The 72089-nt window shown below is 43.1% G+C and overlaps 2 protein-coding genes, 2 long non-coding RNA genes and 1 pseudogene across 10 annotated transcripts; 1 reads left to right on the top strand and 4 right to left on the bottom strand.

Annotated features, from left to right (window-relative positions):
• Positions 1-14550: 14550 nt before the first annotated feature.
• On the bottom strand, positions 14551-17392 carry LOC9269660 (uncharacterized). Of its 2 annotated transcripts, none has more exons than XR_010738199.1 (3): positions 16846-16982; positions 15084-16743; positions 14551-14988 (listed from the first exon to the last, which is right to left on the bottom strand). It is a non-coding gene; the product is annotated as an uncharacterized lncRNA (long non-coding RNA). The 2 variants fall into 2 exon arrangements; XR_001541905.3 differs by lacking the exon at positions 14551-14988 and adding an exon at positions 17064-17392 and having other exon boundaries at positions 16330-16743; positions 16846-16933.
• An 11833-nt stretch (positions 17393-29225) lies between these two features.
• LOC9272195 (disease resistance protein RGA5-like) lies at positions 29226-34087 on the bottom strand (annotated as a pseudogene).
• Positions 34088-42764: 8677 nt separating this feature from the next.
• On the bottom strand, positions 42765-45401 carry LOC4351960 (uncharacterized). Of its 2 annotated transcripts, XR_010738258.1 has the most exons (3): positions 45134-45401; positions 44177-45037; positions 42765-43673 (listed from the first exon to the last, which is right to left on the bottom strand). It is a non-coding gene; the product is annotated as an uncharacterized lncRNA (long non-coding RNA). The 2 variants fall into 2 exon arrangements; XR_010738257.1 differs by lacking the exon at positions 42765-43673 and having other exon boundaries at positions 43961-45037.
• A 3856-nt stretch (positions 45402-49257) lies between these two features.
• Positions 49258-52582, top strand: LOC136354527 (uncharacterized). Its single transcript, XM_066306032.1, has 4 exons — positions 49258-50604; positions 50689-50740; positions 50968-51473; positions 51869-52582. The coding sequence occupies exons 1-4, from the start codon at positions 49258-49260 to the stop codon at positions 52580-52582; spliced, it is 2619 nt and encodes an 872-aa protein (XP_066162129.1).
• A 6406-nt stretch (positions 52583-58988) lies between these two features.
• On the bottom strand, positions 58989-70572 carry LOC4351961 (disease resistance protein PIK6-NP-like). Of its 5 annotated transcripts, none has more exons than XM_066306208.1 (4): positions 66061-67292; positions 65804-65900; positions 62457-63443; positions 58989-61486 (listed from the first exon to the last, which is right to left on the bottom strand). In XM_066306208.1, the coding sequence occupies exons 3-4, from the start codon at positions 63251-63253 to the stop codon at positions 59749-59751; spliced, it is 2535 nt and encodes an 844-aa protein (XP_066162305.1). In that variant the 5' UTR covers positions 63254-63443; positions 65804-65900; positions 66061-67292; the 3' UTR covers positions 58989-59748. The 5 variants fall into 5 exon arrangements, 2 of the variants coding, with proteins under 2 accessions (XP_066162305.1, XP_025877953.1); XR_003240051.2 differs by lacking the exon at positions 58989-61486 and adding an exon at positions 69474-70572 and having other exon boundaries at positions 63252-63443; positions 66061-68122; XR_003240049.2 differs by lacking the exons at positions 58989-61486; positions 62457-63443 and adding exons at positions 69474-70346; positions 70428-70572 and having other exon boundaries at positions 65468-65900; positions 66061-68122.
• Positions 70573-72089: the final 1517 nt, after the last annotated feature.

A 72089-nucleotide genomic window follows, 5' to 3' on the forward strand; every position in this document is an offset into this window, starting at 1 on the left:
TCCTCTCGTGGTGCGGTGTGGCACAGAGAGGCACGCATTGGCGGCCAACCATTCTGGAAATCCCTAAGGCCAGTCACAATGGCTAGTGTCATTGCACGGCTACCCAAAATATTATACCATCTTCTCTCAAATGAAATCTTTTATGAAACAATCCCCACAGTGGAGGGGTTTCACTTTGACGTTTCCAAGACTAAGCAAAGCATTTAATTGATACAAGTTGCTGGGATCATTTGTACCCAAAATCCGGCGCGGCGCGGGAGAATGCGGAGGTCGCACGGCGGAGGCGGACGCAAGAGATCCGGTGAATGAAACGAATCGGCCTCAACGGGGGTTTCACTCTGTTACCGAGGACTTGGAAACGACGCTGACGAGTTTCACCAGGATGAAACTCTTTCCTTCTCTCTCATCCCCATTTCATGCAAATAATCATTTTTTATTCAGTCTTACCCCTATTAAATGTGCATGACACACCAGTGAAACCCCCATTGTGACTGGCCTAATGGGCATTCGCCGGCGATACCAAGTCAGCTTTGGTGGATTTCTCCGGGAATAGTAAAAATGGAACAAGGGTTGGGAGCAGAGTTCATTTTCGCGATTATATCAGCGAGATGCTAAAAAAAATCTACAAATTCTTACTCTTCTTCTACTTTGGTCTACAGTAACGTATTATGCAACCCCTCCTGCTATAAAGTAGTCTTAAAGCTGTGTTCGCTAGTTGAAGTTGGGAACACTTCTCTCATTGCACGCAAAATGAAATGATGGTTTAGCGCATGATTAATTAGTATTAGCTAAAAAATCTTGAAAAATAGAATGATATGATTTTTAAGGTAGCTTTTGTATACAAAACTTTTGAAAGAAATGACAAAATTTGCTACAAGACACTCAAAGAATATAGTCTTTGTTGCGGGACACCTTAAGAATGTGAATTTGCTCAAGGACACTAAAAAAATATGGTAATTTGCTGGTAGACACTATACACATTATTTTATAATTTCCTGCTATTTAGGAGAGAATTTTCACAAAATGGCACCTTTGCCCCTGAGACAAATCTTCGCTGACAGGATCAAATCCGGTCGACTTAGCACAAAATATGGCCTCACCGCCCGTCGCTGTGCCCATATCCGTCATCTGCCACAACCGTTTGTCGCGGTGTGTTCTCGCCGAGGACGGCAACTCCGTCCATTCGAGGATGGAGGTCTGTGTTGACGGTTGTTATCAACCAATTTTGACCGTCAATATTATTCAATCAAAGAAGAATAGCTATGTTTGTAATGCATAATTTCCAAATAAAATATCTACTTCCACTATGTGCTATGCTACTAACATATGTGCAGGAGAAGCATTCATAAATGGAGGAGAATCGACGGAACATAACCGAATAATTAATCGAAATCCGTCAGAGGCAGACTTATGGGTGGATGGGCCTCCAAACCTATTAAGATAACTTCAATTGGGCCAAACCACCGCACCACTTGACTGAGGAGTCATTAGGAGACGCACCTGCCGTACTATAGGCCAATTGGGCAAGTCCAGGTTTCGGCCGAACCCTGATCTCAGCCGTTGGCTCTCCCCTTTGGCTTGGATGCTCCAGATGCCTCCCCAATGACGGTTGCAGGGTATTTCCGACATTTCCAAACCGCTGTAACCGTCAATGGGAGTCTATAAAAGGACCTCACCTCCTCACTTCATCCACACACTCAAGAAGAAGATCAAAGAGCTCTCTCTCAAGTTTAGTTAGTGCTCTAGTGCTAGTGGAGTAGAAATAGAATAGTTTTCTTAGTCCTCGAGTCTTTTGGAGAATCCGGATATGGCTCTAGAAGCTTCTCTCTCTTCTTTTGTAAGACTTATCAAATTAATAGAATATTCTTCTTTATACATCTTTGGTATTTTATTTTCTTTATATTATCTGAGTATCGATTTTATTTTATACTTGTATCGATATAGTTGTGTAGCATGGATACAGAGTAGTATTTAATAATGTAAGCATGGTGCTTAGATCATTAAGTATCATTATCTGGATATATATGCTGCGGGACAGTAGAGGTGGGCCACTGATGGTGACAGCTCAGTACGAGTATTCCTCCACGTTAGTATATATTCCTAAGAAACTTTCCTAGGAAGGGTACTCCTCCGTATTTAACCCCGGTTGGATAGCCATGACAGGTTATCATAAGGAACTCGACAATCAGGGGTGGCTTCTCAAAACACTAGGAGGGCACTGTTAGGGGTATTGGCTGCATGACTGTATACTAGGAAGTGTAAACTAAAAATGATTGTATATTAGAAGTACATGAATAAATTATTTTCTTATTCTTTCTCCACTTAGTTTAGATTATATTTTAGTGAGAGTATCTTAGTTCTTTTTTCTGTGTGTCACCTTTATCCTACCTTTTGAATTATTTAACCCCTGCATAGTCCTTGATGTATACAAGTAATATATATAAATTATTAGCATAGTTCTCTCTTATCATATCTTCCCTTGGGATTAAATAAATACGATACCTTGGAATACTTCTGGGTGAAATGATACAATGTTATATCCGTGCGCTTGCGGATCATATCTGTAGCCATAAATATACCAATAATATTTTGACGTCATTACTGGGAATTATATTTCTACTAATGTCGTTAAGAAATATCAACAGTCTGGTCGAGCGGGGAGGGGGCATCGAGCGCACTGACGACAGAAACGAGGAACACATCGAAGAGGCACGTGGGGGTGGCGGGAGATGCAGACGGCGATGAAGGTGGTACGGTCGAAGGTGACGCGGAGGGGGCGCACTAGCGCGCGTGACGTCCGGTCCCAATGGTTGGGCGCAATCATGAATAACCCGTGGCTGCACACCGCCGCCTTTAGGTCGAACGATGTGACATTGGGGGAGATCACGCCGCCCAGCGAGAGCTCCAGCTCCACGGCCGCGTGACGCTACAGTCGCGCAGTCGCTGCCTTCTAGAGACGGCATGGTCGGCGACGGCAGGGATGCCCCCTCCCCATGCGTGGGCGGTGTATGGCGGCGAAGCGGTGTAAAATGGACAATTTATGTGGTTTCTTTATCCTCAGCTAACTGAATATTATATTTTAATGCTCATGGTGTACTCTGGTAAATTACCATGTTTTTCGAGTGTCTTCAGACAAATTCGCGTTTTTACGATGTCTCTCAGCAAATACCACATTTTTTTAGTGTTCTATAACAAATTCTGCCTTGAAAAAAATATCGTTTAGCGGTTTGAAAAACGTGCGCGTGAAAAAAGGAGGTGAGTTGCGAAGTAGGGGGGAAGAATACAGCCTAAGAGGGATTGCATAATTCTACAAGAATTGGAGACACAAGATGTGAGAGTGTGACAATATTCTCATTCATTCTCTTCTCTAGCGGGGCTACAATAGTGACTCGTCGAGGAAAGGGGGACAGCGGATCCATCCTCGTCGAAGCTCTTGCCGTCGGCGAGGAGAGGAGGAGGACGTGGGGAAGGCGACAGTGACTGGGTGGGCAGTGGTGATGTGGGTGCAGGAAGGGCGGCTGCGACGTGGGTGCGGGACTTGCTCGTCGCCACTGCAGTTTGGGGAGCTCGAGGACGGGCGTTCAGCTTCAATGACAGGACAGGATCCTCCCACAACTATGCGCTCTCCCATCTATCGTGCGCTCAAGGAGCTATACCTCATTGATGCTGTTGGTTGGCGCCGATGCTCGAGTTGGAGATGGCGACAGCATTCACGAGGCGTGGGCCACAAATGGAAGAGAAGATATGGATCTAACTGCAATGATTGAAAACTGAACGGCGATGATATGGATAAAATTTTGAGTAAATTTCACAAAACTACATGAGCCAAAGAGCGTTAAAGGGTGCTAAGCGTATCCAATTGCTGTCCAGGGACCTCACCTCTACTCTTCATCCCCTCCATCCAGGGAAACAAGAAATAGAGACGCAGAAGATTGATGATCTATCGATCGAAAGGAATATGCCTCGGTTAGCAAGGATAAATCCTGAACGACTTGTTCTAGCCATTGGCCGGCTCTAGTCAACTTGAACTAGCAAAGAGAAGCTCATGTCGACCCGTGGCCCAGCGCTACCCAATGGAGACAAGGCATGGCCCGAACTATCTTTCGTTTTGTTATTCAATAGGCAAGGGCAAGAGTAGTATGATTGACGCAGTTACCTAGTGCCATGAACTCCTCGGTTCCTTCCTACCCTTAAGGTAACAGCGGCATCCCACCTCTTTTGAGGGTTCGGCAATGATTGACCAAACTATCACAAAACTACAGATTTAACACCAAATTTATCACAAAACTACAGATTTAAGGCCAAATATCACAAAGCTACATATTTAATATTGAATTTAACATAAAACTACGTATTTCAGAGTTTGAATCCCTATCACTATTGTTATGTTGGAGCTATAAACATTGTAGTTTTGTCACTAAATTGGTTCCAGTTTTGTGTTAATTTTATTACTAATTATATAGTTTTGTGACACTCCATCTTAAATGTGTAGTTTTCTGATAAGTTTGATGTTAAATCTATAGTTTTATTATACAACGAGTTAAATCTGTAGTTTTGTGATAATTTGGTCATAGTATGTGTAGTTTTGTGAAATTTACTCTAAAAGTTTAGAAAATTTCAGTGGTACCCAGCCAAAATTGCGTATACTAATGGTATTTTCCAACATGACAAATTCGCAATGGTTCCAATTAAACAAAAAAAGTCTTGCTCACCTTATGGTGCACTTCAATTCTTTTAAATTTCATTGTAACCAAATTTTTAGGTAACAAACTAAAAATTATTACCATATCAAAATTTAGCATTTCAGAAGCTTCCGCTCACAAATACTACTGAAGTTTGAAAAGGCATCAAACTAATACACATCCAAAGCTATCAAAATTTGACAACGCCAAAATGTGCCAAAATTTGGCATTACCAAATTTTACTAAGGTTGATTTTGGCAACAAAGTGAAAGAGCCCAAAAGTTCAACTTTTAAACCAACTGAGTGTTGTGGTGTTTTCTGTTTTTCCTGAACCAGAAAAACTCAATGAGATTAAACTGTTTATATTTTTGCTTTAATTTTATACTATAAATATGTTTGTGTGTTGCAATGGGTAAAAGTGTTTTTTACAGTGATACAATAGCTATTAGGTGATGAGTAATAAATTAAAATATTAGGATCGCTATATATTATAATTGAAAAGGTGTTTGTCTCCTACCTATCTCCCTTTGTTCGGCCGATCTCTCTTAACATCCAGAAGACAGTTTGTGACTGTACGATGCAGGAGCCGATCATCCCCATCAAATCTAGGATCTTCCAAAATAGATTGAGGGATTTTGATCCACTCGATCTTCTCTTTCCGTTTTCCCAAAATCGAAGTGAACCCACAAAACTCGGGATAAAAATGGCTGAGGCAAGATCTTTGGCCAACCATCATTGGCAACTGTTAAAAGGAGCTTAAATCTGGCGAATTAAAGCTGAATTGAAAAAGAAAATCATGGGGAAAAGGATGAGGGGGAGTGGAGAATCGCTTTTTGCAATTAATTAGAGAAGAAAACACATGGGAAGGCAAATCAATATGGTGGCGGCATTAGGTGCCCGTGTGGAGCCATGGACGACTCGAGCACGAGAAGGAGTCGGACCACGAGGACCAACGGACGAACGAGTTTTTTTTTGTTGGAAGCAAATTTTGTTTTTTACTAGGAAAAGTGCCCGTGCGTTGCACCGGATGATTACGGAGTGTGTATAGTGACAAAAAAGTGTTGCTGAGGGACCTAGAACAGACTTTTTCTCGGCCTGGCCGGTCGGCCCACGACATTTTATGTACATGTGCGGGCGCTTCCCACCTCCCCAGGCTGCAACCTGGGCCTGGGCCGGGGAAGCAGCCCCACGTGCGCCTCCACTTGGGCCGGATTCAGTCCAGCCAATGCCGGCCGTCCGATCTTAGGGTTTCGATCGGACGATCGGGCGGTGACGTCAGAGGGACAAACCCCATCCCTCCCAGCCGCTGGTGAAAACCCTAGCCTCTTCACCCCCTCGCCCCCTCGCCAGAAAAGCGAAAACCGACGACGCCGGCGCATGCCCTCTCGCTAGTGTGCGCACTCGCCCGTGGGTGAGTGCGCCGCCGTCGAGTGGCCTTGCCCCGGCACCCCTCCCCGTCGTCTCCCCTTCGTGACCTCGTCTTCCGCGCGGCGGCGGCGCTGGACTCCCCCTGCCCATCAGCAACGACCGGCGGCGGGAGGTGGCGTGCAGGGGCGATTCCTGCCCTCCACCAGATCTAGTGGGAGAGAAGGAGAGGCGGTGGCGGCCTGGCGGCCCAGCGGCGGCGGCGTCCTCCCCTCCGCCGGATCCAGTGGGAGGGGAGGCAGCGGCGACCTAGCGGACCAAATCTGGCGTCCCAGATGCGTCTCGGATCCAGCGAGAGGGGAGGGAGGCGATGGCGGCACGGCCTCCCCTCCGTCGGATCCAGCGGGAGGGGAGCCGGCGGCGGACCGGCGTCCCTGCGACGGCAGCGACGACGGCACCCTCTCTTTCCGTTATCAATTTTTCTTCTTGTGTTCTTGTGCTCTTGTCTCCGATTCATACTTCAGTTTTATTTGTGCTCTTTCAATTAGTTAAGATTGAAAGGACCTTAATGTCGCCTAGAGGGGGGTGAATAGGCATTCCTAAAAATTATCACAACTCCATAGCATATTAGAATGATGAGAACTTTTGGTTCAAATAGGAACTTCCGATATGAGATTGGAAGTTTCGGTCTCAACTGAAAAGTTAGGCGGATAATGGAATAAAACACTAGCTATGAACTTGTAGCTCAAATAAACAAAATATATATGAATCAAAAGGTGACAAATAAGGTATCTAAACAAGATATAAGGTCACCAACTAAATCAATTAAGCAAGCAAGTAGATCGGGTAAAAACAAACTCAAGCATAATATGAGAGAATGCACAAATGGGCAAACCAAGAGAGGAGACGCGTGATTTGTTTCCCGAAGTTCAGATCCACGGATCCTATGTCTCCGTTGAGGAGCCACAAGGGCCAGGCCTATTTCAACCCTATTCCAAACTTTGAACTAGAGAAAAGTTTGGAATGACGAATCCTCAAACTTTTATATTAGAATCTTTTTCAAAAATGCAATAGATTTTTATTTAGGGAGATAGATCATTTTGAGCAAAAGCAAGATCATAAAAGATAATATTGAGACCATTTTGGCTATTTTGTTTCACAAATGGAAATTTTTACTTCAAAAGCCTTGCAAAACATTTGAAATGCATATTGAAGCACTTTTGAGAGGATTTTCACAAAATTTGGTCTCTTAAATGAGTTTTTTGAATTTTGACCAAAGAGGCTATTTGAAATTGCTATAAATCCAACTTTTTGAAATCTTTCATATTTTGAAAGCATGGGATATAAAAATATGATTAAGACCACTCCCAATTGATGTATTTAACACATTAACTCCATGAGGTCAAGGTTTGGAAGAAAAGACCAAGTTTGAGCAAAAAACTACACAAGCTTCTATTTTAAACATTTTTCTTCCAAAATGCAAACACAAATAAATGAGATGGTTTTGGAGTGAAATGAATATGAATGAAAGTTATGTACTCATTTGAGCTAGTATGATGCATTTATGCAACCCCTACAATGAGAAGTCATCTAAGTGCTAATAGGTGGACATTTATGGTCTAGATAGTATTTTGGTCAAGATTGGAATCTAAATTTCTTTTGATTGGTTGGCCTTTTAGAGAAACTTTGAATACCAAAAATGTTTGAAATGACCAACACTATCATTTTACTTTTAAAATCACTTTAAAATTCCTTTTAGAATTAATTGTACAAAATTTTGAAGTTAAAAGCCAAAACAAGATACTTAGAACTACATTTTGGGTTGAAATTCATTTTCTTTGAAACTTAGTTCTTCTTTGAAATACAAAAGTATTAAGAGACATTTCAAACATACTTTAAAATCATTTCCAATTAGATTCTCATAGAAAGGCTATACTTTTCAAAATTTTCACTTTTGGCTAAAAAGGATATTTTGAAATTTCCAACTAGCACTTAGTCAACTTGAGCACATATGATGGATGTGATATGCATGAATATGAATGAGCACTAAACACTCACACCATAACCTATCTTGCTCAAGAATGCATAAATGAGGTCTTTCTCATATGCAAGGAATACAATTTTTTAAATTCTATGAGAATGTAATGCAGCCTACACAAGGTTATATAAAAGATAATTCAATGTAGATACATGTTACCGAGATAACATTGATTCTTGATGTGAATTTTGCAATGGTTGGCTCCAAATTCCGAACTTGGTGAGATCCACCTTTTCTTGCATGAGCCATACCTCCAATGCCTCTCCATGTACCTATATTCTCATTTTAGCACATTTTAGTCCCTAACAACATTGGGTCCATAAAGGTAAGTCACACGAGACTTAGGCACCCAAATGGATTTTGTGCTAGTATGTGGTGAACTAATCAGCCTAGTAGCACAAATGTCCTTTTTGGCCTTCCTAAGCAAAGCATAATCAAATGAGGAGTTTGGCTTAAGAATGTTAACCATGGGACAATTTGTACCAATATGTCCCTTTGCACGGCAATTGTAGCAAAGTCGATTCTTGTCTTTACATGGTGCCTTCTTCACCACATCTTGCATCTTACTTGCTACCCTGCTATTAAGCTTCTTCCTTGATGACACAAAGTCATCCTTCATGTGGAAGCATGATGCAACTTCATGACCCTTCTCATTGCATCCATAACACTTCCTATTGCTTCTTCTTGTTCTCCTCTTTGGAAGTGTGGCTTGCTCATCAATCTTGTTGGAACACATCAAGGCATAGTGTCCCACTTTCTTGCACATGAAGCAAGTAATGAGATTTTTGATTCTACTTTGAATTTGCCCCTTACTCTTGTTATTGGACTTGTTTTCTTGATAGAACTTAGTGCAAGCTACGGTTGATCCCTTCTCAAGCTTCTTCACCATGCTCTCATGGTTATCTTGAGAAGGTTGAGCATTGCCCATAAGTCCATGATCCATGTGCTTCTCCCTTTTTCCTACACAATCCAAGTCACATGTAGTGCTCGGGGAAATGTTTGCTTTGGAGCAACAAGTGTTAGCACAAGTAAGATCAACTTGAACATGAGGCTCATAAGATTTTACCGTTGCAAACATCACCTTATTAGCTATCTCTAACCTGGCATGAGAATCTACAAGGTTCATCGTGTGTTTCTTGTAAATCCACATACTTGCTAGTGATCTCCTCAAGTTGAGATTTAAGCTCTTGATTTTCCTTCTTCAAAGATGCTACACAAGCAATAGAATTAGTGGCACAAGCAAATTCATTTTCCAATTGTTCATACCTCATAATCAATGAAGAATTATATCCCTTGAGTTTCTTGTGTTCATCGGCTAGATCCTTGATTTCTTCATTCTTCTTAATGAGGCATGCTTGTTGCTTCTCAATAACCCTCATGAGCTTGATGACCATTGTTGTGTCCTTGTTCAAGTGATCAACCACGGAGTCGTCATCATCATCATCACCCATAAAGACATGATCTTCAGCAATGGAAGATGAACAAATGGATGATGTAGATTCTTCATTTAACTATTGATGTTCATTCACTTCCTCCTTCAAAAGGTTAGTTTCACAAGTACTATAGGAAGTAGTGCATCCATCCATATCATCCACACGCACACATTTAATGCTAGGTGATATGCATGAGTCAACAACACAATCAAATATAGCAATTTCATTATCGGTGTTGTTGGAGTCCAAAGGGAGAGTTGGAAGATCATCAACCTTATTCACCAATTTATTACCTTGCTCATACTTGCATGTTGGTGAGATGAATAATGAGGTGATACCTTCTTGGTCGGAGGAGATAATCACTTGGGACTTGTCATGATGAGACGATAAAGTAGAGCAATCACCAAATGATGTTTCCCTAAGAGCATCCTCTCCATCACATTTGGACTTGTCATATCTTTCCTTTAATGTTGTCCAAATTAGATAAGCATCTTCAAGTGGCATGATGGTTTTGAACACATCTTCACTCAAAGCACTAAACAAAACATTAGTAGCTTGAGCATTGAGATGTGTGCATTTCTCTTCCTCTTCAAATGATAGCTCCATATCATTAGGAGGAGAAATACTCACATCTACAACTCGCTCTATATTAGGACCCATGGCCCTAAACATATTAAGCACATGAGTACTCCAAGATATATAATTTGAACCATCTAGTAAAAGAAGTTCTAGGAACATTTCACCTCTTGTCGACATCTTCTCTCAAGACGGTGAAGCCCGGAATGAGAGACCTTGCTCTGATACCAATTGAAAGGACCTTAATGTCGTCTAGAGGGAGGGATGAATAGGCGTTCCTAAAAATTATCAGAACTTCATAGCATATTAGAATGATGAGAACTTTTGGTTCAAATAGGAACTTCCGATATGAGATTGGAAATTCCGGTCTCAACCGAAAAGTTCGGCGGATAATGGAATAAAACACTAGCTATGAACTTGTAGCTCAAATAAACAAAATATATATGAATCAAAAGGTGACAAATAAGGTATCTAAACAAGATATAAGGTCACCAACTAAATCAATTAAGCAAGCAAGTAGATCGGGTAAAAACAAGCTCAAGCACAATATGAGAGAATGCACAAATAGGCAAACCAAGAGAGGAGACGCGTGATTTGTTTCCCGAAGTTCGGATACACGGATCCTACGTCTCCGGTGAGGAGCCACAAGGGCCGGGCCTATTTCAACCCTTTCCTCATGAGGTTACACAAATGCACTCCTCGGTTTTACTCTTGATTTCTTCCCTTGCGGAGGCGAAATCGAAGCCTTTACAAACTTTCCGTGGCACACCACAACCTTGGGTGCTCACCGGCGATGCCTAGCCGTCTAGGAGACCTTAGTCCCCAAAAGTAACAAACACAATCGAAGATTTGCTTGCTATGAACTCGAGTGCTCAAAGTATGGAGTGAAGCTCACTAGCTCTCAACTTCTCAATCACTCAATCCAACTCTTTCCCCTTCTCAAATCCCTCTCACAAAAAGGCACCACAAAGGATGGAGTGAAGCTCACTAGCTCTCAACTCCTTACTCTCTCAATCCAACTCTCTCCCCTTCTCAAATCCCCCTCACAAAGAGGCACCATAAAGGTAGGGAAATGGGGATGGCTATTTGGCTTTGGATGTGTCTAATACTCCCCAAGAGCAGCAGCCACTCAAAGGAGGGGTGGAGGAGTTTATATACCCGAGCCCCTCAAAAACTAGCCATTGGAGGCCAAGACTGTAATTTTCGGAGTTTCCGAAAAGCATTTTCGGACAAGTTCGAAAACTTATAGAAGCAAATCTCAGATTCGTAGCCATTTTCGGAATGTCCGAAAATTTTTCGGATTTTCGGAGTTTCCGGTAATTTTTCGGACTTTCCAAAAAGCACAGAGTAAAACGACTATAACTTTTCGCTCGGGAGTCCGTTTTTTATGAACTTGGACTCTATGGAAAGCTCACTCAGAGGACTACCCAACTCAATCAAAAACAAGGTCTAAAACCACTCAAAGGATAGGTTAAAGCTTGGGTTTCTCTCAAGGTAGCACTATGATAGGTCACTTTGAGCACCGAGACATACAGAAACACCTCGATGTTGCATCCCTCTTAATAGTACGGCATTCCTAAACTCAAATGTAAATAAGAAGATAATTATACCATCAGGAATGCATTTTTTTCATCTTTCTTTCATTGTCTTGAGGGGCGCCAATGCCGATACCGTTTCACCATATATTCTTCAAATGATTGATGCGGTTACTTGTAGCTTCAAATGGTCTCGCACGGTCCATCATGACAAAGCCGTCACTCGCTCTTCACCACCGGATTTGGTTCTTCGGCGCCAAGCTCCTTGCTTGCCCTTCACCGCCGCATGGTCCATCGTGACCGAGCATATCTTGCCCTTCACCGTCTTGTCATAACAGCCACTTCGTATCACACATCTTCAATATCTTCACTTTGTCATTCTTGGTATTGTTAGGTGTAATGATATCACTTGAGCATCAACACCTTTGTAATACTTGGGACCTATTTCTTTCATTCAACTCAATAAAATTATTAGTCCCAATGATCCGGTTGTCAACCTCCACATGTTGACCAACCGATCGCATGTATAAAAGGATATGAATAAATGATGAGTATTAATCAACACCACAAGTGTCATGTACTCAAATATATGTTCAAATGTAAAGATCCCAATTAAATGAAGGTGAATAACTTGGATCGATTACATGCATAACTAAAGTATAGGATTTGCTCCCCCTAAATGTATGCATACAAAATATTTGTGTGAAGCAAGAGTATGCATAACAAGATATTAAACATTGAGAGCTTATCCTATATAAGAATAGAAGGCATTTCTCAAATATAGATATTAAAGTAAAAACATACCTTCATCATCTCCACGTTCTCAATGTAAATAGACTAAATAAGAGATAATACTCAAACAAAACATTAGTCTCACATGCATATGCCAATCACTTGGAAATATTATATACGAACATATCAATATGTACATGAAGAGAAAGAGTGATACATATAGTTTGATCTCCATGCATTTTATCCTTGTGATTTAGGTCCACCAACACTCCACTTTCATATCCACATGAGACTAGGCAAAGAAATGCTTATAAAAACATTAGTCTCACATAATTGGATTTGTTATTAATCATCAAAATCAAATCAATGGCACTTGAACTTTCAAAGATGTGTTCTTGTGCTCTTGTCTCCGACGGACAAAAAATCACCGCACGGACGATGTGACAAAAGGAAAAATACAAATATTTTAATTAGCCAAAAAAAAGAAAAAAAGCGGTGTAACCTATATTTGAGACTTTTTCTAGCGAGCAAAAGTAACAAAACAGTGTGAAAATAACTTCGGTTAAAAACAAATATTTTTAGTTTTGATACACCGTAGCGAAGCATGAGCATTTTGCTAGAAATAAACTTCTTTTCTTCGGCCCCCCCGAGGGACCTAAACTGGACTTCCTTCGGCCGGCCCATAGCCTCTAAGCGCGCGAGCGCACCACCTCCCCCTTTCCCACTCCTCAACTTGGGCTTGGGCCGGGAAAGTGGGTGCCGCGCGCCTCCCTCTTGGGCCGAATTCGGCCCGACCAACACCGGTCGTCTGATCTCTAGGGCTTCGATCGGACGGCCAGACATCGAGATCGGAGGGACAACCCACCCCACCCCCACCCCGGCCGCCGACAAAAACCCTAGGTTTTCTCCTCCCTTCCCTCTCTCACGGCGGAGCTGTGGCGCTCATCGGCGGCGCCGGCGCATGCCCTCTCGCCGGTGCACGCACTCGCCCAAGGGGGAGTGCGCCGCCGTCGAGTGGCCTTGCCCCGGCGCCCCTCCCCCGTCGTCTCCCCGCGGCGGCATCGGCTACGGCCGGCGGAGGCAGAGTACTACCCGCTCGCGTCGGCAACGGCCGGCGGCAGCGGTAGATCTTCCCGCGCGCGCCGGCGACGGCCAGCGGCGACGGCGGACTCCTGCGCTTGTCGGCGATGGCGGTGGACTCCCGCGCGCGTCGGCGTTGGCCTGCGGCGGTGGTAGATCTTCCCGCGCGCGTCGGCGACGGCCGGCGGCGGCGGCGGACTCCCGCGCGGTGTCTGTGACAACCAGCTGTGGGGAGGTTAGGAATTTTCGCCCCTTTTTTTGTTTCATTCTCTGTGAAGCGTAAAATTTTCTTTTTTCCTTTTTCCCCTTCTATTTGGGTTCTCTAAGTAGGACAATCGCAATTGGATTTTGTATCGGTTTCGATTTTAATCTCAAATCGCGCGGACGGACGAACCCGTGGGCGAAGAAAATTCACGCGGATGGACGAACAGACGGAAGAAACGGATTGTGACGAAAGGAAAAATACTAATCTTTTAATTAGTTAAGAAGTAGATAAAGACATGAGGAAATGTCTTTCAAGTATAGAAATATAGGTAGTATAAACGTGCACGCAAAAGCTTCGGTGATCATCACATAATTTATCCCTCTGTTTTTTAATATATGACGCTGTTGACATCATATTTTGACCATTCGTCTTATTCAAAAATTTTACGTAAATATTAAAAATACTAGTTAGCTGCCCGTGCGTTGCAGCGGGAATCATTTCAATAATACACTAAGAGCTAGATTATTACATGACTGATAAAGCCACCAACCATAGTCTACGCACAAACATGCTTTAAAAAACAATCCATATCAAAGTATTGTTAAAATGGTGAAGTATTTATTAGAAAATAAGAATTCACAACAATGGTTCTCAAATGCATTGAAACATATTTATATTAATTTATAGACAGTAAAATTGCATTCGCTATGTTTATAGGAGGCCAAGGCGATAGACCAATTTTCAGAGAATCTGACAAGTTAAAATCTTAAAGAAATGAAAGCTCAGAGTTCGAACTTCATTTAAACAAGCATTCAACTTCCTTCTTCATTAGAGCGGACAGAAGAAACCCCTCTACAGAGAACTCTGCTCTTGCTATAGAGTTTACAGTCAAAACAGGCTGACAGGCTCACAAAGGGAGTCAAGCTTTCATGTATGTAGTTTCAGTTTATTACACTTGGTCGACCATGAAAAATAGAAATATCACTTCTGGCAAACAAAGATTGGCCTAACAACAAGAATTCATGGAGAGTTTTTGTTCCCCTTGTATTATTTTTCGCTCTGAATAATTAAGAAAGCAGAAATGTTACCTAAAACAACAGGATGCTAATTGTACTCTACTCTGGAATCTTGCCAAATGTCGCTTTTGCTCTCCTCTTTACGAAGGACCTGATCGGTTAGTCCCATCAATATGGGTTTTTACTTTTTTTTTTCATTGAAGACAAACTCTTTAACTCCTTTTGAAACAATTCCCCCGGAGAGACTTGATCAGCAACTTGATATTCAGTCTTGTCATCTCATCACCAGCGAAACATACTCCTGTCTGAGACTCTCAGCTGATACTCTGCGGTAACCAATAATTCCAAAGGCACCTTGTCAGCCTGTCATCCAGTTTTTTGAAATAACAGCAGCGATAAAAGAATAGTATGACTAACAAACCTCAATATTATGAGCAAACAAGAGTAAACCAACAAGTACATTGCATCTCAGCTATTAGTTGATGGAGACTTTGGTCAGTTCAACATCGTTTTCTCTATTGCCACATGTATATATCAAAAACTAATTTCTTGGTGGTCAAAAAAAGTACACTATTTTGCTCTGACATAATGAAAATATTTTCCTGTTGCAATGTAGGTGAACTGCAATGGGACATCATTAGTGCAGAGATAAACAATGCATGAAAATATAAATAATTTCGGTTGCAGACGTAACTTTCAAAAGTAAACAAGATTTCTAAATGATTCGGATTTCTCTCATCCTAAGGCTTAGTCCAGAATAGCGGCTAAGAAAGTCCATAACACCTGTTTATAGATCACACTATTTGCTCTGGTAGAGTGCTAGGTGCTAAAGACTATTCCATTGGCAGGCCTTCAGCTTCTAAGCCATAGCTAAATTTGAATTTTGGAATTAATTTAGAGGTTTTCTCGTTGCTTTCCCTCCTTAAATTTTAGATTGCAAGGGTATAACTATAAAAGTCTAATCCTATGACAATGCTAGTTTACTTCACTCAGCTTATAAGCCGCCAGAGTTTAACTAACGAGACATTAAATTTTGTTCAGAGCAACTATCTTCGAAGTTTTGGACAAAATTAAAAAAAAATGAATTATAACACTCACTGTCAGTTTAGGGATCTTTCCGTTTCTGAAAAAGAGATGTGCTTAAGATTTGAATGGTTGGAAAGATGGGGATTAATCAAGAGACGCTTGCATAACTCTTAATTTCTATAAATAAAATAGTGGAAAACTCTAGGTTTCCAGGTTTATGTAAGGGATGCTAGGTGGAGGAATACATGTGGATAAAAATAGGCAGGAAATGTGCAGGACAAAATTAACACAGCAAGAAGAGAACTTTCATGTCTTCTCAAAAGCCCGTAAGGGTGTTATCCCTTCCTTGCAATAGAGATTTTAGATTGCATTGCATTGAAACGAGCACATAACAGTACTCCATGGATTTTTTGTAAACTGAGAAAACCAGTAACTAAAAGCATGCTTCGTCAAGCATTTCAATTGGATGGCAAGCATGTAAGATGATTTTAACCAAAGAAAAGGCATATGGAGTGGCTTATTTACAGAAAGTTAAGGAAAATGACTTCATATTGGCTGTTCTGTCCTGTCAGCAAATTTAAGTCATGTATAATAAAAACTACCCACAAAAACATCTTGAAAGCAAAGTATATAGACACACCTTTTGCTTGCTCTATCACTTCAGATTAGCAGTTTCTTTCCCTTTTCCATATTCCACACCAGATCACAGCAAAAAATGAAACACATTTCACAAACAACTCAGGGACATCGCTTTGGTGCAATCAAAGCATAACAAAGCATTATTTGACCTGTACAGACTCAATAACACAAGCAATACAAAAACACAAATTTGTTTGGTCAGCGTACTGGAGATTAATTAGTAACCTGATTTCAGTCCGAGATTGCAACAATTGGATCACATCGATCCCCAGCACCACTGCACCCACCACGAATGGCATGTATCCAATTAACCCTATATTCTATAGCACTCAAGAGTTAAGATTCTCACCTAGAGATAATAGCACGTGGGTTCACAAAATCTGAATAATTGGAGTTACAATCCTTAAAGCATCAATCTGAGCACAGAAAAAAGCAAAAGAAGAATTCGTAAGGTGAAAGCATGTGGGTTTGCAGAAGTTGAAAATAGAAAATATATACATCAATAGAACAATTCTCACCGGACACTATGCACCTGGGACAGTTTCCTGTCAGCCAGCTTGTAAACTCTGAAACTCGAATCAGAAGAAATTCATTGTTTGCAGATACCTGTGGTCGTCGCGATGCAAGATGGATGGGATTGATGAATCCACAATATTGACATAGCGTTCTCAAAATTTGGCATCACACATTCAAGAAAAACAGGGGAAAAAGTAGGGTATCGGTGGACCAGATGTACCAGGATATGGGCACAGGAGGTCACCGTCGGCACCGTAAAAGCGGCAGGATTGGTGGGGTTGCTGAGCGTGAGAAAGATCGCTGCAAAGGCAGCGGAGCGGAAATGCTGAGGGGGACGTCTGCCTGCCGCCGAGCTCGCCTCCTCCCACCGTCGCCCCAGAGTCGTGCGACGGCCAGCGGAGGGGTTCGACGGCGGGAGGGCGACGGATGAGCAGCCGACAGACATGCCACCGTCGGGGTGGAGTGCGGGTGATGGCGTGCGGCAGATCGCACAGGCGGCGGCGGCCCGTCCGTTGCGGGGTAGTGCGGGCAGCGGGCGGATGCGGGAGTGGAGGTGGGGGTGGGAGCGCGTGCAGAGGGGTATAATCGCGAGGTGATCAATGTGGCCATTGGATTTCGTGATCGTACGGATAGAGTAAAACGTGTCTGTCACGTTGGAGTCACAGTCACCACTACAGAATTTTAAAGTAGTAGAGATAAATAAAGCATAAAGTTCTTTTAGTGATAAATTAATCAAACCACAACAAAAGAAATTTACCTAAATTTTTTAATAAGGCGAATAGTCAAACATAATGTAAAAAAATCAACGGCGTCATATATTAAAAAGTAGAGGTAATAATTTGAAAAGTGTCTACTACAGTACAAAACTAGACACGCTTTTCCTTATGCTATATAAACAATCTTTTCAAAATATTAATTACTAGTTGGGTAGTTGGGTGTCCGTGCGTTGCAACGGGAAAAAAATTATACATAAATTTAAAATCACTATGGGTCAAATGATGTTAAGTCATCAATGAGTGAATTTCTTGGAATAGAAAACTTAATATAGCACGGAAAATAATTACACGGAAAATAATTACAGATTTTGGATGTTAGTAACATGAACAGCTCCAAGTAACACCTGGTGCTAACAATATGCACTCCTTATAGTAGCCCAAATGAAACAAACAAAAGGCATTATATGTTTTGGCAAGCCAGCATGGAAAGAGATATAGATTTAAGACTCATAAAAAGTAAATTGAAGATAATTAATTTTTTAATTATAGAATGCATTAACAGCAGGTGACCACCCCAACCATTTTCCAGAGTTTACAATCCAGAATGAACAAGTCTTACTACATTGTGACTATAAGACGCACCGAAGTCTGAAATTTCATAAGAAATGTTAGTCAAACTAATTTTCACAGATCTAGTCCAATTGAGCTTTAATTTGATGAATGTCATATTTCAAATATTTTGAAGGAAAAGTTCAAAATATCATATTGTGTAGAAATTAATTCGAAACCATCAACAGATATATATCTAATCAGAATCAGCTAAGTAGTAGTACTAAGGAGTTAGGAAAAACTATGAGCTTCATTCAGATCGCAGGTTTGATTTATCTTCTGTAGATCGCCATTGCTGACTTGTGCTCCAGATTCCCATTGTTGCTTTTCCTAAAATGCAATTCAACAAACCGAGGATGAAGCATGGATTAGTCAAAGATTACTACCAAAGAGATTATATGTAGATCTGGATAAGTAGCAACGAGATACATTATTAGCCACTTTCCTGGCAGAGTGCTACTGGTCAATGCTGCCTAGAATGCACAGAAATATGATGGTGGCATGGAATAAAGATGCACAACTAATCAACATGCTCGTACTTGCTGGCTTGTCAGCCGCCAGATGGCGTAGTGCTGCAAGGAAATCAGGAACCAAAAAAAATATTAACCAATAATGGTGGCCAATCCACTGGATTAGGAGGGTCACCTCGTATGCATCCATGAACCATGACAGCTGCCGCCCTCCAACGAAGTTTCCCTCGTAGACCAGTGAACTTCAAGATTAATGCACAAGTACAAACTAATGCATGGTACACAACAAATACCTATAATTAAATGTGTGCAAATTGATCGCATTCCCATTGCCAAAAATGATTCAGTTTACGACAGCCAATTGCAGACCAAAAATGATTTCCACTGGTTTCTAGAACATAAATCTTTATGTACAAGCAAAAGCGTGTGCAAACACAACCCTCCCAAACAGTTCCCATGGATGACCAGAACATATATTTGACATCTTGTCTCCAAGTAATAATAAATCTGAATGTGTTCATCCGTCCAAGCATAACATCAAATGGCGTCCGGTTGCAACAGTAATAACAATAACCATTGGATAATCACAGTTCAATTTTCATGACCCGAGCCCTTCAAAAAAACATCTGTTCACTTAGAGCCAAAAAAAATGTTGGATTTTCACACTAAATGATCCAATAGAGAAAAGAAGTATATATAGTACGAAATGCACCTCTTTTCTTGCGGCGGACCATGACCACACTTTGTTTCCTAGCATGTTTCCTTCTCCAAACAGACTTGGACTGTGTCAGAAGAATAAATAAAAGGCATAATTATTTTCTTCTAAGGCATTCGAACTTATTAGTAGATCATCAAATTAATATCAGTATGTATACTTAAACGAAATTAATCTGAACATATGATCCTGTTCACATATAAATTTCATACTGAATACCTAGCTAATTTTAAGGATACTGAGATTGTTTTTCCTGATACAAATCTGTAGGTAATTGTCTCTTTAGGTTCACAAAAAACGATGATAAAATTGTAGCTTCAGAGTTAGATTTTTATTTCGGTCATGAAAGAACTGGTTTATGACATATAAAATCATTAACTCTACACAGATGCTATAAATTCATAAGCAAACAAAAAGGCACTGAGAAAGCTATTTTGAAAAAAAAAAAAAAGTCAGGAAGAAGCACTGTACCCTTCATCAACCTCAAAGCCTCAAGCTACGGCAATCATATTGGCATATTGCCATCCATCCCTAATTAAAAAGTGCACAAATCCAAGACTTGCAAAAAGCCTAATCATAATCATATTTTTTTCATGCTGGTCATCAGTTGAAGAGGTGCACAGATCAAGACTTGCAAAAGATGTACTCATCTTCAGAGCTATGGTCAGGCATTTTCCATTCTGGCAGCTACAACAGAACCGAAAACTCTTTATTCATGATTCATCAACCATAGCTCCAGGTTGTTCCTAACCAGGGCACTCAAGGCTTCTCCTAGCTCGATAAAAGATTAGGCCTGCTATCTAAAATTGAGAAACGCGTGCAGATAATAACTTCTTTTTGTCACACATTGTCGAAACATGAATTCGGCAATAATAAAAGGGGGTAGCGTACGAGACCTAAAGTGGATGGATGCAGAGACAAAGGATTTAGACAGGTTCAGGCCCTCTCAATGAGAGGTAATACCCTACTCCTGTTTGGGGATTTGAATCCGCCGGGTGTAGTATAGATCTGACGATCAGGTTGTGTCATGCCCCCTAGAGGGCCTCCTGCCCACCTTATATAGGGTGGGGGGCAGGATTACAAGATAGAAACCTTAACCAATACGGTATCGGTTTCCTAAATCTACTTTACAATATTATCAAACCAGGACTTTAGGCTGTTCCGTAATATATAAGGAAACGTAATACCCGAGTCATGATCTATTACATATTCCATAGATATAAGTTATCCCCTATGACTAGTCGGATAACCATGCCGTATGGGTATGGGGTACCCATAATATCCACAGTAGCCCCTGAGACCTTCGCAGTCGAAAAGATAATCTTCTCTCGAACCAGATTACTCCAAAGCCGAGTGCTTCAATCATCTTTGTCATGGTCTCCCGAGTACTTTTATCAAATCTGAAGACTGTGGAGGGCTGGAAAATAAAGTCAGGTGCACCGACTAGATGCACCTAATAGGTGTAGCCCCCGACAATGTGGTTAATTGAACAAACCAAGCATATAGTCAAGGAATAAATAATCCAACCAACCGAGTGGTTTTGATAATCGTAATCAACCAAGTGACTTGATATCAATATATAGCATATGCGGTGTGAATCCTCCAAATAACATGATCCGAGTGATATACCAACTGCTTTGTAAAATATGATGAGTGATATAGCAAAATAGCTATAAAGAAGCTTGTATATTGTGAATAAAGAAATTTCCAAAGTATTGGGCATACGCCATGCGCACACTGCTTTAACAGATGTGCTTAAGTCCCTAGAAGACACATGGTTTCACCACACCTAGAAATATATGGCATATGTGGTGTAAAATCCGAGTAAATAAACTCATAAAGGATTTACCAACCGCCTAGAAAATGACCACAATATATAATCAGCCTAAGCCATAATATTGGTCAATAAAAATGCACACTTACGTGGCGAAAAGCAATGATATTGTATCCAATCAATTGCTTAAAAACCCAAACAGCACCTTGACTTATATATAAAAAAGTCAGCGGGACAGCTATATAAAGCTTTACTGTTTGACACCTTTTAAGATGCATTGTACCAACTCCTAAAAAGTTAAGTAACTGCGGTATAAAAGGATTTTAAGGTATTGGGCACTTGATCACGCGCACTTTGGCCTAAGCAAAAAGTGCCTAAGTCCCTAAAAGAACGTGACAGGCCACACCTGAAAATATGGGCTGCAGACATATTAGGCCTAGGCCAAAACATATGCCTTCGACACCCTTTAAAGGATGACGCATATAACATGCTCCCGAGTAATAAATCTTCCGGGTAATATAGACCAAGCGTAGCTCATATGAATAGCTTCTGATCTGAGTGGTTATCCCTTATGGGATACTCCAAAATAGATGTAACAATTGAATCCCGATTGGCGCAAGTATTCAGTTGATAACCCTTACGGGGAATAATAAATAGTCCAGTCTTTGAGCATATAAAATAGACCCATGATCATGAATTCATGTTGCATGTATCCGGAGCAAGTCCAAATTGAAGATATAATACTTGTATTTGAGCTAGTAAGCCCCTGAGCACGTAGTCACAATTGTTCATTGATGGTAGCTGACGCAGTTGGCATAGAGACAAGACAACCAATATAGAGAGAATATTGCCCACCAGAGGTGGCAAAAATATTGGTGGTAGTGAAGATAGTGATACCAATCAAAAGTACTGAAGTCGCATAGCCATGGAGGCGAAGAAACCAGTCGGCGGCAGTCAGGTCAGCCAGCAATGAATATGAAGGCGCTCAGCGATAAAGTTGTGTAGTTGACGACGACAAACGCAACCGACATGATGAAGATGACGATGTCGGTGATCCAGCCAATAGCAGTGTAGCAACCAATGATAATGACAAAGACGCTCATCAGCATTTGCATAGTAGGTCAACCGTGAAGGTGAAATAATAAGTCGGCGAAAACATAATCATCCATTAGCAACAGCAGAGATGTCAGGGTCGATGAAGCAGAGGTGCTGGTGATGATGTCAGTGACAATAATCCATCAAATTAATGTTATAACTGTTGTAGATGCTTCACTTGGAGGAGAGTTGATGCTGTTGTCCAACTCGTCTAAACCGAAATATTTGATGTTGTTGAAGTAGATTGTCTGCTCCGAAGTAAAGATGAAGATAATGACTCCTGGAGTTGACTCGTTGGCTGATTAATTGATTGCTCCATCTTTGACATAAAGCTTGTCGAATTTTGAGCCATGTATTTGTGTAGCCCCCGACTCTTTGTTTAGTTGGGAAACAACTGAACATAGAGTCGAGAATTATAGCTTCTTATCATCGAGTAGTCATTGCTTGATTGAAGATAAGTGTTGAAGATGTCCAAGTAGAAATCCATGATGACAAAGTTGCATTGCCGTGATGAGGTGAAAAAGCAAACTGGTAGTGAAGACGCGCAATTGTGACGATAAAAGCGCCAGTCGGCGGCAGACGTAGACAGCTTGCGTTGAAGATGATGACGCATATTAGCGGTGACGGCGACGTAGCCAACCGTGAAGAAGATAGCATCAGTCGGCGTCATAACAGGCCAGCTATGCAGGCGGAAACACCAGTCGGCGGTGGACGAGGCGGCCGGTCGGTGAAGACGTAGACGCCCAACAACGGCGGCATAATAGGCCAGCCGTGCAGGCGGAAACACCAGTCGGCGGCAGCGAAGGCAAGCCGGTCGATAAAGACGTAGACGCCCAACAACGGCGGCATAATAGGCCAGCCGTGCAGGCGGAAACACCAGTCGGCGGCTGACGAGGCGGCCGGTCGGTGAAGACGTAGACGCCCAACAACGGCGGCATAATAGGCCAGCCGTGCAGGCGGAAACACCAGTCGGCGGCAGCGAAGGCAAGCCAGTCGGTGAAGACGTAGACGCCCAACAACGGCGGCATTAAAGGCCAGCCGTGCAGGCGGAAACACCAGTCGGCGGCGGCGAAGGCAAGCCGGTCGGTGAAGACGTAGACGCCCAACAACGGCGGCATTAAAGGCCAGCCGTGCAGGCGGAAACACCAGTCGGCAGCGGCGAAGGCAAGCCGGTCGGTGAAGACGTAGACGCCCAACAACGGCGGCATAATAAGTCAGCCGTGCAGGCGGAAGCACCAGTCGGCGGCAGACGAGGCGGCCGGTTGGTGATGTTCTGACTGATCCATTCCTGGAGCGTAAGAGATAAGCTTAAAGCCATGAATCCCTTTGATGCATATCTGGATCTGGATCCTGCAGAACAAACATATAGGATGAGTAGTATCTGATATAAATATAATACTCGAGAAAAAATCAAGTATTTTAAAATATTGATAAATATGTATTTCTCCTCTTGTCAATTTTGATTTCCCCGAGCAGATGACTCTGTACGTTTAAACACTCTGTCCGACTAGTCATAGCCCCCAAGCATTGGGAGTCGGCCTAGGCATTTCCCAAACATGCATATGAGTGACATGAGTTCGTCATTAATGGAACAAAGTTTCACGGATCAGAATTTACTACTTAGGTACTTTTGCAATTATTAAGAGCAGAAAATAAATTTATCTCATCTCTATGCTTTTGATTTATTCCGAATAATACTTAGCACCTTGCGTTACTCGGTCCATCCAACGAGCCCCCGGGTGCTAGGAATCGGCCCAAAGGCAACCATCCATTGGCAAACCAAACGGAAAGCATAGGAAGATAGAACTCCATAACTCGATAGGTACTTTTGTACTCAGATTATGTCGCAAGCAATCAAGATAAATATTATGAAAATTGTTTAAAAAATACGATATAACATCTATAGCCCCCGACTCACTAGTCAACGGCGAACCAGTTGATGTAGTGAGGCGAAGGAAAAGACAAAATATCATATAAAGAATAAAATAAATGATGACTTAGCTTTGTAATATTCCCTCGGTGACAGCAAAAGTAGCCGATGTGGGAACGAAGCAGTCCATCAATGGTGACAAAAACACCAGTCGGCGCCAGTGGAACCAAGCCAGTGGTGTAGATGATGAAGCCCATTAACAGCGGCGAAGTCCGCCAACCGTATAGGCAAAAACACCAGTCGGCGGCGGCGAAGGCCAGCCGGTCGGCGAAGACGTGGACGCCCATGAACGGTGGTATGACCAACCAACCGTATCGGCGAGGACACCACTCGGCGGCGACGGAGGCAGGCCGGCGGTGAGGTCGTAGACGCCCAACAGCGGCGGCATAATAGGCCAGCCGTGTAAGCGGAAGCACCAATCGGCGGCGACGGAGGCAGGCCGGCGGTGAAGTCGTAGACGCCCAAAAGCGGCGGCATAATAGGCCAGCCGTGTAGGCGGAGGCACCACTCGGCGGCAACGGAGGCAAGCCGGCGGTGAAGTCGTAGACGCCCAACAGCGGCGGCATAATAGGCCAGCCGTGTAGGCGGAGGCACCACTCGGCGGCAACGGAGGCAGGCCGGCGGTGAAGTCGTAGACGCCTAACAGCGGCGGCATAATAGGCCAGCCGTGTAGGCGGAGGCACCACTCGGCGGCGACGGAGGCGGGCCGGCGGTGAAGTCGTAGACGCCCAACAGCGGCGGCATAATAGGCCAGCCGTGTAGGCGGAAGCACCAATCGGCGGCGACGGAGGTAGGCCGGCGGTGAAGTTGTAGATGCCCAACAGCGGCGGCATAATAGGCCAGCCGTGTAGGCGGAGGCACCACTCGGCGGCGACGGAGGCAGGCCGGCGGTGAAGTCGTAGATGCCCAACAGCAGCGGCATAATAGGCCAGCCGTGTAGGCGGAGGCACCACTCGGCGGCAACGGAGGCAGGCCGGCGGTGAAGTCGTAGACGCCCAACAGCGGCGGCATAATAGGCCAGCCGTGTAGGCGGAGGCACCACTCGGCGGCAACGGAGGCAGGCCGGCGGTGAAGTCGTAGACGCCTAACAGCGGCGGCATAATAGGCCAGCCGTGTAGGCGGAGGCACCACTCGGCGGCGACGGAGGCGGGCCGGCGGTGAAGTCATAGACGCCCAACAGTGGCGGCATAATAGGCCAGCCGTGTAGGCGGAAGCACCAATCGGCGGCGACGGAGGCAGGCCGGCGGTGAAGTCGTTGTTGTTATCAGCAATGGCGGTGGCGAAGACAAGCCGGCAAAGTGGACTCGCGGCCGATCGACCGGAAAGCTGAGACGCCTCGACTCCATGACCAGCATTAATCGCCTCAATAGTGCCGCGTAATTATATGCGAACAACAACAAAAAATAACAAGAGATTAATCTGAGATTAAAAATCAATATGATAAATAATGATAAAACTAGGCGTCCGGCGCTGGACGAGTAGTTAGCATGAGTGGATATAAAAAAATTGCTCAATGGAAAATATCACATAAAGAGGAAAAATAAAGGCACTTAGCTTTTTTCTCAGTGTCCTCCGTATATATGTGTTAATGGGTGGACAGGAGATCATATCGGTAGCTTGTGACAGACATGCAATACATGCATGAGTGCTGCACTTCCCTGCGTGAAAATTGCTCCTATTGATTGGCTCAGATTCCATGTCGACTCCAATTTAGATTAGTAATTGAATATCGCCAGGAGATTTGACATCATCAGATGATGGACTCAGCATGTCAAACGATCAAGTTGACGACTGACGTCCCGTCGGAAATTCCGGCGGCGGCGATGCAAGCCGAACTCCAGAAGAAAAGAACCGGTCCGAAGATGAAGGCGGTGCTGACGGCAGCCATAGGAGATTGAATCTGAAACTTGCCGCGGTAGATTGTTGTAATCCCTCGATTGAGTTTCCCCCTGACTGATTTGGATCAAGTCAGAGAAGAGGAGCTTGAAGAAGTGGTCGACGGAAAGGAAGTGAAAACTCCCGAAGCGAAAACGAAGTCGGCGACTCATGAAGTTAATTCCATCGCGCTCGTTGATAGGAAACTCGACGCAACCCCTACCTGGCGCGCCAACTGTCGAAACATGAATTCGGCAATAATAAAAGGGGGTAGCGTACGAGACCTAAAGTGGATGGATGCAGAGACAAAGGATTTAGACAGGTTCAGGCCCTCTCAATGAGAGGTAATACCCTACTCCTGTTTGGGGATTTGAATCCGCCGGGTGTAGTATAGATCTGACGATCAGGTTGTGTCATGCCCCCTAGAGGGCCTCCTGCCCACCTTATATAGGGTGGGGGGCAGGATTACAAGATAGAAACCTTAACCAATACGGTATCGGTTTCCTAAATCTACTTTACAATATTATCAAACCCTGTTCTGTAATATATAAGGAAACGTAATACCCGAGTCATGATCTATTACATATTCCATAGATATAAGTTATCCCCTATGACTAGTCGGATAACCATGCCGTATGGGTATGGGGTACCCATAATATCCACACACATGCACATAAAAATTTGATTTCAATTATATCACTGATGTATGCTATAGTGGGTGGAAAGAAAATTAAAGAGCAAGTATTTTGTCACACATGCAAATAATAATTTGATCTCGATTATGCATGGTGTCCTGTCAGCTTTGCTTGGACACCCTGAACTTTTGTCCTACAGATTAAATCTTTTGAAATAAAAGGTTAAGTCAGTTTGGTAGATATAAGCAATCACATAGAAAAATTGACACCAAAGAATTATCAGAGGCACACCATTTCTTACCCACAATTTTACAGTGAAAGATTGACTATAAATGTCAACAAGATGTGAAGTATTTCATCCAATGACGGCAATGAAACCAAAAAAAAAAAAAAACTACCATACGGATGAGACTAACATGTGAATATGCAGATTTAGAGACCTAGGACCAAGAGGATGGGGAGTACACCAACCTTGGGAATAGTTGTCGCCGGACTCGGGGAGGAGGCGGGATGCGATGACGGTGGAGGGGTGGCGGTCGAGGGCGGTGCGGGTCTAGGGTTTCGGCAGTGGTACGAGTAGGGGAAGGCGCGATGAGAGAGGAGGGAGGAGTCGGCGGCGTCGGGTAACAGGGTGAGTGCGAGAGAGAGGAGAGCCGTGATGTCGAACGGTCGACGGTGATGATGTGGGCGCTGGCGCGGCGATGTGGGGAGGGCGGAGGATGGATTAGTGGGGCGGCGATGGCGGGGGGTGGCGGAATGCGACGACGGCGGGAGGGCAGCGCGGGCGACGGATTGGGAGAGCAGCGACGGTGGGGGGATGTGCGACGACGGCAGTTGAGGGCGGCGCGGGGCTAGGGTTTCGGCATTGGTAGGGAGGAGTCGGCGGCTGTGGCAGTGGTGGGTGACGGATTGGGGGGCGGCGGATGGATTGGGGGGTGGGGAGGGGGGGCAGTGACGGTGGGGGTGGGGGGGGGGGGGGGCGGGGGCGGCGCGGGGCTAGGGTTTTGGCATTGGTAGGGAGGAGTCGGCGGCGGCAGCGGTGGGTGATGGATTGGGGGGTGGCAATGGTGTGGAGGCGTGCGGGGTTTTTTCTTTTTTTTTCTCGCGTTGCGGAGGAGCGTCCGCCGTTTTTTTTTTCGTGTCGATGTACCTTTCCAGGTTGGATCACACCTCTACGTTGGCTTCACCATCACCAATCCCGATTTTTTAAATAGTAGAGATTATTTTCTTTTTAGATTGACTAGAGCAAGAAAGTCCAAATATAATAACTAAAAAAAAGAAACGCAAACCAACCTTTCTTCTGGTTGAACGACACAAAAGAATCCGGACTATTCAGTTTTGGGCCGTTTGATTCATATTATTGAAAGGATTATTACCGTGAATTATCTATTTAAGAATAAATTCAATATTTTAACAAATAAGTTTTAAAAGTATTACCACAGAAGAAATTCTTTTTAGAAAATGTATTTTCAAACAAATATTTCTCTAATGAATCCTATCTTACTACATAGTTGATTCCCACTAAAACGCATTTACTCATATAAAGAAAGATATGCAAGAATCCATATCATCAACAATTTTAAACCATCAGATCACATTGGTATAAAGATAGCAACCGTTGGATCAAGAAACTACTTATCCATCCAATTCAATCATTTATTAGTTCTCTATTCACCTCCCTTTGCTTTACCTCATAGTCACACATGGCATTGTCACCTATTTTCCACGTAACATCATGTTTTTCCTTTAGAAGTTCTGAAAAATAATGTTAACCTTTTTCTGAACACAGCGGAAGGCTCTCATTACTTGTCACCATTAACTATTAACCAGTTAGGTTTGAACTTTTACCAACAATTAATTTTAAATTATTGTAGTTCGTTAAACCAAAATTGTACAGTTATATTAACACGAACATACTTGGATAATATGTTATATTTTTAAATAGCTCCAAATTTGTTTTTAAAATAGAAGTGGTTAAATTTTAAATATGATGTATACAGGAACGGAGGGAGGAAAATTTTTAAAGATCATAATTTTACACTCTTTGTCACACGTTGAACAGCTTTCAGTAAGATTGACTTCGACAGCCCCCTAGGACCCAAACGAACCTACGGAGATAATTATCATTTTTATCATTTTTGTCTTTGTTGAATGACAACAATAGGAACATGCAACAGGTGGCGCACCAATTAAAAGTAGAAAGCACTAAATTAAACCTTGGTCTAGTTTACCTTGACTTGTACCATACATAAGAAACAAAGAACATTGAGCAACAATCATCACAACTGAATACTGTGATAACACCCATGACGCTCCATTTGCAGGCAAGATATTCATTCTGCCCTGATAATCGATATTGTCATATAAAGTGTTACCAACTGCTCCAGTGTTCCATTGTAAGCTCTAAGATATATCTTTTCTTTTTTGTCGGTTACAATTGTTGCAGCAATAAATCATTAGTGCATATTTTCTTGTCTTGATCCATTTAGACAAGTTTAGTAATTGTAGAAGTGATTAATAATGTCTTGCAGACTTTCAGTGTACGTCGACTCGTTGAGTAAAGTGCAACTCAAGCAAGATGTGCTCATTGACAGTCAGGCTACCCACATTTGAAATCTTAAAGCTCAATGTGTTTACAAATCAAAATCTGGAAGATCTACTCCAGTATTGACATACCAGTAGTAATTAGACAAAACCAAATGATGATGATTCTGAGTTGGAAGCTCTGATTACTTAGTTACCATGCATCAATAGTGATCATGTGGCTAGCAGTTTAGCCTCAGTCTCAGGCAAATTATAAGCAGCAGTAGAAGTGGAATCTCACATAAGGTGTTGTTGCAAACTGCAATTTCAGTTATTGATCATATGTCACGCCTCCTCCTTGCTCATTATCTACCATGTAACTTTCCCAGACTCTATTGATTTCTACTGTGGGACATCCTGGGTGGGCACTGGCTGCATTCCTGACCGCAGCTTCTGCAGCCTCCACCCCACTCCAGGTGGCGAAATGGCAATTGATTGAGACTTCGAGGTGCTCCAGGCTTGCAAGGTGCTTGAAGTCGAACTCAAAACCCATCTTGCAGTCTGTTAGTCGCGCTCTGAATTCAAGAGACAACCATCGGAGCTCAGGCATTGCTTCCTGCATAAACAACATCTCCAGCCCACCTCCGTGGTTTTTGAAGATGAACTGCTTGAGGCATCGGAATTGATGGCTGCCGATGGCAAGCCTTTCATCAGGTTCATTTTTTACAAATAACCTGACGAAGAGCAGAGTGGGTATGCTTCCAAGAACGCAGAGATCGTCCTGCTTAATGTTGCGAACCCCTATTTCAAGATGCCTGAGGTTAACAAGCAACCCCAGCTGCTTTGATAGCCGACTGAATATGCAATTATCTATGACAAGCTTTCGGACGCATGGTGAGTAGCATAATAAATCCATGAGTTTTTCTCCTATCACCGTATCATTACCATAGGATATTTGCAATATTTGAAGCTTACCCATCACAGCAAGAGATGACTTCAAAGCTTCCATATACCTTGCCGTATCATGATCACCAAGTTGTTCGCTACCACGCAGGTCTATGTCAATCGCCCTTAGGTTTGTCAACCGCTTCAGCTGTTCAACAAATACTACGGAAGCACGTGACAGCTGCTGCAAGGCTTGTAGATCTCCAATCTCATTGGGCAATTCCACATTATAATCTACAAGTAGACGCACCAGATTTTTCAAACAACCTATTGTTGATGGCAATTTTTCAACCCTACTGCTACGTATGTCTAGTGTCAGTAGATTTCGCAGGTCTCCGATTTGCTCTGGAAGCTCAGTGATAGATTTGATCTTCAAATATGTCAGCTGGAAAAACCTTCCAAGATATTTAATGTTTTTGTTACCATGTCGGTGCCAATAGTTTTCAAAAGCTAGTAATCTCAAAGAATTAAGAGTTGGGAGAAGACTAATTTCCTGATCTTGCAATCCGTAGAAGCTGATGGAACGAACTTGTGAGCAATTTGTCATAATCTCCTGCATTACTTCATCTTCCAGACATTTTGAATGTATTGAGAGCCTACGAATCTTATTAGGAGGACATTTATATTGTTCCCCTTCTACTATGGTGGTGAAATTGTCCTGTGTTGACAGGGAAATTATAAGGTCGAGTACCATATCATGCAGTTTACAAGCATCTGCCCTGCCATCGTACTTGATGTCAACTGGATGGATCATGCTTCTGTTTACAAGATCATTGAAGTAATTCTCAGCAACTTGATCCAGTGTTTGACCTTTCACTTCACTGATGAAGCCTTCAGCTATCCATCTCCATATTAGCTCTTCTCTATCAATCTCGTAATCCTCTGGAAATACACTAAGATATCGCAAGCAAGTTTTCAGATGAATCGGAAGATCATAGTAGCTAAGCAGCAGTATATCTCTAATTCCTTGTTGACTAAATGCAAAACCAATAGAATTGTACACTTGCTCCCATTGCTCCTTCAGACGTGATTTTCCAGCTAGCAGGCTAGCTATACTGATAAGAGCTAATGGCAATCCATGGCACTTGCTAATGATTCCATGAGAGACTTGTTCAAGGTAAGGAGGGCATGCTAACTTGTCCCCAAAAATCCTCTTATAAAATAGCTTTTGAGAGTCCTGCTCATTTAAGGGCTGCATGTTATGGATATATCCTGCTAAACTGGAGCAGCATGATGTTGCAACATCTGCATTTCTTGTCGTTGAAATTATTCTACTGCATAAATTGTTCTCTGGGAGAGCACACTTGACAACTTCCCATGCTTTTGTGCTCCAAATATCATCAACAATGACCAAGTACCTGGTTAGCATTGAGAAAACGTGATCTGGTTAATAAATCATAGAGTTTAAAACGAACAAGCTATGTATTGTGCAGTCATTTTCAGCAAATACCATGCTGCCCTGCTCCAAAAAACATCAATCCCATTTGAAAACTACATTGTAAAAGTTTACTAGATTGGCCATTTGGGTGAAACGAGACCAATATTTAATTAAGGTGGAGTTTGTCATTTGTTGCAGCTACAGCATGTATTCCCTGCTTGAGACGGCCACACACCAGACTTGCTATTACTACCTCCATTTCATCACAAGTCGTTTTGATTTTTTAAGTCAAACTTTTTGAAAGTTTGACCAAGTCTCTACTATAATAAAAATTAAAGATGTTTTTGCCGGTATTTTGGTACGCCATCCATATATGATTCGGTTTTTAAGTTTATTTACTTTTGGAAATACAAATCTGTATTTGAGTCGGTTTTAATTAAGATCGTTCACTTTTGATAATACTGAAGGAACCATGTAAGAAATATGTTTAAAAAAACTCACATGCTAACTTGAGACGATCGGACTCTTAATTGCAGCTCATGATTTTCTAAAAATATATATATCCAAGCGAACTCCCACAGTGAATTTCATCTTAACTAAACCATATAATAATAATAAAATTAAAATAAACTTCACACGTTACAACGCACGGGCATTTTTTCTAATTTATAGAAAAATCTAGAAATATTTTCAACGGATTTAGTGCGATAAGTGTTGCTATATTTTTCTATACACTTGGTCAAACTTTCAAGAAGTTTGACTAAGAAAATCAAAACTACTTAAAATATAAAATGGAAGAAGTATTTCTTTTTGATGAACTCGGCACTTTATATGAATCGTGCCAAATCACTTCTAAAATTTAACGAACTACTTTGTAATATTTGGCATAGATGTAAATACAAGACCATAAGTTCAATGCCATCTTATTTGTTCCAGAATTGCATTGCTTATATAGCTAATCCTTAACATAATCACTGAAACTATGGATGGTTTATTTTTATGATCTATGAAGAAGCCACAGTATCACTATTTTTAGCCTTTACTTAAAGGTTCTAACTATTCTGTGCAGATTGCCCCTTTCATTTTACATTTCATCATGCCAATGTTAAGCAAGCACCAATGAGCGGAGTGCCCATCAAGTTTTTCTTTTTTTTTTCTTGCAAAGATATTACAATCTAGCAAAAATTGAAGATCAGAATCTACAAGCGCTTTACAGTGCTAGCTATTTTAACATGGGAAATATATTCAAACATGGTTAAAATATATGGAAAAACACCATTTGCAGTTTTTTCTACATACCTCTTACACTGTAGGAATGTTCTGAGCTTGCATATGAGCTGCCGCTCATCATCTGATGTATCAACACTACTTCCCAATTCTTTGAGCAAATCAGCTAGTATCTTTGTTATATTAGGATTCCGTGAAATTGGCATAAAAGAAGAACAATCAAATTGACCTTTCATTTTGTGATAAACTTGGTTTGCAAGAGTTGTCTTTCCAAGACCTCCAAAGCCCACAATGCATACTACTTTGAGCTTATGAGATTCATCATTTTCCAGCCACTCGATAATCTTCTCTCTAGGACCATCGATCCCCACAAGCTTCTCTGCTTCCACATAGAGCACTGGGAGTCGAGGATCAATTTGAATATGGCTAAATTTTTCAGCAACTTCATCAAAATTATACCTCGAGCGGCGATAACTTTCTTCTATAACACGAGCCTTAAGTTCTTCAATTAGGTTCGCGATTTTGTGGCGCCACCGCGCCACCATAACTTTCTAATTTTAGCTGCCATCTTCCGGACAAGGCCCGCTTTAGCATTAGAACTGCTCACCTTGTGCAGGAAAAGGTCGATGCAGTCTTCAATATCATAGCTAAGCTCACGCACCTTGTTCCTCCAATCCTTCACCTGCTCATCCAACTTCTCCTCGTTGTTCGCCAGCTTCACCAGCAGGGTATGCATGCTGCTCAGCTCATCCTTCAGAAAGGAGATCCCACCTTTCACGCCTTTGAGAAGCTTGTACTCCCCTTGTATCAACAGGGAGAGCTTAGGAAGCAGGGTGCTCAGGGCACCAGTTGAAACACTCACTATAGCTCCAGCCATGTTGACCTCTTTGTCTAACCCTAGTCAAGATGTGGTTCACTAGTAAATGAGAGGGGAAGAAATGAAGATGCAGTGGCTGTGGATGATAGAACGGTGTTGTATCTCCCATGAGGTGGATCTTGCACATCCCCTTCCTCCCGACAGTAAGTTAACAGCCCACAATTGATTATTTGCCTTAAAGCACACACCTGACATATAACATATTGTAGTACCCACCATAGCTTTGTTTAAACATGGCATCTTGTTAATTTAGAATATGCTGTCCTCGAAAAACTGTAACATGGCTGTCTCTGCTTCGAAATGTGCCTTTTTTTTCACTTCTGCCAAAAAGAAGTCACATGGATACATGTGATATGTTATTGCATAGTTAACTATATGTTGGTTTTACTTCCATTATCTTCAAGTTACGAGGTGTGAACTGGGATTAGAATCATTGTGCTGTTGTTCTTAAATAATTAATTAGTGATTTTCAATCGTAAATGGTTATTCACAAATCTCTTCCTGGAGTTGCTCTGTTCTTCTAATGATTCATGCCTATATGTGTTCTGTTACCTCGTTTCTGTTCAAATTCTGATATATAGTTGGGTCTCCCTACCTTCTCCCCCCAAGTAAAACTCTCTTATTATGGATTTCAATTAATAAAAGCAGGGTATATCCTTGCTAAACAAACTACAGGGTAGTCTGCATCCTTGATCATGATATATAATATAATTTCAACATACTCCAGCTGTACTTAGGTGCCAAGAATACCTGATCCCACTTAACCACAATCAGCAGTTTCACCACTATTAAAGCTCCAATTTCGGAAGAAAAACAAGATTTGTTTTCCAAGAATAAACATTATACATGTCATTAACTACTTTTCTAGAAGGGGTTCACTTGATTTTTTTTAGTTTTTTTAACATAGATTATTTTTGTTCCATCAGGCAGGGAATTTTCTTTTTCCATTTTGTTGTAAGTCATGCTAGATCAACACTCAGTTTCAGACTAACAGTTTTTTAAATTCTTACCTTTTAGGAGTCAGTCTGTCAATTCCATCAGTCATGAAATACTCTAGAGTCTACCCCATCTGTCCCAAAAAAAAAAAGTACAATCCTAGCTACGAACCTGGACACCAGCGTGTCTAGATTCAAAGCTAGAGTTTACCTTTTTTTAGGGATAGAGTAGTAGACAGTTCTGCAAAGTCAGGAGAGACTATTATTCATATACAATGCTTAACACAACAACATAATTAACCAAGATTTTTCTTGTTTCCCCATCCAAGTATCAAGTTGCTACAAACTTTTAAGATACCTAGGATTAAAACTATGAAGAGAAGGTGGTTAAGTGAAAGTCACCATCAGTAGACTGACTGGTGCAAGATTAATAATATATGCGGGATAGATGGAGTATATGTAAAAGTAGACCATCACAGATGGTTTTGAAACAAATTTGATGTTATAGATGTTGCTAATTTTTTTTATAAATTTGATCAAACCTAAAGAAGTTTGACTAAAAAAATGTTAAAATGACTTATAATATGAAACGGGAAGAGTAGTAGACATCACCAGACATTCAGTCAAAGAAAGACGATGTTCATAGAGGACAAACCAATACCTTGCAGAACTTCTGAATGCTTGCAAGACAAACTGTTATGGATCCTGATGCTGAACCTCCTCCTCTTCTATAGTGCACTCCCGTCTCTCCATCTCATCCTCATCCTCATCCTTTACCATATCGCTTTCCCACTTCCTTTTGATTTCTAGAGTGGGGCATCGAGGGTGGATTCTCACTGTGTTCCGAATGGTGGCTTCGGCAGCCTCAACTCTCCTTCTAGTGGCATCATCACAATCAACTGTGACACTGAGGTGCCGCAGGCTTGAAAGGTGCTCGAGCCTCAACTCGAAACCCGTATTGGACTTCGTTTCCATTGCTTTAAACCGAAGGTGTAGCATTTGGAGCTTTGGCATTGCTTCCTTTTCACACACCATGCTTAGTCCACCACCCAATTCATATTTCAATTTGAACTTCTTCAAGCACTGGAATAGTTGACTGCTGATAATCAGCCTTTCATCAGGGCCATAGAGTAAATGTAGCTCAAGCTTCAGCAGTGAGGGCAAGCCCCCAAGCACCCAAAGATCTTTCTGTTTAATGCTTCTGGCACAAATGGCAAGAAAAGACAGATTATCAAGAGATGCTATCCTCTCAGAAAGCATGCCATTCCAGGGGCCATACATTACAAGTACTTGGAGACAGGGACAGTGTCACATAATAGATCCATCAGGTAATCACCCAGGCAATCAGCACGTGAAATTACTAGTGATCGAAGACTGTGTTTACCTAACACAGTTAGAGAGGATTTCAAAGCTTCCTCATACGTTCTCATGTCATGATAACAAAGTTTTAAACTGGAATGTAGTCCAATGTGAAGCGACCTTAGCTTAGTAAGCCGCCTAAGCTCTTCCACGAATTTAATAGAGTTATAAGAGAAAGCATCTGACAGCACCTGCAAAGCTTGTAGATCTCCAACCTCATCAGGTAATTCAACATCAGAATTAACATGTAGATACAACAAATTTTGTAAATGGCCTATGGCTGCTGGAAGTTTTCCAATTTTACTTCCATGTATGTTCAGTGTTTGTAAATTTTTCAGGTCGCCAATTTTATCCGGAAGCTCAGTGATACCTTCAGAATTGATTCTCAAAAACTTTAATTGGCAAAAGAATCTGAGATATTTAATATGTTGGTTTCCTAAGCTATCACAATCCTCAAATATCAATACTCTCAGATAACGGAACTTTGGGAGATGAGGTGTTTCTTTATTTTCCCGAAAGAAGCTAAGAGAGCGAATATGTGAGCACTTGTTCATTAAATCCTGCATCACATCATTTTCCACACAGCTGGATTGGAGGGAGAGTCTGCGAATATTGCTAGAAGAACATTTATACACCTTCCCATCTACTAATGTATTGAAGTTCTCATCTTCAGACAGGGATACGATCAGCTCAAGCATTACATCATGCATTCGACATGCATTTGCGCTACCATCATAGTCGATGTTGACTGGCTGAATCATGCTTCTGTTTATAAGCTCATTAAAGTAATTCTCTGCAACTTGATACAATGCCTGATCCTTCACTTCAGGAATGAATCCTTCAGCTATCCATCTCAATAACAGATCTACTTTACTAATCCAGTAATCCTCTGGAAATATACTAAGATACAGCAAGCAAGTCTTCAGATGATATGGAAGGTCATAATAGCTAAGCAGCAGTATATCCTTCATTATCTGTGAACTAAATGCCGAACTGATAGAATTGTGAACATGCTCCCATTGGTCTTTTGTCTCTGGTTTATTAGCTAGCAGACTAGCAACACAAATGATAGCTAATGGCAAACCATGACACTTCTTTGTGATTGCATGAGATAATTCCCCCAGGTGAGAAGGAAAATCGGACTCCGTGTGAGAAAGCCTTTTGAGAAATAGCTTATAGGAATCTTGCTCATCTAGAGGTTGAATATTGTAAATATAGTGTTGAAAACCAGAGCAGCATGATTTTGCGACATTAGCATTCCGCGTGGTTGCAATTATTCTGCTGCAAAGATTGTTGTCAGGGAAAGCTAACTTCACATGTTCCCATGCAGATGCACTCCAAATTGTAGGATCGAATCACAAAAACTAAGCCAACCAGAGGGGGATGAATGGTTGATATACCCAAAAACCAAAACTTTTAGCGGAAATAAAAGTTACCCTCAAATTCGACGGATCGCGGTCTGACCGAAGTGGATGCGCTGGTCTGACCGCCTGATGAACGTCGGTCTGACCAATGTAGATCGATCGGTCGAACCGTGGAGACTGCCTGCTGCTGCCTGCTTACGCCGCCGGTCTGACTGCCCTAGTGCCGCCGGTCTGACCGCCACCTTGCTGCCGGTCTAACCACCGGTGAGTTGCCGGTTAGACCGCCGAAACCCGGTGAAACACAAATCGAAGAACTTTCAAAGTAGATGACAACTTTATTACTTCTCTCTGTGTTTACAAAGTGCAACAACAACACTCCTTACAAAAATCTCGACTAAACTCAAAACCCTAACTAAACTATCAACTCCACGCTCTAAAAAGCGATTTCGGGAAGCCTCACGCTCCCCCTCTATTTATACATAAGGTAGGCAGCCTAAAACCACGAACCAAACTCATACTAAGAGTCCTAAACACCTTAGGAAACCCTCTAGTACAAGAAATAAACTTTACATAACCAATCGTACCAAATTTGGACTCCTTCCAAATTCGACTCCGCATCCCATACGCACACAATACCTCCATCGTATGCCATATGGAATCTCCATCAACCACGTGCATCAACTCTAGCCTAAGTATCCCGCAAGATCTCTGACCACCACAGACGTCATCTTATCCCCAAGCCGACTCCCGGTCCATCACCGCAAATACTCTCCCGAGACATCAAGTCACCTACACATGGAACAAACAAAGAAACCATATTCCGAGACTAAGTTATCTCCAACTTGACTCATTAGCAGCAAACAATAGTATTACATACGTATAGTATCCACTTAGAAGTCATAATCACGAAATAAACTTGGATATCCAAATAAACAACCCGAAACCGAAACCGACACAGTGTCGGCCGGTCAGACCGCGGGCCAGCCGGTCTGACCGCACACATAGCGCCGGTCTGACCGGCAACCTCTGCCCGGTCGGACCGGTCACATAAAATAACAGTGAATCCGATCATCACCTGAAAATTGATTATCTCCAAAACCACTTCGACAATAATCTCCAAATATCAAAACCAATAATCACAGATGCCAATTGTTCATCACAGAATAAGAATCAAAACATACTTTGATCTTACAATCTCCTCCTCGATGAACACATTGGCAAACCTCATAAAAAATGTTTCGGTGTTTGGAAAAATAAAAACAAAAGTGGTAAAAAGCACACTTTGTACAAATGTACACATCGTGCTCAAAAATCCAAAAGAAAACTTCTCCCCCTTTTTAAAAGAAAGAAATTCCCAGTTGAACCAAAAAACATTCTCTTCTAAAAAACTCTTCTGTTCTCCCCTTAAAAAACCAAAAAAATTTCACCTTACTTCTCCCCCTTTTGACAATGATTTCATCAAGCATAGGAATTATGTTCATTAATGTATAAGAGCTTAGCATACATATAGCATATCAAGTCATGTGTTGCAATAAAAAGAAGATAAACCCATCTATAACAGAACAAGCATGCATTAAAGTATAACCATGAACCAAAGATTTTACAATTAAGCTTGAATCAATAATCAAAATTCATGATTTCATACGATTTATAATGCAACATCTTAACAAGCACATAGGTTGAAGAATAAACACTAAACACATATAACTATTGCATTTATCACTCTTTATCAAATAACCTTTTTAGCACAAAACAACCAAGAGAATTTTTTTTCAACCTTTTCTTGAGCTTTTTTGCTCATATTTTTCTCTTTTATTTCAGGTACGTCCCTGTCGTCAAGATTGTTTCCAGTGATTCGGCACCCATTATTTTGCTCACATCGAATACGTCCTTATCGTCAAGACTGTTTCCAAGGATTCGGTATTCATTTTTATATTTTTTATTCTCTTTTTCACAATGAGCAATTAAAGCTATTTGAGGAATAACAAGTCAATAAAGCATATATATATATATAAAGCATTTATAAATCAAACCATATGCTAGCATCAACATTGCATATTTACTTAATTCAAGTAGAATTTAAGTGTCATGCATCATCTCCCTTAAAAGCAAAATCTAAAGCTCATAAAAAGACTAGAATCCATACAAGCTATGCTAGAGACAAATAAACCTTTAAAGTATTGTTAGCATGCACAAGAAAATACCATATGTATAAAACAAAGCTCTCTTTTTGCAATTTTTCATTGTCATATTATTGCTTGATAAAACCATGAGGTATAAACTCCCCCTCAAAACATGCCAAAAGGATTCACGAATAAGCACTAACTCCCCCTCAATATAACCTCCAATTTTCCCCGAACAAAAATCAAGAAGAAACCAAAGATTTTGAAAAAGACATCCAATTGCCAATGATATCACCAAGATTCTCATGAATTGACATGTATACACTTGTATTAACAAAAACTACTACCTCAAACACTAGCACATGAAGAATTAATAATTAAGAAAGTAGAACCAAAAATATGTCAATCCAAAAGTAAATTGATGTTACCTTGAGAAGCAATCGTCATCTCAAAATTGAACACTCATGGGGAGTATACCGCCAAAAATACCTACAAACGAGAAGATGTCGAGGCCTCCGTGTTGGGGTTAGAAATAAGAAATTTTGGAATCCAACACTGAGTCACACGACCAGTAGAACCAGTAGGTACAAATGCACTGACAAAATCAGAATCAGACTAATTACCTTTTTGCTTCACAAAAGTCTGAGTTGAATTTGGCGCAAAATTGCCCCGAGGCCGGTCTAACCGCCGCTGTACCTGCGGTCTGACCGGGCCTGCCAACCGGTCTGACCGCCGGTTCAACTGTGGTCTGACCACTGACCGGTCTGACCGACTGGTCAGTGTCGGTCTAACCGTGGTCCTCGAATTAAAACCCGATTTTTGCTAACGTCATTTTGCAAAAGCAATTTCTCTTTCCTTTTTCTGTTTATGGGCAAGTCTAAAACAAAAACAACCAAATATCCATCTTTTCCAAAAAAGAACAAGTGTACTTCTCACGACAAGTTTGTGAAGTAGATGGTTTTGAAATTGATGGTTTTGCATCAACAGAAGGTTTTGCATTCACAACATTTGATTTCGAAGAAGATGCATTCAAAGAAGACATGATGCCAGCAGATTTAAACATAGTGTTCTTAGGCTCAGTTTCAATCAAAATTTCACCTCTCCTAGCAACACCCAAAACAGTAGGAGGATGTCTAGCATGATGAGCATAAGGATCAAAGCCTAAACCACGATTATGTGTGCTAACTTTAGATTGATCAAGAATCATGTTGAGGTTCTTTTTACCATCAAAAAATCTTTGCAAAGAACTTTTCAAATAAGAAACCTCCTGAGTAAGAATAGCACAATTTTTGCAAGCATCCAAAAGACCTTTTTGTTTTCTACAAGTTGAGCAAGAAGACACCTCATCTTGTTTAACAATCTCTTCCATGTGTTTAACACGCTCTAAAGCATCTTTCAACTTCACCTCATTCAAAACACACTTTGAACAATCTTGAGAAATCAAAGCACCATTGTTTTGTTTTGCCTTATTTGCACATGAAGCATTGACCAAAGAACTCGCACAAAAAGCAACTTTGTATTTTTTTCAAAACGTTCTTTGTCAAAATCAACTCATCAACCATACGAGCATGTAAAGCAAATCCAAGAGCAAAAGAAGACTCCAACTTTTTAGATTTTTCAATCTCAAATTCCAATTTGTTGCAATTAATAGAATTAACATCTCGCAAAGCATTAATTTCAGAAAATAAAACTTCACAAGATTGACAGTTATCATCATTAGGAATCAAAGATTTTAATCTAGCAATTTCAGCATTAAGAATCTCAATCGTATGATCCTTCTCATCAAGCACAATAGAACATGTTTGAAGTTTCTTAGCAAATTTATAAGCAGCATATTCTAATTGATCATAACTAAGCTTTTCTTCATTATCATCATCAGATTCATCAACATCAGAACTTGCATTACGAGCAATAAAAGCTAGATCAACAACTTGCTTACCTTTGCTCTCATCTTCATCTTCCGATTCATCAAAAGCTTTTATGATTTCTTGGATCAACCACTGCATGCAATGCTTCTTCTTCTCTTTCTCCTTCATGTTCTTCTTCTTGTTCACGTCATCATCTTTGACTCTACCACCATCTTCCTTCTTTCCTCTCCCAAGCTTAGGACAATGCGAGCGAAGATGATCAAGTGCTCCACACTCAAAACAACGATTCGGTTCTCCTCTTTTCCTGTTCGTAACATTTTTCATAGCTCGAGAAAATTTGTTAGATAACAAAACCAAGTCCTCCTCCTCGAACTGTTCGAGTTGATCATCGGACATGGCATTAAATAAAGGAAGAACAGAAGACTTCGATGAAGAAGTACCAACATCCAAAGAAGTCAAAGAAGAAACTAAAGCACTAGACTTAGAACCAACTTTACGAGTAAGAATATTCATCTCATGTGTTTTAAGTTTTGTGTAAAGCGAATCCAAAGTCAAAGTAGACATATTAACAGACTCCTGAATAGATGTAACTTTCATCTCCCAAATAGACATGTCAAGACCATTCAAAAAGTGACGAGAAATCTCAGATTGTGGATAATTAGCATCATAAGAAGAATCAACAGATCTAAGATTATTCAAAATTTTATTAAACCGAGAAAGATAGTCATCCAAAGCTTCTCCAGGTTTCATCTGAAATTTAATATACTCCTTTTTGAAAAGATCACGACGAAGTTCTTTAATATTATTTGTTCCTTGATGAAAATTACTCAAAGCAATCCAAATCTCATGAGCAGTTTGAAGATGAGCAACACGATCATAATCCGAACGAGAAATCCCACTCAAAAGAATATTGCGAGCTTTGCAATTTTGTTCAAACTCAGTTTTTGCAGCATCAGTATTAATACCTTCAGGAATCACATAAGGATGAGAAACTTTCCTCCAAATATCATAATTCTCAGCCATAATGTAAGATTGCATCCAACTACACCAATGAGAAAAATCCGTTCGATCGAAAACATGAGGCTTAGTTGAAAACTTATTAGAAGCAGGCATGGCAAAAACTCTAGATCGATTAAAATCCAAAGAAGCAAATAAGGCTCTGATACCACTTGTAGGATCGAATCACAAGAACTAAGCCAACCACAGGGGGGGTGAATGGTTGATATACCCAAAAACCAAAACTTTTAGCGGAAATAAAAGTTACCCTCAAATTCGACGGATCGCGGTCTGACCGAAGTGGATGCGCCGGTCTGACCGCCTGATGAACGTCGGTCTGACCGATGTAGATCGATCGGTCGAATCGCGGAGACTGCCTGCTGCTGCCTGCTTACGCTGCCGGTCTGACTGCCCTAGTGCTGCCGGTCTGACCGCCGCCTTGCCGCCGGTCTGATCGCCGGTGTGTTGCCGGTTAGACCGCCGAAACCCGGTGAAACACAAATCGAAGAACTCTCAAAGTAGATGACAACTTTATTGCTTCTCTCTGTGTTTACAAAGTGCAACAACAACACTCCTTACAAAAATCTCGACTAAACTCGAAACCCTAACTAAACTATCAACTCCACGCTCTTAAAAGCGATTCCGAGAAGCCTCACGCTCCCCCTCTATTTATACATAAGGTAGGCAGCCTAAAGCCACGAACCAAACTCATACTAAGAGTCCTAAACACCTTAGGAAACCCTCTAGTACAAGAAACAAACTTTACATAACCAATCGTACCAAATTTGGACTCCTTCCAAATTCGACTCCGCATCCCATATGCACACAATACCTCCATCATATGCCATATGGAATCTCCATCAACCACGTGCATCAATTCTAGCCTAAGTATCCCGCATGATCTCTGACCACCACAGACGTCATCTTATCCCCAAGCCGACTCCCGGTCCATCACCGCAAATACTCTCCCGAGACATCAAGTCACCTACACATGGAACAAACAAAGAAACCATATTCCGAGACCAAGCTATCTCCAACTTGACTCATTAGCAGCAAACAATAGTATTACATACGTATAGTATCCACCTAGAAGTCATAATCACGAAATAAACTCGGATATCCAAATAAACAACCCGAAACCGAAACCGACACAGTGTCGGCCGGTCAGACCGCGGGCCAGCCGGTCTGACTGCACACATAGCGCCGGTCTGACCGGCAACCTCCGCCCGATCGGACCGGTCACATAAAATAACAGTGAATCCAATCATCACCTGAAAATTGATTATCTCCAAAACCACTTCGACGATAATCTCCAAATATCAAAACCAATAATCACATATGCCAATTGTTCATCACAGAATAAGAATCAAAACACACTTTGATCTTACACAAATATCATCAACAGCGACTAAGTACCTATGTAGATGTTATAGTGAATTAGTCAAGTTTAACAAGGCAGATATTGGTAAAAATAACATGAAATTTACTGAAGAGATACAGTGCAAACATAGTATACTGCTTCTGGAGAACAAATTCAATACTAAATGTGCAAAAGTATAAGTAGCTACCTGTCAAATCCTCTCAAAGAAAAGTACTATATATTATCCAAATGATGCCAAAACAACATGAACATTTTCATTGTGAGGGTTGAATTTCTAATGGTAGTAAGAAATATGTACAAGGCAAAAACAGTTCTTAAGAAATTTTGGTCAAGTGCATCAAAGTCTTATATTATCAAGTTTAACAATTAATTACAAATATGAGTAATGATTCTATTTACATGGGTTTTGAATTGGCTTGTATCAAATTGTACAGCAAAGGAAAAAGGGACCTCAACAAATGGAAACGACTTGAAAAATTTAAGATGAAGACTTTAACAGGAAAGTAAATGAAAGAGAACCAATTATTTTTGTGCCCACCTTCTACTTGTTAGGTATTCTCTGAGCTTATTGATTAGTTGTTTCTCATCATCTGATTTTTCTGCCTTGATCCCAACAACTTTTTTGTGCTTCTCATCATTAGAATTGTTTTTGTTGATCATATCTTTAAGCAAAACAAATAAGATCTTCTTAATGTCAGGACTCCGTGAAATAGATACTAAAGCTGTGCAATCAAACTGATGCTTGATTTTTTTAAGTACTTGGTTAGCAAGAGTAGTCTTGCCAAGGCCCCCAAAGCCCACAATGGAAACCACTTTCAGCTGTTGTGAGGATCCATCCTGTTTTGTCAACAGATCAATGATCTTCTCCATAGGGCCATGGATGCCAACAAGTTTCTCTGCTTCCACATAGAGTGCTGGTAGTCCAGGATCAATTTCAACTATGCGGGCATTGCTTTCACCAAATCTATACCTCAAACGACGGGCACTCTCTTCGTTAACACAATCCTTAAGTTGATGGATCTGGCTAGCAATTTCATGACGTGACCATAACATTCCTATCTTTTTTGCTGTCCTGCGGACAAAGTTGGCATCCACATCCCCATGATTGAATTTGCGCATGAATAAATCGATGCAATCCTCGATTTCTCGGACCCTGTTTCTCCACTCCTTCTCCTGCTCACCCAGGTTCTCCTCCATATTTGACATGTTGATAAGAAAGTTGTTGATGGCAGTCAGCTCATCTCTCAAGAACCTAATGTCAGAGTTGACACCTTTCAGAAGCCTGTATTCCTCTCCCAGCAAGGCAGATAGCTTGGCAAGGAGGGAACCCATCACCCCAGTGGCAGCACTAACTGCTGCTCCGTCCATCTCTCTCTCCCCCTTCTATTCACTAGCCGTCCTTGTACAAGAACAGATTAACAAGTTAACGACAGGTCGCCGGTGTAGAACAACAGAGTAAAAGATGTGTGCATATGTGCGAAAAGCCCAAAAATACCTTGGTAATCCAGATGCAGATAGATTCGCCTTTGGGGAAAAGCAGCGATTGAGTTGGCATTGGCCGTCAGACTTGTTGGAGTACCACTAGTAGTGTAGTGGCACACCAAGAATCACTGGTCGCCGGAGATGGAGCAGAAGAGACGAGGAGAACTAGAGAAGTTACCTGTTAATTGCCGTCTCCTGGAGATGAGCTCCCTGATCTTAGCTGGGTACTTGCGAGTCGAGGATGGGGTGGAATGGAGAAAGCTGGGGGCAGGAGTGGACACGAGGGAACAAGGGGCGTTTCTGGCACGTTATTGACTTCTTGCCTTCTTGGGATCTTGGCAGCTACAAGGAAGAAGATTTGGGAATTTGGAATCGGTTGGTGTTGACGTCCGGTCTGTTCTATAATTTGTTATTGCTGTAAACCCATGTGTTGCACGGGTAGATATTATTACTGATATTATAAGGAATTTGGTAATCAGCGCGTACGCGCTATCAACGCGTGTTTCTGGACCATATCGCACGCGGCCCATTACCCTATCGCTTTCTTTTCTTTTCTTTTTCGCTTTTTCTCGCTGTTTCTTCTTTCTTTTCTTTTTTTTGGAAATCTTTCATTTTTTCTCCACATGCGTGATTCTTTTTCTATATTTTATAAATTGAATCTTTCACCTCCAATTTTCACGTGAGAGTTTTGAGTTTGAGTTGAAAGTTTTTAAAAAAATTTAAGTTGAGTGTTCTGAATTTTAAATTCAGATGAAAGTTTTCAAATTTAAATTGAATATTTTGAATTTTGAGATGAAAGTTTTAAAATTTGAGTTAAAAGTTTTCAAATATTGACTTAAATTTTCATACCTATCCTAAATAAAAGGAATAAAATGTGCAGGCGGTTATTTTTTTCAAAAAAAAAGTGAGAAAAAAAACAGAAAAGAAAAGCGAGAAACACTACCCTATTGTTGATCACGCGCGCGAGTTAATCTCAAGGAGCGCACGCGCGGGGTAGGAGGCCCCGTATTATAAACCCATGTAGTAGTAATCTGTTTTTACTATCTTTAGGGTGATATTTGATAATACAAATCATAATAACCAAACAAAAAAACATATGTCTAAAAGTATGAATATCCAAGCCTATATGCATGTCTTTATTCGAGTGCTAAATGATCTACAATATCTAGCATTAAAACAATAACTCCCATCGTGTTTTATAAACTTGTTGAAACATAAAATCGTGGTCACGCACCCCAAGACAAAATAATTCAAAAATCATATAGGTTTTAATTTTTTATCAAAGAGAGTAGTAAATTTATACGGACAATTAATCACATCTTATATATACACAAAAGGTAAATTAATTAAATATTTGCACAAAAGGTATATGCACCAATATTATAACATGATTTGTTTCATTTCTTCTCCAAAATAGAACATCTGACAATTTTTTATCCACAATTTGCACATAGATACATTTGATCAATCTCAAATTTGTTCATAAATTTACCATGAGATTTTCAAATCTGTCCCCATGTCTCAATGTCCCAGAGCCCCAGCCCCAGCCCCAGCCCCAACTTTATGAGATTTTCATAAAGTTGTTGAGTGTTGATATATATAATAGTTTTAAAAATGTGATCGATAAATAAGAAAAGAATCACTTGACAAATCTCTCTGACTCTTTCGAGCCAGCTGTGGTGCTTACCCTAAACAACCACCAGGCACCAGCTACCCACTTCTCCATTGACTGGAAATATTGCTGGGAAAATGCTTGAGATTCTACTAGGACGAGATAAGACTGGTGGCCAAATCTAGGGAATACTCTCACATTTAGTAAACTAGGGTTTATATATCTACAGTATCAGAAGGCAATGTCACCAAGATATCCTCTTGTTTTGCAGCTATCATTGCTGCAGCAATAAATCATACTTCCTCCGCTTCCGCTTCTAAATGTTTGACGCCATTGACTTTTTTAAATATGTTTGACCATTCGTCTTATTCAAAAACTTTTATAAAATATGTAAAACTATATGTATATATTGTTGGAGGCTTACCACAAAGGGCCTTCGGCCAAACCTGCCGAAACCAAAAATTCAAGCAACAGGCTCACTCCGGAGGCAAGCGGCGAAGGTTGAGAGTAAAGCCATACGGGCGAAAGCCGTGGCTTGGGTTACACCAGCTTCGCCGAGTGGAGTCCTTGCCAGAAGGCGGCACGGGCGAAGATGATGCGCCGAAAGCCTCGGCACACAGGCACGGGTTTCGTGAAAGTACCGAACCTTGTTGTCGGGAGGCCTGGTGGGCCGCTACGCCCTCGGGGGATTTCGCTAGATAGATGGGCCGAGCCATTTAGGCCCAGTAGGGGCCCGTATGTGTAAAGGACACAGTGTGCCCTCCATAATGTCCCTATCATAAGGGTAACCATGTAAATTCCCCTGTATAATCTAAACCCTAGTAGTGAAAACCTGTAATGGGGCTATAAATAGCCCCCTAGGGCTATGTAATAGGGGGATCCCAAAAAATTTGAACAAAGTAATACAATTGTTCTTTTATTTCCCATCCACTGTTGAGAGAACCACGTCTTTCAACGTGACGCAGTTGTCCATTCGACAACAGCTGGCGCCGACCGTGGGGACCTCCGAGCGAAACCACTGAGAGAAAATGCCACCGAAGAAGGTCGCAAATGAGAAGGTTGCAAGACATAAGGAGAGTGAAACAAGAGTGGAGATGGCAGCCAAAGAGGGAGCAGAGCCTTCGGCACTCGGCGTCGAAGCTGGTGTGGTACCATCGACGTCGGCCCCTACGCCGCAACCACTACCTTCGGCTCCTGCCGCTTCAGCGGGGCAGGCGCCGAATATGGTCGATGCGGCGAAGGCGGCAGCGGCAGCAAGGGCGCTCCAGACTAGGGCAGAAATCCTTTCGACAAGTCAACTAGCGGCGCCCCAAGCTGCTTCACCGCAACAGGCTGTAGCTTTGACCGCGCTCGCCGCTGCATAAGTCAACCCCAACCTCGAAGCACAGGCCGAAGCTGACATGGAGGCCATGCGCAAAAACATGACATGACTCCAAGACATGCTTCGTCAAATGCAAGAACAGCAGCAGGTGTATGAGGCAGCGCGGCAAGCCAAGGTCGCCTCGGCCCCAATCCTCCAATATTCGACAGGTTACATTCCACCCCAAGTCCACCCACAAGCATCAATCCAACCCCTTCCGCCACAAGCCATGCAAGCGCCAGTGTACTTCGCCGGGCAGCCTTCGGCCGCAGCAATACACCCGACCCCTCATGTGCAGCTGCAGGCTCAGCCGATCGCTGCCCAAGTACACCCCTTACCACCGGGCCAAATGTCACAAGCATTGGCGGAAGGGGCTTCAGCTTTGCAAGCACAGCTTTAAGCTTTCCTTCAGCAACTCAACCAACCCCACAGCATTTCAGGTATAGCCCCTTCGGCCTGACCGGAGGGGAACACAAGTCAAGGTGCGCCCAGTTGGTTGCCATCGAGCCAGCCCGATCTGGGGGCTTCGCCTTGGAGTCAAGGACCGCAGTTCGACTTCACCAACGCTGCTCAAGCACCAACCATTCGACCACAGGCACCGACACCAGGCTTCGGAGCTAACCAGGCGCCAAACCAGGCCGCCATGGCATGGACCCAGCCGTCGTTCGACCCATCCATGGCGGCACACCAAGCATCGCCGTTCGGAGCCGAGCAGCCGAACACTGTGGCTCAACCTCACGCGCAAGCCATGACTTTGCCCTTCGCAACGCCATATTCGCAGCAAGGTGCTGCGAACAAAGCGAGGGGCGAAAAGGGGCTACCACTGAGCGGGGGAATCAAGATCCATCCAATCCTACCCAAGTTCAAGTTCCCTCCCGTTCCGTGCTATTCGGGCAAAACGGACCCAAAAGAGTTCCTGTCCATCTACGAGTCCGCGATCGAAGCCACTCATGGCGACGAAAATACCAAGGCGAAGGTAATACATCTTGCTCTAGACGGCATCGCCCGTTCTTGGTACTTCAATTTACCAGCTAACAGCATTAACTCATGGGAGCAATTGCGCGATGTCTTTGTTCTTAACTTTCGAGGCACCTACGAGGAGCCGAAGACGCAGCAACATCTACTCGACATTCGCTAGAGGCCGGGGGAGTCGATAAGGGAGTACATGCGTCACTTCTCGCAAGCCCGATGCCAAGTTCAGGACATAACTGAGGCGTCCGTCATCAACGCCGCTTCGGCCGGGCTGCTCGAGGGCGAACTCACAAGAAAAATCGCCAACAAGGAGCCACAGACACTTGAGCACTTGCTTCGCATCATTGACGGGTACGCAAGGGGCGAAAAGGATTCCAAGCAACGGCAAGCAATCCAGGCCGAATATGATAAAGCCTCTGTCACCGCTGCTCAAGCCCAAATACAAGCCCAGGTCGCCGAACCAGCCCCTCTCGCTGTTAGCCAGCCTCAGCCGGTGCACCAAGGACAACCGCCAAGGCAAGGCCAAGCTCCCATGACTTGGAGGAAATTCAAAACCGACCGTGCGGGCAAGGCTATGATAGCTGTCGAAGAAGTTCAAGCCCTCCACAAGGAGTTCGACGCCCAGCAAGCAAGCAGCCATGAGCAACCTGTTCGCAAGAAGGTCAGAAAAGACTTTTACTGCGCCTTCCACGAACGCTCTTCGCACACCACCGAGCAATGCCGAAACATTCGGCAGCGTGGCAACGCGCAAGATCCAAGACCGCAACAAGGAGCAGCTGCTGAAGCACCCCGCGAAGCCGTTCAAGAACAAGCACCCCCGGCCGAACAACGCCAAGATGTGCAGCGCGGAGTAATGCAAGTGATTATAAGGGCCGACCCGCCGAATCAACTGTCAAAAAGGCAAAAGAAGATGCAGCTGCGAATGGTGCACAACATCACTTCGGCGGGCGAAGGGGCCTCGCAATATTTGAACCAACAGATCTTTTTCGGGCCAGAAGATGCCGAAGGAGTGATGTTCCCACATCAAGACTCCCTGGTGATCTCGGCCGAGGTAGCTGGCTTCGAAGTCCGGCAAATCTTAGTCGACGGAGGGAGTTCGGCCGATGTCATCTTCGCCGAAGCATACGCCAAGATAGGGTTGCCTACCCTAGCCCTTACCCAAACACTGGCCTCGCTTCATGGTTTTGGCGAAGAAGCAGTTCAAGTCCTAGGCCAAGCACAGTTGGTGGTAGCCTTCGGCACAGGTGAAAACATACGCGAAGAGCAAATACTGTTCGACGTTGTCGACATTCCATACAACTACAATGCAATCTTCAGCCGCGCAACCTTGAACAAGTTCGAAGCCACCTCCCAAAACAATTATCTCAAACTCAAGATGTCTGGACCTGCAGGGGTGATCGTGGTCAAGGGGCTTCAACTTTTGGCTACATCAAAGGGCGATTTGGCCGCAATCAACAGAGCGGTGCACAATGTTGAGGCCGAACCGCATGACCGGGCGAAGCACACGCCGAAGCCCGCCCCCCACGGCAGGGTGATCAAGGTGCAAGTCGACGATGCCGATCCCACAAGATTTGTATCGCTGGGGGGTGACATGGGTGAAAGAGAAGTTGAGAACATCCTGTAGGTGCTCAAGAAAAACATTGATATCTTCGTCTGGGGCCCCGACGAGGTGGGAGGTGTTTCGACAGACCTCATCATGCATCACCTGGCGGTCAAGCCGGATGCCAAGCCAAGGAAATAGAAGCTGCGCAAGATGTTCGCTGATCGCCAAGAAGCAGCGAAAGCCGAAGGGAAAAAGCTGCTAGCCGGGGTGATTCAGGAGATCGACCACCCGAGTGGCTGGCGAACCCGGTACTGGTGTAGAAATCGAATGGCAAATGGCGCATGTGTGTCGATTTCACAGACCTCAACAAGGCATGCTCAAAGGATGATTTCCCCTTGCCGCGGATCGACCAGCTCATGGATTCGACAGCTGGTTGCGAACTCATGAGTTTTTTGGATGCGTACTCCGGCTACCACCAAATCCACATGAATCCAGCCGACATCCCCAAGACGGCCTTCATCACACCATTCGGCACCTTTTGCCACCTCAGGATGCCTTTCGGCCTAAGGAATGCCGGGGCAACCTTCGCCAGGCTGGTGTACAAGGTCCTTTACAAGCAGCTGGGGCGAAATGTGGAGGCTTATGTCGACGATATCGTCGTAAAAAGCCGCAAGGCTTTCGACCGTGCGTCCGACTTACAGGAGACCTTCGACAACTTATACGCGGCGGGTATGAAATTAAATCCTGAGAAGTGTGTTTTTGGTGTTCGCGCGGGCAAGTTGTTGGGTTTTCTTGTTTCTGAAAGAGGTATCGAGGCGAACCCCGAGAAAATTGATGCCATTCAGCAAATGAAGCCCCCGTCAAGCGTACGTGAAGTACAAAAGCTCGCATGCCGAATTGCGGCACTCAGTCGATTCCTCTCAAAGGGAGCCGAAAGAGGCTTGCCCTTCTTCAAGACCCTCCGGGGCACGGGAAAGTTTACTTGGACACCCGAATGCCAAGCAGCGTTCGACGAGCTGAAGCAATATCTGCAGAGCCCACCTGCTTTGGTCAGCCCAGCACCGGGAAGCGAACTGCTACTCTACCTAGCAGCTTCGCCGATAGCAGTCAGTGCAGCCCTCGTTCAAGAAACAGAGTCAGGCCAGAAACCAGTGTATTTCGTCTCCGAAGTTTGCAAGGGGCGTAGATACGATACATTGAAATGGAGAAGCTCGCTTACGCCCTAGTGATGGCTTCGCGCAAGCTTAAACACTACTTTCAGGTCCACAAAGTCACGGTGCCATCGCAGTATCCTTTGGGCGAAGTGCCCCGGGGCAAGGAAATTACTGGCCGGCTCAGCAAGTGGGCGGCGGAGTTATCTCCCTTTGACTTGCATTTTGTCGCCCGTACTGCCATCAAGTCCCAAGTCCTAGCTGATTTCGTGGCCAAATGGACACCAGCATTCGCCCTTGAACCCAAGCCTGTCGAACAACCTTGGGTGATGTACTCCGACGGCTCGTGGTCGCACAAGGGGGTGGGCGCTGTGGCAGTCCTCACTTTGCCAGGGGGCGTGCCGATTCGGTACGCCACAAGGTTACAGTTCGACACAACCAACAACGCGGCAGAATACGAAGCTATACTGTTGGGCCTAAAAAAGGCGAAAGCTTTGGGGGTTCGGCGCTTACTCATCCGAACTAACTTCAAATTGGTGGCAAGTCATGTTGACAAATCCTTTGAGGCAAAAGAAGAAGGGATGAGGAGATATTTGGAGGCTGTTCGATCTATGGAAAAGTGCTTCGTCGGCATAACGGTCGAACACTTACCTAGAGGCCAGAACGAGGAAGCAGACGCCCTGGCAAAATCTGCTGCTTGTGGAGGCCCGCATTCGCCAGGCATCTTTTTTGAGGTCCTGTACGCACCAAGTGTGCCCATAGAGAGCCCAAACATCATGGCAATCGACCAGGCAGAGCTGGGTGAAGACCCAGAGGATTGGTGATTGGCGAACCCCGTTCGTGAAGTATCTCAAGAACGGCTGGCTCCCGAAGGATGAAGCAGAAGCGAAGCGCCTACAGCTCAGAGCCGCAAAAAATACAAGCTAGTCTCGGGCCAGCTATATCGCTCCGGGGTGCTCCAACCCTTGCTTCGCTGCATCTCCTTTGCCGAAGGTGAAGAAATGGCGAAGGAGATACACCAAGGGCTCTGCGGCGCACACCAGGCCGCAAGAACAGTTGCCTCCAAAGTGTTTCGACAGGGTGTGTATTGGCCCACCATGCTGAAAGTCTGTGTCGAGCAAGCCCAAAAGTGCGAAAGCTGTCAGCGGCATAGCCGAAGCCAAACTACACCCCAATATGAGCTGCAGCCTATCGCACCAATCTGGCCTTTCGCTAGATGGGGGCTAGACATCATTGGCCCGTTCCTTGTGGCGCAAAACGGGTACAAGTTCGCAATTGTAGCAATCGAATACTTCTCCCGATGGATCGAGGCCGAACCACTCGGCGCGATCACTTCGGCAGCAGTACAGAAGTTTGTATGGAAAAACATTATTTGCTGTTTCGGAGTACCAAAAGAGTTCATCACTGACAACGGCAAGCAATTCGACTCTGATAAGTTCAAAGAGATGTGCGAGGGGCTAAACCTGGAAATCAGGTTCGCTTCGGTCGCACACCCACAGTCAAATGGGGCGGCCAAACGCGCAAATGGTAAGATCCTAGAGGCGCTAAAGAAAAGGCTTGAGGGGGCGGCGAAGGGTAAATGGCCGGAAGAAATGCTATCTGTTCTCTGGGCCTTTCGGACGACCCCCACAAGGCCAACAAAGTTCAGCCCGTTCATGCTCCATGGCGACGAAGCAATGACCCCAACAGAGCTAGGGGCTAATTCGCCAAGGGTGATGTTCTCTGGAGGCGAAGAAGGGCGTGAGGTGTCACTCGAACTCCTCGAGGGGGTGAGAGTTGAAGCTTTAGAACACATGCGCAAATACGCCACAAGCACTTCGGCAACTTACAACAAAAAAGTTCGACCGACAGAGCTATTTCCTGGCCATCTTGTCCTAAGGAAGAAGGCAAACCCAGTGGCGGTCGGGAAGCTTGAATCGAAGTGGGAAGGCCCGTACCTCATCAAGCACAGGTCCAGGACAGGCTCCTTTCGCCTAGCGACGCTGGAAGGCAAAGAGTTCGACCATTCCTGGAACGCTGCTTCCCTTAAGCGTTTCTATGTGTAGAATGGGTGGCACTCAAATCGCCAACTTGTAAAAATGTACATACTGTTATGTAAGCCTTTCGGCATTATGTAAGCCCTTCAGCACGAAAATGCAAAAAAAAGAGAGGAAAATGAAAAATAAAACTGGATGTAGGGCTATTATCCACTCTAGAGGCCTGAACCAGCATAAAATATTTGTGTCTTTCACCTTTTTGTGTGAATGATAATTTGTGGAAAAACCCCAAGGCAAACGCCTGATCAGCAAAAATGCCAGGGGGGGCAAAACGTATCGGCCGAAGTATCGCACGCCGAACGTTGAAACCGCAACAGCTTGTTTCGGGAAACAACTAACCGAACACCGTTACACTCGATCAATATGAAAACACAAGCGCGCCTCCCAGCGCAGAAAACTACAGATCGAAAACGGAAGCCAAAAGCTGAAAAGTCAGCAGACCTATTTCGCTACGATACGCAAAGGGGCCGACACGTTCCGACCTAACAAAAGCACGAAGAGTGACAATGCGAGAAATAGCGAAAAGGAAATAAAGCATATCTTTATTAGCTTCGAAAAAATAATCGAAGAATACAAGTCTGACAACATGATACAAGCGAAGAAAGCAACGGTGCTCACCCCCTAAGATACGAGCTTACAGATAAATTACACCTTCGCCCACACAACAGTCCTCACCCCCTAAGGAATGGTTTGGCGAATCGGGTTCGTCGTCACTACTAATATCATATACAACCCTCAAAGGGGATGGAGGACAAACACAAACTAAACTATAACGGCGACGAGCGATCGCCTCTTGGCGAACCATCTCCTAAAGTTTCACCAAAAGCTCGAACTATCTTCACGACGTGACACACGATAGCGATCGTAGTCCTCTAAGGTTCGGCCTGGATGCACGCGCATCAATTTAGCAACGTTTACAACCTTATAGCTATTGCCATTAATCAACATCTCATGGTAAACAGGCCGAAAAGGACACTTAATCTTCGGCAGGCCTTTCATCGCCACAAACTTCTCGTTCTTGTTTCGCCATTTTTCAGTAGGAGGTCGAACGCATACCTTTCGGCCACAAGCCTGCTAGTAAAGCACAAAAGAAAAAAGTGCAAAAAAGGGGAAATATAGATGAGATCAATCCCACTTTCAAACGAAACAATTAGATCAGCGAAAGGATAATATTTCATCGGTAGAATAAAGTTCATATTGGTTACAAGTTGAAAACGGCTCAAAGCCGAACATGCAAAGAGCTTATATACAAGGCTAGGCTACCAAAAAGCCCGAAAGGACTAAAGAAAAATAAAGAAAAAAGCACAGAGGGCGAAGGGCCTCACACATCAGGGTGGTCTTGGCCTCCGTTGTTTTTGCCCTCGTACCCGGCGGCCTGTTCCGACGGCCCAGGGTCAACTTCGGTGTTGCCAGCAGCGGCTTCCTCATCTCTCGCGATCCTCTCAAGGTTCTCGCGGAGTCGAGTTTTCGCACAGTCCCGACCGCCATCCTCCCAGAACCCTTTTCGAAAGGCCGCCCCAGAACACTGCGTGTTGCTGAGCCATTCTTCTTTCACGAGGTCGGGAAAATTCCCGATATGGTCACAGCCGTGCGCGTGCAAAAGGCTGAGGACGAATCCCGCCGAAACACGAGCGCAGCAGTCCCCGTAGGCACCCGCCACTTCAACGACCAAGCCGGCTGCTTCCTGCGTCCATTCGGAGAAGTCGAATACGGTCCCGCCTTCGCCCAGAGCGCCTTCCGCCCGCGCCCCAAGGTCATTAAGGGGCAGCCGGAGAGTGTAACAGGCCTGCTTGGCGGACTGTGGCCGGAACCAAGGTCGTGGCGGCAGCTTCGGCCGAGACAAGACGCGCTTCAAGGGATTTGATTTTCTCCTCGGCCGAAGCAAGTTGTCGGTCTCGTTCGGCATCCCGCTTGTTCGCCACATCAAGGTCAGCATGGAGAGACTTGTTGTCCCCCAAAAGAACCTTGTTTTCAGCATTCGCCTTCTTTAAAGTCTCCGCCACGACGCGCCTTTCGTCTTCCTTGTGGCGAAGATCTTCTTTGGTTTTTCGAAGGCGAAGGCGGTACCCGTCTAGCCTCTGTAAGGCAGATTTCTTCGCGTTTAAGTGTGCGGCGAGGCCCTGGACAAGGAGAAACAAAAACGTTACGGCAGGACACAAGCGAAAGGACAAAGTTCGGCACACAGAAAACTCATACCCGCACAAACAGGCTCTCCGCAGCCGCGCAGCTTTTGCCGAACTCGTTTAGTTCGGTGAAGAGCCCAAGGCCGTCGGTCGGTGCAATAACATGGCACACACCGTCCACGAACGGAGGATCTCCGGCCGCATGGCGAAATCAGCAGGGACGAAGTGTGGGCAGTGAGCGTCACGTCCGAAACGGTCGCTTCGACCGCCGGAGCTTTTCCCTCCCGTTGACGGGCTGGCGAAGGAATTGCCTCAACCCGTTCGTCCCCAGAAACATTCACCTTAGCGGCTAGTGCTGAGGCACTCCCACCCATCGCCGCTTCGGCATCGCTAGCAGGTGGCGGGGACATGCGCCTACCACGAGGAGGTCCGTGCTGCAGAATCGGCGAAGTAGGCGTCCCGTCGGACCCTTCGCTGTTCGAAAAGCCGCGGGCGACTTGCACAACCTTCCCTTTCTTTTTCTTCCTCCTGGCGGTCATCCCCGGTTTCGCCGCAGTACTAGAAATCGCCAGGAGGGTGTTCGCCACAACGATATCTTGCGGGCGCGTAGGTGAAATATGAGAACCTGCCCCAGATTTCACAGGAGTCGAACTAGGGGTGTAGCCATGGAACCCATCATCCTCAGATCCAGCCTCCCCATCTTCTTCTTCCTCCTCCTCCCCGTCACTTTCAACCGCACCCTTCGCGCCGCGGCGAGTTCGAACCTGGCCACCTTTCGCGACTGCACGCTTGCGTTTCTTCGAAGTGCCGACTTCGTCATCCCTGGCCCTGGAGGGGTTCGACTGACTTGGCAATTCGCCAACATGAACTCGGTTCACCTCGGTCGTCGGTCTGGCGCTGGAGCAAGCGAGCGAATTCGGCCGTTGTCAGACCACCTATCATCTTCGACGCCTCTATTTCGGCGTCCTCCAAGGTTCGGGCTGTGAAAAAGCAAAACAAAAACAACTGTTTAGCCTAAAGGGCATTTCCATAAAGGAAATATACGGCTCGGAGCAAAAGCAAAAACTCACTTTCGACCCCAGTGGGGAGAACAAGGCGGGGAAGCCCGAGAACCTCTTCGCCCTCGTTCACGAACACATCCCAGACACGAGCGAGAAGGGAGATCCGAAGGAGGCAAAACTCCTCACAAAGGTCTTGGGTGCTTAGCCATCGTGTGACCTTAAGGAGGAGTATAAGCCGGGACTCGACTCTCGAGGGTCCCATTGATCTCCACGTTTAGCTTCGCGATGATGGAGACGGCGGAACGCTGAAAAAGGAGCCAATTTGCCTTGGCATCCTCGGCGGGGTAAGGGTTGGCGATGTAGAACCATTTTTGCATCTAGTTCCTATCCCACTTGGCCATCGACGCGGGCACCGGCCAAGCATTTGAGCACTCCAGACGCAGCATGAAGTTCACGCAGCCGAAGACAGTTTTCCTCGGCCCGGTCGGCGTCTGCACGTCCTTGGTCGTGGCGCATGCCATAAATAGAACGGCGAATAGCTCGGCGGTAGGAGCGGACCCACAGGTTCGACACATCCAAGCGAAAACCGCGAGCTTCAGGAACGCTGATGGACTAAGCTGGGGAAGCCTAACCTCGTATGTCGCGAGCACAGACGACAAGAAATCGTCACACGGGAGATGAAGCCCGGCGGCGAAGTAGGCAGCGAAGACAACCGTTCGCCCATTACAGGGCGAAGGGACAACGGCTTCGCCCCCACATGATCCTTGGCCCTCCACAAGAGCATCGGAGGATACCAACTCGGCTAAGTCGGCCTCCTTGACGAGCGATTTGCCAAGGAAACACGACCACCCTTCGCCAAGGCCGCTAGGGTCTTCGCCAGTTGACCCGGCTTTAGTGGGCTTGCGAGGAGCCATCAGGCTCGCGGCCAAGAAAAAAGGGGAAAGTAGCCGAAAGGCGGAAGCACAACGGTGGCGAAGAAGCTAAGGGGCAGACAAATGAAGAGAGCGTGGAGCGCGTCAAGTGGTAAAAAAGTGAAGAGCGGGGGGGGGGGGGAAGAGAAAATAGCAAGTCGGCCCAGGGCTATATAACCCCATCGCGAGACCGTTCGCCTACCAGCCAATCAAATCCTGACACGTGCCCAAGGGCAGACGAAACGGTAAATTCCCATCGGGCCTGAGCCGAACAGCGAAAGGCCGATTGCAATAAAGGAGAGGCCCACAGGGCCCATTACTATTCATAGTAATGACAAAGACAAGTCAACCCTTTCGATACTTTGTAACAAATGCGAGAAAGGAATTTTCTCAAGAATTTTTTGTAAACATGGAAACAAGTTATTTATTTCGCAGGGGTACATCATGGATTTCGGCAGGAACATCGGCCGAAAGGGGGCACCTCGTGGTATACCATTCGATTTGCACGGTCTCGGCCGAAGCTCCCTACTCACCCTTGCCCGTTAGGGGCTTGTTGGAGGCTTACCACGGAGGGCCTTCGGCCGAACCTGCTGAAACCAAAAATTCAAGCAACAGGCTCGCTCCGGAGGCGGGCGGCGAAGGTTGAGAGTAAAGCCATACGGGCGAAAGCAGTGGCTTGGGTTACACCAGCTTCGCCGAGTGGAGTCCTTGCCAGAAGGCGGCATGGGCGAAGATGATGCGGTGAAAGCCTCGGCACACAGGCACGGGTTTCGCCGAAGTACCGAACCTCATTGTCGAGAGGCCTGGTGGGCCGCTACGCCCTCGGGGGATTTCGCCAGATAGATGGGCCGAGCCATTTAGGCCCAGTAGGGGCCCGTATGTGTAAAGGACACAGTGTGCCCTCCATAATGTCCCTATCATAAGGGTAACCATGAAAATTCCCCTATATAATCTAAACCCTAGTAGTAGAAACCTGTAATGGGGCTATAAATAGCTCTTTATGGCCATGTAATAGGGGGATCCCAAAAAATTTGAACAAAGTAATACAATTGTTTTTTTATTTCCCATCCACTGTTGAGAAAACCACGTCTTTCGACGTGACGCAGTTGTCCATTCGACAACATATATAAAAGTATATTTAATAATAAATCAAATGATAGGAAAAGAATTAATAATTACTTATATTTTTTTTGAATAAGACGAATGGTCAAACATGTTTAAAAAAGTCAACAGCGTCAAACATTTAGAAACGGAGGTAGTACATATTGTTTTCTTATCTTGGTCCTTTCGGAGAAGTAATTGCAGAAGAGATTACTCAAAGCTTGCAGACTTTCGGCGTACATAGAGTAAAGTACAACTGAAGCAAGAGATGCTCATTGGCAGTCCGGCTACCCGCATTTGAAATATTAAAGCTCAATGTGTTTACAAATCAAGCTAGAAGGTCTACTTGCCAGTATTACCAGTAGTAATTAGACAAAACCAAATGATGATGGTTCTGAATTGGAAGGTCTGATAACTTAGTTTCCATGCATCAATAGTGATCATGTGGCTAGCAGTTTAGCCTCTGTCTCAGGCAATTATAAGCAGCAGTAAAAGTAGAATCTCACATAGGGTGTTGCAAACTGCAATTTCAGTTATTCATGTCACGCCGAACCACTTCATGAGCATCTATATCCTTGAGTATCTCCTCCTTGTCGACCTTATCATCTACCATGTTTTGTTCCCCACATCTATTGATTTCAAATATGGGACACCCTGGGTGGGCACTGGCTGCATTCCTGACCGAAGCTTCTGCAGCCTCCACCCGGCTTCTGGTGGCAACATGGCAAAAAATTGTGACTTTGAGGTGCTCCAGGCTTGCAAGGTGCTTTAAGCTGAACTCAAAACCCATCTTGCAGTCTGATTCATGTGCGCGGAATTCAAGAGAACCATCGGAGCTCAGGCATTGCTCCCTGCATAAACAACATCTCCAGCCCACCTCCGTAACTTACGAAGATGAACTGCTTGAGGCATCGGAATTGATGGCTGCTGATGGCAAGCCTTTCATCAGGTCCACATACTACAAATAACCTGAAGAAGAGCAGAGTGGGTATGCTTCCTAGAACGCAGAGATCGTCCTGCTTAATGTTTCTAACCCATATTTCAAGATGCCTGAGGTTAACAAGCAACGTCATCTGCTTTGATAGCAGACCGATACAACAACCATGTATGACAAGCCTTTGGAGGCATGGTGAGTAGCATAATAAATCCATGAGTTTTTCTCCTATCACACTATCAAAGCAGGATATTTCCAATGATTGGATCCCTTGTTTATCCATCACAGCAAGAGATGACTTCAAAGCTTCCATATACCTTGCCATATCATGATGACCAAGTCGTGCGCTATCATGCAGTCGTATGGAAATCGCCCTTAGGTTTGCCAACCGCTTCAGCTGTTCCACAAATACTATGGAATTATAGTTACCAGCAAATGACAGCTGCTGCAAGGCTTGTAGATCTCCAACCTCATTGGGCAATTTCACAGCTTCATTTACAAGTAGACGCACCAGATTTTTCAAACAACCTATTGTTGATGGCAATTTTTCAACACTACTGCCACGAATGTCTAGTGTCAGTAGATTCTGCAGACCTCCTATTTGCTCTGGAAGATCAGTGATACCACGAGAAGCGATGCTCAAATATGTCAGCTGGAAAAACCTTCCAAGATATTTAATGCTTTTGTTACCAAGATGGTGGGAATTATTAAAAGCTAGCACTCTCAAAGAATTAAGAGTTGAGAGAAGACTAATTTCCTGATCTTGCAATTCGTAGAAGCTGATGGAACGAACTTGCGAGCAATTCATCATAATCTCCTGCATTACTTCATCTTCCAGATATTTTGAATGTACTGACAGCCTACGAATCTTATTAGAAGAACATTTATATTGTTGCCCTTCCATTATGGTTGTGAAATTCTCCTGTGTTGACAGGGAAATTATAAGGTCGAGCACCATATCATGCAGTTTACAAGCATCTGCCCTGCCATCGTACTTGATGTCAAATGGTTGGATCATGCTTCTGTTTACAAGATCATTGAAGTAATTATCAGCAATTTGATCCAGTGTTTGACCCTTCACTTCACTGATGAACCCTTCAGCTATCCATCTCCATATTAGCTCTTCTCTATCAATCTTGTAATCCTCTGGAAACACACTAAGATATAGCAAGCAAGTTTTCAGATTTATCGGAAGATCATAGTAGCTAAGCAGCAGTATATCTCTAATTCCTTGTTGACTAAACACAAAACCAATAGAATTGTGCACTTGCTCCCATTGCTCCTTCATATGTGATTTTCCAGCTAGCAGGCTAGCTATACTGATAATAGCTAATGGCAACCCATGGCACTTGCTAATGATTCCATGGGAGACTTGTTCAAGGTAAGGAGGGCATGCTGACTTGTCCCCAAAAATCCTCTTAAAAAATAGCTTCTGAGAGTCCTGCTCAGTTAAGGGCTGCATGTTATGGATATATCCTGCTAAACAGGAGCAGCATGATGTTGCAACATCTGCATTTCTTGTCGTTGAAATTACTCTACTGCATAAATTGTTCTCTGGGAGAGCACATTTGACAACTTCCCATGCTTTTGCGCTCCAAATATCATCAACAATGACCAAGTACCTGGTTAGCATTGAGAAAATGTGATCTGGTTAATAAATCATAGAGTTTAAAATGAACAAGCTATATATTGTGCAGTCATTTTTGGCAAATGCCATGCTGCCCTGCTCCAAAAACCATCAATTCCTTTTGAGAACTAGATTGTAAAAGTTTAATAGATTGGCCATTTAGGTGAAAGGAAACCAATATTTAATTAAGGTGGAGTTTGTCATTTGTTGCAGCTACAGCATGTATTCCCTGCCTGAGATGCCCACACACCAGACTTGCTATTACTACCTCTATTTCATATTACAAGTCGTCTTAATTTTTCAAGTCAAACTTTTTGAATGTTTGACCAAGTTTATGGAAAAATATAGCAATATTTTCAACTGATTTAGTGCTACAAGTGTTGCTATATTTTTCGATACACTTGGTCAAACTTTCAAGAAGTTTGACTAAGAAAATCAAAAGACTTATAATATGAAACGGAAGGAGTATTATTTTTACGATGAACTCGGCACTTTATATAAATTGTGCCAAATCACTTCTCAACTTTAACAAACTACTTTTGTAATATTTGGCATAGATGTAAATACAAGACCTTAAGTTCAATGCCATGTTATTCGTTCCAGTATTGCATTGCTTATATATCTAATCCTTAACATAATCACTGAAACTATGGATGGTTTATTTTTATGACCAATGAATAAGCCACACTATCACTATTTTTAGCCTTTGCTTAAAGGTTCTACCTTTTCTGTGCAGATTGCCCCTTTCATTTTACATTTCATCATGCAAATGTTAAGCAAGCACCAATGAGCGGAGTGCCCATCAAGTTTTTCTTTTTTTTTTCTTGCAAAGATATTGCAATCTAGCAAAAATTGAAGGTCAGACTCTACAAGAGCTTTACACTGATAGCTATTTTAACATGGGAAATATACGCAAGCAGGGTCAAAATATATGGAAAAACACCATTTGCAGTTTTTCTACATACCTCTTACGTTGTAGGAATGTTCTGAGCTTGCATATGAGCTGACGCTCATCATCTGATGTATCAACACGACTTCCCAATTCTTTGAGCAAATCAACTAGTATCTTTGTCATATTAGGATTCCGTGAAACTGGCATGCAAGAAGAACAATCAAATTGACCTTTCATTTTGTGATAAACTTGGTTTGCAAGAGTTGTCTTTCCAAGACCTCCAAAGCCCACAATGCATACTACTTTGAGTTTCTGAGATTCATCTTTTTCCAGCCACTCGATAATCTTCTCTCTAGGACCATCAATCCTAACAAGCTTCTCTGCTTCCACATAGAGTGCTGGCAGTCGAGGATCAATTTGAACATGGCTAAAATTATCAGCAACTTCTTCAAAATTATATCTCAAACGGCGATCACTTTCTTCTATAACACGAGCCTTAAGTTCTTCAATTAGGTTTGCGATTTTGTGGCGCGACCATAACTTTCTAATTTTAGCTGCCGTCTTCCGGACAAGGCCCGCTTTAGCATTAGAACTGCTCACCTTGTGCAGGAAAAGGTCGATGCAGTCTTCAATATCATAGCTCAGCTCACGCACCTTGTTCCTCCAATCCTTCACCTGCTCATCCAAGTTCTCCTCGTTGTTTGCCAGCTTCACTAGAAGGGTATGCATGCTGGTCAGCTCATCCTTCAGAAAGGAGATCCCACCCTTCACGCCTTTGAGAAGCTTGTACTCCCCTTGGATCAACAGGGAGAGCTTAGGAAGCAGGGTGCTCAGGGCACCAGTTGAAACACTCACTATAGCTCCAGCCATGTTGCCCTCTCTGACTAACTCTAATTGAGTGGCTCAATAGTAGATGAGGAGCGCAGAAATGAAATGATGCAGTGGCTGTGGATGATAGAACGGTGTTGGTTCTACAATAAGTTGGATCGTGTTGCACAACCCCTTCCTCGCGACAGTAATTTAACAGCCCACAATTGACTATTTGCCTCAAAGTACACACCTGACATATAATAGTAGTAGGTTGACCGCATGCATCACACCATAGCTTTATTTAAACATAGCATCTTGTTAGACTATGCTGTCCTTAAATAACTGTAACATGGGTTGTCTCTGCTTTGAAATGTGCATAGTTCACTTCTGCCAAAAAGAAGTCACAAGGATACATGTGATATGTTATCTACATTGCATAGTATATACTAAACTATATATTGGTTTTACTTCCATTATCTTCAAGTTACAAGGTGTGGATTAGAATCATGGTGCTGGTGTTCATGGTGTTCTTAATTAATTAATTAATGATTTTCAATCAGTTAATGGTTACTCACAAATCTCTTCCTGGAGTAGCTCTGTTATTGTAATGATTCATGCCTGTATGTGTTCTGTTATTTCGTTTCTGTTCAAACTCTGATGTATAATTGGGTCTCCCTACCTCCCCCCCCCCCCAGGTAAAACTTTCTTATTATGGGTTTCAATTATATCCTTGGGTAAAAAAACTATATGTAGTCTGTATCCTTGATCATGATATATAATATAATTTCAACATACTCCAGCTGTACTTAGGTGCCAAGAATACCTGATCCCACTTAACTACAATCAGCAGTTTCACCACTATTAAAGCTCCAATCTCAGAGGAAAAACATTATACATGTCATTTACTACTTTTCTAGAAGGGGTTTACTTGAATTTTTTTAATTTTTTAACATAGATTATTTTTGTTCCATCAGGAAGGGAATTTCTTTTTCCATTTTGTTGTAAGTCATGCCAGATTAACACCAGTTTCAGTAGACTTACAGTTTTTGAAATTCTTACCTTTTAGGAGTCAGTCTGTCAATTCCATCAGTCATGAAATACTTTAGAGTCTAGATAGTTAAGCATAGTCAGTAAGAAGAGACTATTATCCATATAGAATGCTTAAAACAACAACACAATGGGTATTCACCAAGATTTTTCTTGTTCCCCATCCAAGTATCAAGTTGCTACAAACTTTTAAGATACCAAGGATTAAAACTACGAAAGAGAAGGTGGTTGAGAAGTGAAAGCCACCATCAGTAGACTGGTGCAAGATTAATATATGCAGGATAGATGGAGTATATGTAAAAGTAGACGATCACAGATGGTTTTGTTGACAAACCTCAGTATAGACGGTTCCTTCTATGACATGGTTATCAGAGACGGTTTTGTAAATCATTCTATAACGACTTATGCACAATATCATGCGCGCACATATTCACCTCAGGCGCCGCATATTTGTCATATATAACACTTTTGCCGTGAAGTACATTCTGGACCATGTCACATAATGTGGTGCTGTGGTAAGTGGCTAGCTGGGTTGTGGTGGCCAGGGAACAGGTGGGCAAAGCAGGGATTTTGGCACTCAGGTAAGTTCCAGTGGTGGAGAATAGGGTGAAGAATGGGGCAGGGCATATTCTGCTTTCCAAGCTTCAAATTTTGATGTTTTAAGTGGACTCAAGTATGACCAGCCTAGTAGGGATAGCTTATATTTCTGAAAATTTAAAAATATTTTATGCGTGGACACTTTTGAGTACAGATTCCATTTTTTAAGGTTTCGCATATCGATCGCTTTTTGTTTGAGAACAGTAATCCATTGTTAATTTTAGCATTTTTGGGACTTTTACAGGTTCTAGATGAAACCTAAAATTTCATAAAATAATCATATTAAGTAATTATAGACAATCTAATAACTTGAAAATGATTCCTATATTCCATTGTTTGCATTTGTTGCAGACTCTCATATTGTGCACAATTCAGAATCGTATGGTTTTAAATTAGGCTAGCTAGTTTCATACTTATGCAACAAATGATTAAAAAAGAAAAAGGAGAATGCATAAATGAGGCATGTCTACCTGAGTTAAAGAATTTTTGGGCTGTGACTTGTAAGATCGATAAAAAAAGTACGGAGGGCGCGAGTAGGCTATAACCATGGTTGTGAAGTAAATGAACTACATCTCAAGTTCTATTTATGTACTGGTGCAATTTATCACAAGATGAGAAAGGCATCTGATATATATAAATAAATGCAGTTCATTGGAACAACTGCCAGCATATGGAATTATGTTTGTATATAATATTCTTAATAAAAGCTTCCAGCAGGGACCTTCCCGCCATTTCACTCAATAAAAAGAAAAACAGTTACCAGAATCTGGATATAGCCTGGAACTGAGAAAGTAACAACTGCTTTCCACCTTATTGGGTGCCAAAAGTAATTTTGAGGAAAAATATTTAGGGAGATACAAATAGCCAGGTAGCAAGCTCAATCAATCGAACTAGCAACTCACGCGCCTTGACTCTACTCATTCATTAAAAAGAATTCCATTCCTGTCTCTAGAGGGAAAACAATACCTTGCATAGCTTCTTAATTCTTGTGACAGACACTGATATGGATCTCTGATTCTAATCCTCTATATATCAGATTACGTGGTTGGCCAATCTGCTGGTCCTGCAGTTTATTGGAAGTTAATTCCATACAGAAAAAAAAATGTCAGTACAGATCTACCATTTGTGGAACTAATCTCCCAAAAAGATCGTAGGGTGGATCAAAATCAAAATGAAATAGGCCCTAAAACAACGTATTGTCGGTTCTGGGGGATAATACGGACCTGAAAGGACTTCTAAAATCTGAAGAAACTGCCATTTGGTCCTCTTTCTGAACATCCTCCTTACATCATTTCTATACTCAAGATTCATCTCTCTCTGAGCCCCGCCATGCGGCTTTCCCACTCTCTTATGATTGAAACTTTTAGATGTCCAGGATGGATACTAGCTGCATTCCTGATGGCAGCTTCTGCAGCCTCCACGCTACTTCTAGTGGCTCTATAACAACTAATCGTGGCATGAAGGTCCTCCAGGCTTGAGAGGTGATGAAAACTGAACTCGAAACCTGCATTAGACTCCATTTCCTCTGCTCTAAACCGAATCTGTAACCGTCGAAGCTTTGCCATTGCTTCCTGTTGAAATAACATCCTCAAGCCACCCCCCTCATAATATATGAATCTGAACTCCATCAGGCTCTGGAATTGTTGGCTGCTGATACAGAGCCTTTCGTCAGGCACAAAATGCAGTTTCAACCGGAGGTAGAGCAGAGTAGATATGCTTCCAAGGACACTGAGATCTTCCTGCTTAATCCTCTGGAAATAGATGTCTAGGTGAGCGAGATTAACAAGAGATAGCATCTGCTGAGAAGGCCTATTTATGCAATTGCCAGATATTACAAGCTTCTGAATGTTTGGAACAGTGCAGCACAACAAATCCAGTAATTTATCTCTCAAGTAATCACAACATGAAATTTCGAGTGACTGAATTTTGTGTTTGCCCAACACAGTAAGAGAAGACTCCAAAGCTTCCTCATACCTTCCCATCTCATGAGCACCAAGTGTATCACTGCCATGAAGAACTATCTCAAGCGTCCTTAGTTTGGTCAATCTCCTGAGATCTTCCACAAGTTTTAGGGGTTTATACAACCGAGCAGAAGACAGCACCTGTAAGGATTGCAGATCTCCAATACCATCAGGCAATTGCACTTTATTGCCAACAAGTAGACGAGCCAAGTTATGCAAACGGACCACGGTTGGCGGAAACTTTTCGATTCCACTGCCACGTATATCCAGAGTTTGTAGATAATGGAGGTTCCCGAATTGATCTGGGAGCTGGGTAATGCCATAAGAAGTGACTCTCAAATACTTCAATTGGAAAAAACTTCCAAGGTATTTAATGTGTCCATTACCAAGACAAAAATCATAATCCACTAAAACCAATACACTCAATGAATGGAATTTTAAGAAAGGAGGTATTTTCTCTGGTACCTCAAAGAAGCTTAGCGAACGAACCTGTGACAAGTTGTCCATGATCTTTTGAACTACATTCACATCATTCTCAACAGAGTTGGACTGGAATGAGAGCCGTCGAATCTTATTACCCAAATATTTATACCCTTGCTCGTCAACTACGGTGAGAAAATTTTCCTCAGATGAAATGGATATGATAAGGTTAAGCACCATATCATGTACTCGACAAGCATTTGCGGTACCATCATATTTGATGTCAATTGGTTGAATCATGTTTCTGTTGATAAGCTCATTAAAGTAACTCCCTCCAACTTGGTCCAATGTTTGACCCTTCACTTCAGTGATGAAACCTTCAGCTATCCATCTCCATATCAGTTCATCTCTATCAATCTTATAATCCTCTGGAAATACACTAAGATACAACAAGCATGTCTTCAGATGATAGGGTAGATCATAATAGCTAAGCAGCAGTATATCGCTCATCCCTTGTGAACTAAACGCAGAACTGAGAGAATTGTGCACTTGCTCCCATTGGTCTTTTGTATCAGATTTACTAGCTAGCAGACTAGCTAAACAGATAATAGCTAATGGAAAGCCATGGCACTTTTTAATGATTGCATGTGAAACTTCTTCCAAGTGAGTAGGAAAATTGGAGTCTGAGTGGAAAAGCCTTTTCAGAAATAGCTTCTTAGAGTCTTGCTCATTTAGAGGTTGAATGTTGTAAACAGAACCTTGAAAACCAGAGCAGCATGATTTTGCCACATTGACATTCCGTGTGGTTGTAATTATTCTACTACAAAGACTGTTCTCAGGCAAAGCTAACCTCACATGTTCCCATGCAGATGCACTCCAGATATCATCAACAATGATGAAGTACCTATGTACATGTAGGAGATTATTAGTCTGCCTTAACTTAAAAATGCAGTATACATCTCATGAGAAGTACTGCAGAAGATATTATGCCACTCTAAAAGTATATATTAGATATTTATGCCACTTTTAATTATCCGGAACGCTTCTGGAAGACAAATTTAATACACATATATAGTGTTATAAATACAATATTACCACATTTTATCGCTCAATTTTAATCAAGTATTCTTCACCTCGAACTTTAAAAAGAAAATATAATATGTGCAGGGCAGCCATCTATATCTAACACTTGGTGCCTCTCACACTCATGAAACACTAGTACACTACATTCAGATTTCTCTGCCAGCAAACATTTTCAATGTTTCATGTATTTTCCTTTTTCATTACATTCAATTGCAATGTTGCATGTATTTTCCTTTTACATTACATCCAAACTGCAGATGCTATCACAGTTTTTTGGTTATTATGCATGGATCTCCATTTTTCTTTGTAAATTTCGAGTAAAACTGGCATTCTTAGTATTAGAAATGATGGTGTACACTGCTGTTGGGGCTGTTAAAACAGTACAGTTAGGAGAATGCCATTTAGAATCAAAAGAAGTTGTGAAATAACACTCTGGTCCATACCCTACTATTTCTTTCTATCCTTTCTGTTAGTCAGATCAGAACAAAAGGTCATTTACATCCTCAAACCAGACGAAGCCCATAATGCTCATCAAAAAGGAATGCTTATTTGCAATGAAGCTAATTACAACCAATAGCAGAGGATGCTGTGACACCAAGACAAGACAACTGTTCAAGCTGCACGGCCACAGCACTTCTAATCCACAACTGACCCTCCCATTACTGGCATCCTATAAATTAATTCTGAGTTGCATCTATAGAAATTTTAATACAAAATCATGCTAATATATATTGGCTCCCTCAGTAATTGGAGGAAAAAAAAGGGAAATATCTATAAGTTACAAAACTTGTTCTGTTGGCTCTGACTTAAAGAACACTGCAAATGAAGATGTATAATCGATCTGTTACGGATGTATGTTAAATTTTCCCGCGTATTTACTACAGCAGAATCACCATAAACAGTTATTGCATTTGTACAACCAAATAGGCTCTATTTATAACAAACATATGTAGGACTATATAAATCTGCTGTTGCACCAAAAAAGAATTTGCTGTTGCACAGGAAATTCAGGTAATACTTATAACTGCAAGGTCTTAAACTAGCATGTCAAAAATTATGCCATAGATAAAAGGACAACATTACCAAATGATAGGGTCACATTTACTAATTTCTAGGATCTAAAGATTAACGTGCAATGAATCAAAGAGATAGCTAATGATATTTGTTTGTACCTCTTATTCTCTAGGAATACTCTGAGCTTACCAATGAGTTGCCTCTCATCATCGGATTTATCTCCTTTGACCCCAACAACTTTAATTTGCTTATCATCATCAGAGTTGTCTCGGCTGGTCACATCTTTAAGCATATCAAATAAAATTTTCTTTATGTTAGGACTCTGCGAAACAGATATAAAAGCTGAGCAATCAAATTGATCCTTGATTTTGTTGTATACTTGGTTAGCCAGAGTAGTTTTGCCGAGTCCGCCAAAACCCACAATGGATACCACTTTGAGTTTTTGCCCCGAACCATCCTCTTTCATCAACAATTCAATGATCTCTTCCATAGGGCCATGGATACCAACAAGCTTCTCTTCTTCAACATAAAGCGCCGGTAGGCGGGGATCAATTTTAGTCCCGTCGACATGTGCATTGCACTCGCTGAAGTAGTACCTCAAACGGCGATCACTCTCTTCCTTGACACGAGCCTTAAGTTCTTGGATCTGGTTAGCAATCTGATGCCTTGACCATAACATTCTAATCTTCTTTGCCATCTTGAGAACAATGTTGACCTTATCATCCCCGCGATTCAATTTGTGCATGAATAAATCGATGCAATCCTCGATATCATAGCTCAGTTCCCGGACCTTGTTCCTCCAGTCCTTCACCTGCACATCCATGTTCTCCTCCACACTGGCCATATTCATCAGAAAGACGTTCATGGTGCTCAGCTCATCTCTCAAGAACCTGATGTCACCCTTGACACCTTTCAGAAGCCCGCGTTCTTCTCCCAGCAATGCAGAGAGCTTGGCAAGGAGGGATCCCATCACCCCAGTGGCGACGCTCACTGCTGCTCCGTCCATCTGCCCCTTCTCTTCACCGCCGCCGCTGGGCAAGAACAGGGTGTACAGATTCAGTTTCTCACCCTCGCCGTCGCCGGCCGCCGATATGAATGAGGGGGAGATATACCTTGGTAACTAACTCAGTGACGGATCCAGTTTTGGGGCAGCTGGTAGTTGAGGGGTCGTTGGCCGCCGGAGTTGGACCAGTACGGCTCGCCGGAGATGGGGGAAGAGACGAAGAGAAGCAGTGCACTTGAGAGATGAGTCCCCTTATCGAAAAATACACCGAAAAAGTCAAAAAAAAAAAGAATAGAAAAATTTTGAGAGGTGCAAGCGCAAGGCTGTTTGATGGGAGGACTAAATTTTAGTTACCGTCGGATGTTTGATTCATTAGAAGTAGAAAATGTAGATTAATGAAAAAACACAATCCATAACCTGAACTAATTCGCGAGACGAATATATTGAGCATAATTTATCCATGATTAGTCCATGTGATACCACAGTAAACATGTGCTAATTATGAATTAATTAGGCTTAAAAAAATTATCTCACGAATTAGCTCTTATTTATGCAATTAGTTTTATTATTAGTTTATATTTAATCTTTTAAATTAGTATTCAAACATCTGATATGACAGGATCAGTCCCTGTATCCAAACACCACCTATGACATGTAAAAAAATCAGCTCAAAATACAACATATACACATAGAAAAAATGACAAATCTCAGTGGAATAGAAAACTGATTTGTTTAAATACTATTGGAGAACAAAATTGTTTCTTTTTCTCATTGTGCACATTGTATTTTGAGTTGATGTTTTGTGTGATGGCAAATGTCATAGTGTTTCACATCTCGAATTTTTTTTCATATTGTTTTTGACTTTTTTGATGTATTTTTTTTAGGTTGGTAATATGTAGCACGCTACTGTGCGGTAGTACCTGATATTCTCCACGTGGGTGTGACTTCTTGGTTGCTTGCAGCAAGCTTTTGTGACTTTTCCTCATATTTTCTCCATGTGTGACTTCTTGGTTGCTTGTTGCCTTGCTTGTTGCTTGTGCTCTCCTCAGTCCACCGCGCCGCGACGGGGAGCGATGACCCAAGCAGCGACGGCACCAGGCAGAGTAGTGGCGTGGCCAAATCCAACCCGGGGCTCGCCGGATCTCCCTTCTCTACTCTCCTCGCCGGCGCCAAATCCCTTCTCCCCTCTCCTCGCCGGTGCCCGTAGTTTAGAGCAACAATAACGAGTGGTGGCACGACCTTTACACTCTCCTCGGTGGCGCCTCGATCTGGACGGGTCATGGAGGCCACCGAGGCTACGGAGGGGTCGAGGAGGCTGCCATGCTTGGAGTGGACGACGACAACGAGCAGCGGCGCACATCAGAGGATGACGACAAGCTCGGCGGCTTAGAGCGAGGCACGACGACGAGCGGCGGCACGGTGGGAGGGGGGATATCAACAAGGTAGGCACAAGATCTACCGCCTCCTCTTCCTCCACCGTTGTGTCTTCCTTTTCTTCTGCCGCCGGCTCGAGGGATGGGGAGGGGAACACACGCACGGAGGCTCGAAGCGGCAAGGCCATGACCTCCACAACGCGGCCACGCCATTCTCCCCCACACCGTGCTCCTTTGGGTTGTCAGAAGAACGAATGCCCAATCTAGACTCCGTGGACCTCATTTGGTCACGCGCGACACCTAGCTAGCCGCAAATCTCTGACGCGTCGAGGGTTGGCCTAACAGCATGTCGGAGCACTGTGAATGGCCTTAGTAGGAGAAAGGGATCTACATACACA

Source organism: Oryza sativa, chromosome 12 (genome assembly GCF_034140825.1).
Source record: "Oryza sativa Japonica Group chromosome 12, ASM3414082v1".
Taxonomy (NCBI): domain Eukaryota; kingdom Viridiplantae; phylum Streptophyta; class Magnoliopsida; order Poales; family Poaceae; genus Oryza; species Oryza sativa.

Bases quoted from the DNA above. Each gene is read 5' to 3' on its own strand.
- LOC136354527 (XM_066306032.1), top strand. From the start codon at position 49,258: ATGCGTCACTTCTCGCAAGCCCGATGCCAAGTTCAGGACATAACTGAG. The intron at 50,605-50,688 runs GTGCAAGTCGAC...AACATCCTGTAG, and splicing joins CCCACGGCAGGGTGATCAAG to GTGCTCAAGAAAAACATTGA. The intron at 51,474-51,868 runs GTACGTGAAGTA...CACTACTTTCAG, and splicing joins AAATGAAGCCCCCGTCAAGC to GTCCACAAAGTCACGGTGCC.
- LOC4351961 (XM_066306208.1), bottom strand. From the start codon at position 63,253: ATGGCTGGAGCTATAGTGAGTGTTTCAACTGGTGCCCTGAGCACCCTG. The intron at 61,487-62,456 runs GTATGTAGAAAA...AATGCTAACCAG, and splicing joins ACATTCCTACAACGTAAGAG to GTACTTGGTCATTGTTGATG.